Raw genomic sequence first — 66,907 nt, 5'->3', positions numbered from 1 at the left:
GGCACCTTTAGAGTCTATATCTAGGATTGTATTTAAAGTTGAGCCAAGCTTTTATCTATTCATACTCACCTTGTTAGAAAATTGATGAGTACGAACTCATGCTCAACAACCTATCTGTGAACTGCTAATGAGCTTATTCACGAACTTTGGTCGTGAACAGCTCGTTAATTCTATTCATGTAATTCGCTCGCGAACAACTTATTAATCATGTGCATTAATTTTTCGATTTGAATTTTCTTTTAACATAAAATTACACAGTTTTGAAATCTATAAAACTAAAGCTTACATAAAACTACGTTAGTTTATATTTTCCCTTTTATAGAAATATTATTATTAAAAAACAATCGAACCATGAATATTGTAATCGAACTTGTTTATGAACCTATAGATGAGCATGCTTGTGAGCTTTCGACCAAGCCTCATCGTGCACAAACTCAACTCATTTATACACCGAGTCAAACAAGATCAAGCTTTTGAAGCCGAACACCGAGCTGATCATGAGCCACTCGACTCATTTACAACCCTATTTGCATCTGTTAGTTTTTTTAAGCTGTATTGCACCCTTTCCACAATAAATAAAGAGGTAACATCCAAATTTGCTTTTTATGATTTTTTCGAAAAGTGCAGATTTAATCTTAATATAAAAAATAGTAAAATTTTACTCTACATGATAGAAAATTTGAGCAAATTATTTGACCATTATTTAACTGCCACATCAGACATTTCAAACAAATTTATAGATAAACGAAGCAATTTCGTACATTTTGATTGATTTTTTTACCGTGCAATAAAATAATAAATATTTTAGACAACTTTTTATATTATTAACTTATTAATCACATAATAAATATTTTTATCAGACTTGATTAGTCACACATTGATAGGTAAATTTTTAACAAATATATTGATAGGTTTTTGTAATTGGGTAAAAAATAAAATATTTTTTAATTACGGAAATCATATCAATTCTGATATGATGATAATTAATGAATTAAATAACTATAAATTAGTATATTTAAATTTTTTTCTCAGGTGAAATTTTACCAATTTCATATGGATTAAATAATTGTAAAATTGATATTGTTTATAAAAGTGATAGATAAAATTTTACCAATTTAATATTAAATTGCAGTTTGTGAAGTCTCGACTCGGACTGACGATTTTATTTAATATAGAAATGTATTTTCATGCACGGTTGACCCTAGTTATTACTAGGGGATGTTCATTTTAGAGAGAAGACTCTACTGAATTTTTGGTATAAATTTTACAGAATTGTGACTAATTTAATTTTAATATTTTCCTAAGCATATAAAAAATTCTAAATATAATATTTTCTATTTTAGATACTCACCCGATTGAAGGAACAACATCTAGGAACTAGGATTATCAACTATAAATGAGTTGTGAGTTAATTATATGTTATGCATTTTAATTTAGCATTTTGCATTCATAAAAAAGTATTTCATAAGTATTTAAGAATTTAATGATGTATCATTTTATTTAAAGTATGTTTTATATTTTTAATTTCAGTTTATATTTATATACATATATATTTTTAATTATGGAATAAATACGTGTTTTGGACATGCATGGCATCAGGATCTTGTGCGTACAGGTAATATCGGGATACTAATATTGTGAATGTTGTGATATATGGAGAAGCTCGGTTGAGATATTCTAGGGGTATATGATATGTGGATTTTGGATTTAAGTGAGGTTGTGTACGAAATTGGTTGAGTTATTCTCGGTCCTCCAGCTAACTGGACGTGTGGTCGGTTGAGTTATTCTCGGTACCCCAGTTATTAGATATGAGTAAAATGGTGGTTATTGGTGGATTATTAGTCTGTGTGTTGAGGTTTAGGGTCCAACACGTATTAAACCACCTATCTATTTATTTATAAAACAATTTTATGAAAAACATATATTGTGTGACCACTTATATTATGTATATAATTATTCTTATTGTGTGTCTACATCAATGTTAAATTACTCATAAATTGCATATAATTAATTCACTGTGGGAGGTTTGACTCCCTTAAATATTTCCAGGTGATCGGGAGGAAGTTGCAACCCAATGTCTTCTTCCGAGCGGCACACTTATCTTTAATTGTATAATCCTTCTAGCTAATATAAAAATCTAATTCTAGACCGCGGTACCAAATATACGAGTATTTATGAATTTATGTAATTGATTAGCTAAGTTAATGTAGGTTTGCTACGGGTTCCGATAGCTTAAGCTTACCCGTTCTCTAGCGCCGGTCACGGTCTGTGGGATGGATCGTTATGTTATGTTAAAGTAAGTTCTTATAAATTAAGATCCTATCCCATAAATAAATAATTCTCTTCAATATTAAAAAAACGAAATCAATGTAATGTGAAAGAAACATGTGTCTGCTTATAAAAATTTAGGCTTAATGCGTCATTTGGCTCTGAATTTATCCAAAAGATTAATTGACCCTAAACTTTCAAAATATTTCGATAGTTCTATAAACTTATATAAAATATTCAGTTAACCTTCTAAACTTGCATGAAATGTAATCAATTGATCACTTGATTGCAAAAAAAATAAGTCAAATACAGAAGATATATACCATGAATCTTAGAATGTTATTATATAATTCAAAAATAGATTAAAATGAAGTTATTACTTGCTAAATTATAAAACTTATCTTCTCTAATATTAGAACCGCATACCCCGATCTTGGTCGTTTTACTTTTTTTAGGGCGCGTGTAATACCTATTCTTTTAATTTACTTTTTTACAACCGAGTGATCAATTGATTACATTTTACGTAAGTTCAGGGGGCTGACTGGATATTTTCTACAAGTTTAAGGGACTATCAAGATATTTTAAAAGTTCAGGGTTCAATCAATCTTTTTTTCAAGTTCGGGGGGCAAATGATGTATTAAGCCTAAAATTTATGAATTTGAATACTGTTTCAAAAAAAAAAAATACTCACCAATAAAATAAAACGAAGATATTATCAAAATTATTATTTTTTTTTTTGTTAAACCATCCGGTACTCCGAACCATATTGGGCCGACTAATCCGGATTCGGGACGGGTCCAAGGATTACGGTATTTAAACCCCTCTCAATCACCGTTGTGGGGGATCGATCCTGAGACCTCCCTACCAAGGGCAGCCCATGCTACCACTACGCCAACCAACAATTGGTATCAAAATTATTTTTTTAATATGTGGTTTTTTTTTATATATTTTTTTACATTTTTTTTTATTAAAATTAGCTTAACGATGAGGAACATGAAACCAGCCCCAATCCTGAACCAGAAGTGAAAAAAATAAAATAAAAAATAAATAAAGAGAATAAAAGAAGAAAAATTGATCAAGCTAATCGATAAACACAACGACTCCCAAGATCATTAAAATAAACTGAAAAACAGAAATCTGAAATCTCATTCCACCAAGTTAAATTATCCGCCAGACGTCCATAGTTAATCAAAGAATCATCAACTTTATTCCCTTCACGATAAATGTGAGAAACCATTAAAATCATCGAATCAAGATACTGCAGATAGGGGTGAGCAAAATAACCGGTAACCGATTACCAAACCGATAACCGAACCGAAATTTTAGTTTGGTTCGGTTATTTTAACATTCTGGTTCGGTTCGATTTTCATTTTAGCTCAATTTGGTAATCGGTTATCGGTTCGGTTATTGAAAAAAAATATCGGTATAACCGATAACCGAACCGAACTTCATATATAAATATAAAAAATATAATTTTATCTTTATATATATATAAATAAAAAGTCCAACCCTAAAAAATACACTTTTATCTTTGTATATATATATTTTGGTTTAGTAGCCTTTAATTTATTCAATTGTAACTTTTGTACAAGGATATTATTTGAAAACTAATTAAATAAAAATGTAGAAAAAATTAAATATTTTATGTTTTCGATTATTCGGTCGGTAACCGAACCGAACCGAAAATTTTCGGTTAAATGAAATTCGGTTACCAAACTTGTTCGGTTATGAAAATATGGCAAATTTCGGTTCGGTTAACCGACAGTTCGGTTCGGTTAGTAACCGAACCGAACCGATGCTCACCCCTAACTGCAGACACTTGAGCCATTTTTGTCTAACCGTCCAAGATACTAAGCGTGTTCCGGACCGAAGCAACTGCACCACATACACCGAATCACTCTCGAGCCAAAGCCGCCTCCATCCTTTCTCAAAAGCTATGGAGATGGCAAAGATCCCAGCAGACAACTCGGCCAAATAAGCAAAGGAGCGAGCAATGGGAAAAGCAAAAGCATCCAAACACTTACCCAAATTCGAGCGGAACATGCCACCGCAACCAGCCGAACCCGGATTATTAGTAACAGAAGCATCTGTGTTCACTTTAGTCCAGATCATATAATTTAAAATTATGACTCGACTAGTTTTTTAAAAGTGAATTTATATATAAACTTTTCTAAAATAAATTATAATAGCTTGTTACTATGTAAAATAAAATAAAATAAAATTATATATATTGTTATAAAACGTGAACAGTGCCAATTTCATTATTTTTCGAATGTCTTCCAATTTTTTCCTTAAAATTGTTTTCTTTTCTATCCTTGCTTTGTGATATTTTTCCAGATTTAATGATGCACATCTAGTTAGGAGCAAAACGGCACCGTCCTAAACTTCCCATTCCACACCTTTCTTCTCTCATTTTCCCTCGTTATTTCTCATATTATTTCTCTATATCATTTAATAATTTTTGGCATAAAGGCCATTTGGCCCCTTAAACTATAGTGGGAAAATCAATTAGCTCCACATTCTATCCAAATCAACAATTAAGCCCTTCAATTGTTCAATTATCATCAAATCACTCCCTCACAAGACAAAAACTGAATCTCAACTCAGTTAACTGAGTGTTGGGTTGTTTTAAAGTCATAAAAAGTGGGACCCACCTTGATATGCATTCTGATCCATAGGGCTGTGCATTATGCGGTTTGAAACCGCAAAACCGAACCGAATTGACACTCGGTTTTTCGATTCGGTTTTATTATTACACGGTTCGGATTCGGTGTGTTATTTTGGTGAATATCGGTTTTCGGTGCGGTTCGGTTCGGTTTTTAAAATCCGAAATAACCGAACCGCACCGATTAGTTGCTACTATGTCGTTTTAAACACACCCAGTTTGGAAAAAAAATTCTAATCCTTCCTAAATTTAAACACACCACCTATCTAATGATAACACAACCTGCTAATTTTTGAATTTATGATTCTACAAAAAAAAACACTTAATATAACCATTAAATTCTAATTTAACATCTATTTACCTTAACTTTGAATTTCATATAACCATTAAATTCTAATCTAACACCTATTTACCTTAAAAAAAAACATTTAATATAACCATTAATTTATGCTCTTATTTAGTATATGAATTAAAGCTTTGCGCTTTTTAGATTATTCGTAAAGTTTTATATTAATTCGGTTAATTCGGGAGAAACCGAACCGAACCGAACCGAAAAAATCGGTTCGATTTGGTTCGGTTTATGTTCTTACATCGGTTCAGTTTGGTATAAAATTTTTAGATATTTCGGTATTTGGTAAATTCGGTTCGGTTTTAAACCGATGCACAACACTACTGATCCATCAATTCCTTCTTGTTCATCTTTTGGATCTTTATAATGAGATCATGTACTTGAAATGAGGAGAAGAAGAGGATAAATTGTCCAACAAATGAGCAAAACATAACACCTTACTTGGAATCACTGAGAAAGAAATTGTCCAGCAAATGAGCAAAACATAATTGTCCAGCTAATTTTCAACTCTCTTTTTCTTTCTTTTCTTATTTTAATATGAGAGAGACAAAAAGGGAGGGTTCTTCGTCTGCGCAATTCTCTCTGGTGCAGCTCTTATTAGAGATGAAAGTTTTGCTAATTAAATAGTCATTTTTTATGTACATGATTCATCTTTCTATATGTTAGTTTTTTTTTTTCCATTAGTAAAGAAAAGGACAAACATAGGGGTTCTTTTGGATTTGTCTGATTTGATGAAAATTGAATAATAAAAGGACTTAATTGCTGATTTAGATAGAATGGGGAGTTAATTGATTTTTCCATTATAGCTCAAGGGGGCAAATGGGCGTTATGCCATAATTTTTCTATATCATTTACTAATTTCTATATTAGTATATGATTTACTAAATTTATATATTATTTTCTATATTACTCTATTATTTACTATAATATTGATTAGATTATTAATTAATTTATTATATATTAATATTAAGAAGAAGAAAAATTAAAAGTTTAAATTGTATAATAGAACGCACAAAATTACATACGATAAAATAACAGAACATTATATGATGATCAAGTATTAAAGCTGATAACTTTGATACATTGTCATATATGCTCGACCCGATCGCCTTTGATATTGAAATGGATTGATCCACTATGAATCTGTAAATCTCGTGCATAGCAAGCCGCAAAATTAGTGGCAGGTTCTTGTTAAATGTGGTCAATATCTTGTGATTCCTATACTTCTGGAGGATAGGTTCGGACATATAGGTATTGGTCATTTTCGACAATCATGTTATGTAGTATTATACAAACTTCCATAATACCATGGAGTTTATTGATCCCAAAGTCTGGCTAGTCTGCGAACTACACAAAAAAAACTTATTAAAATACTAACAATTAAGTCCGTTATATATAAGTTAATCATAATTTTTTGTATCAAAGTATCTAAAATATGCATTGTAATACTAATATAGTTATAAATAATTAACAAAAGATGTACGAAACTGTTTTAATTTATCGACTAACTTATTTGAAATGTCTGATATGACAGTTAAATAATAGTCAAAATCAGTATTTTCAAATTTTTGGTAACGTAAGTTAAAATTGATTTTGATTGTAAATATTACAATTAAACTTATAAGATTTCGTAAATTAGATCTAAATTTACGCTTCTCTTTAAACGTTAAAACTAAATTTGACATTTATCCCAAATATATTTAAAATAAAAAAAAGTTAGTTTGTATTTTTCTAAACCCTAAGCCTCCCACCCTAATTTCACATAAGGATTTCGGATTATCGAGGCCGGCAAAATTGGATTTCAATTTCACGCGCATTCTTTTCCATTTTGAGGATAGATTGCTTGCGAAGACCGAATAGATTGCATGTGAAGACCGAAAATGACATTTCCTACATAAAAAAACAAAAAACAAAACAAGAAAGAATGAAAAAGTAGAATGAAATAAATATTTTCAAATATCCATTATAACAAAATAAGGATATTTGAAAAGATAGACATCTTTTCAATTTTAGCATACATCTGTTCAAAAGTAGGGAAAAATTAATTTCTTAAACTTTAGATATTTTAAGAATAGTCTATGATTAATTAATTTCCGACATTGAACCCTTTATCATTGATTTTGTTATAGATTCGTTATTTTTATCGAATTTATGTGACACACATCGTTAGGACGATTCGACCTATTGACGTGGAGAAATAAAAACAAGAGTTTATTGATTAGGATATACAGAGAGCAATTTTTTTTTCGTAATATTGGGGAATGAGTTGGGCCAGACACATGTGTCATACGAATAAAAATGAATTGAATAAGGAAGCGTGATTGAATATAAAAAGTAGGATTACAATCATTTGGACGATTTAACCTTTGTAGAGGCTACTGCCTCCACCCACTTGCGAACATAGTCAACTACAAAAAGGATATTCTGATTAGCAAACGAGTCAGGCGATGAGTCCATGAAATCTATGCCCCATATGTCAAAGACTTCACATACCACAATATTATTCAGGGGCATATCATTTCGGGCAGAGATGTTACATGTCCTCTGACACTCGTTGAATTCTTTAACAAACTTTTGGGCATCTTTAAATATGGTTGCTCAAAAGAATCTTGCCTGGAATACTTTTTCTGATGTTCGGTTTGCTCCAAAGTGCCCATCTGCCTCTCTTGAGTGGCATTGATTAAGAATCCTCTCCCCCTCTTCTTGACTAACACATCTCATGATGAGTTGATCTGTGCATAGCTTAAAGAGAAAGTGTTCTTCCCATAAATGATATTTAATTTCAGCATAAAACTTTCTCTTTTGGTTAGTCGAATAATGATATGGCTTAATCTTACATGCAAGAAAATTAGCTGTGTCAGCGAATCAATGAGCATTAGAAATTACGTACGACTGTTCATCTCCAAATGTATCTAAGATATTTGGTTGTTCGCATGCAGTTGTTGCTTCTATCATTGATAAGTACGATCAACAGCTAAATTTTCTGATCCTTTTTGTCCTAAATCGAACTCTTGGAGTAACAAAACAATAACCATCTAATCAGTATAGCCTTAGCATCTTTCTTTGTAAACATTTACTTTAATGCTGAGTGGTCTGCAAAAATAGTTACTTTTGAGAATACAAAGTATGACCTGAACAAAATGAATAATATCACTCTAACTAAATTAAATGTTAACAAATAACTAATTTTATAGTTAATGATTTAATGAAAAAAAAAATATGAAAGATAAATAATCCAATTATATTTTTTTCCACTAATATTTTATTTTTCATATAAACATATGCAAAGAAGATAAGTTATACAGTATATGCATTGATGTACGGTAATAAGTTGGGGTTTATATTATTCGGAATCATATGATATGATATGCAAATGGAGTAATGGTAATTCATTATTAAATAAAGGCCTAATACATCAGCAGTTCCCTGAACTTGTCTACAATAGTAGATTGGCTTCTTAAACTTTGCAAGTGTTTCATAAGCTCCTTGAACTTGCTTATTTCGTATCACCAGCTCCCTTAACTTGTCCATAAAAATTGATTAGCTCTCTGAACTTTGCAAGTGTCTTACCAGTCCCCTAAACTTGCTTATTCTGTAACAACTAAATACAAAAACCATAATTCTAACGGGTTAAGGTGCAAAAACACCTCTAACATTTTGGATCAGCAGTAATTTTACCCCTAACATCTAAAATGTTCAATTTTACCCTTAACCTTGGAAGCCAAGAGCAATTTTACCCCTAACATTGATAAATTGGGTTAATTTGAGAAATAATTCATCAAACGGTTTTCTCGGTCATGAATCTTGTCATCTACACTTCATACATGTGTCATTTTATCAGTAACAAATCACAAACATATATTGGGATGTGAAAAAAATAAAAAATAAAAATAGTGTCTTTTGTAAGAATTGGACAAAAAAATTCAAAAAACTCACTAAATTTATAAATTTGCTTTTGGCTACTAACGTTAGGGGTAAAATTGCAACATTTTAGACGTTAGACGTAAAATTCCTCCTGATCCAAAATGTTAGGAGTATTTTTACACCTTAACCCGAGTTAGTATTATTGTTTTTGTATTTAGTTGTTATAGAATAAGCAAGTTTAGGGAGCTGGTGAGATACTTACAAAGTTCAGGGAGCAAATCAATTTTTATGAACAAGTTTAGGGAGCTGGTGATACGAAATAAGCAAGTTTAAGGAGCTTGTGAGACACTTGCAAAGTATAGGGAGCCAATCTACTATTGTGGACAAGTTCAGGGAGCTGATGATGTATTAGACCTTAAATAAATAGAAATACTTCCACACCAAAATTTGGGGTAAATTACACCCATGGCCACTGAACTTTACCCATTTTAATATTATCGCCACTGAATTTCATTTTTTCCCAGTATGGCCACTGAACTTTACATTTTTAACATCGGTGGCCATTCAATTTTAACTAACTTCTCAAATTGGTTGTTAACGATCGTTAACAACCTCAAAATGAAAATATTCAAGAATTAAATTTGTTCAGAATAATATTTACCATGAAACCACATTTTTTATTTTCGAAAATCACAATTTTTGGAGCTTTCTCTCTCTAAAAATTCAATTTCTCTCTCATAACCAAACAACACCTAAATGACCTCAAAACGAAAATTTTCAAGAATTAAAGTTCCTTATAGTATCATTAACGCTTTGGATTTTTTATTTTTAGCCGTCAATGGTCGTTTTTAGGCGTTAAGTAACCACCGATGTTAAAAAGTGTAAAATTCAGTGGCCATACCAGGAAAAAATGAAGTTCAGTTACCCATAATGTGAAAATAGGTAAAGTTCAGTAGTCATGAGTGTAATGTACCCCCCAAAATTTGTTTTGACTTGTGTTGGTGGATTTAGATTGCACACCTTAGAGCAACTCTAATGGTTGGAGGGTTGCACACCCTCCAACCATTCCACCTCACCCATTTTTAACAACCCTCTCCACAAAACAACTTTCTTCAAAAATCTTCTCTAGTGGTTAGTCACAATCACACTATTTAATGGATCCCACATGTCATAAAATATTTACTTTTCTTTAATTTTAATCAATTAACCTATTTTATAATAATATAATTAATAATGAATGGATGTTAATTAAATAAAAAACATATCAATTACTAGTATTTATTATGAATTGAATAAAGATTTATAATTTGATTAACATATTTAAAATCTAATTTTAAACATTTGTTTTCTGTGCAAACATATAAAAGATTTGATAATAATTTTGAATAAAAACAATTTTAGCACAATTTTTTGATGTGTAAAATAAATAAATTTGCGGTTGTTTTTTTTTTTTTTTTTGAAATCTGCGGTTGGTTTTTATTACAGTGGAGGATCCACATTTTAAGTTAGAAAATTGGAGACTTTAATATAAAATAGGGTCTGATTTGATGATTGTAAGAGAATAGAGATTTAATTGACTTCTCATATATAGTATTGGGTGCAAATTTGCAAGTCATAAAATTGAAGAAAGCCAAATTTCAGTGGTAGCCCCCACAATTCTGTCAAACATTAGAGAAATTTTGGATTGTTTTGAGAAATATACGACATCTTTATTCCACGCAGCTTTTCTATTGGTCTGTGCGTCGGTTAAACTGCTTTGAAACGCGTTGGTTTGATGAACTAGTAGTTTTTATAGTAGTAGTTTTGACATGTATTGGTGACTTTAGGTAGGTAGAAAGAGAGAGACTTTTTTATGTTTGTTTTTTAGTAAAGCCGACAGTCATGATGTACTAGAGAAAAGCAAAGATTTCCGTACAAAATTATGATAAGGTTGTCGAACTTGCAAAATGCACCACGTCTTGTGAATAACTCCATTTCTAAGAGCAACTCTAGTGGTTGGGGTTGCACACCCTCCAACCACTCCACGTCATCCATTTCTAACAACTCTCTTCACAGAACAATTTTAATCAAAAATCTTCTCTAGTGGTTAGTTACAATCGCACTATTTAATGGGTCCTACACATAATATAATATTTTATTTTTTACTTTTAGTTATATAATTTTTGTTTAATTAGATTAAAAAAATTAAACGTGTAATATTTTTTTGTCCAAATTTTATATTTTTATAACGAAATTGTAAAATATATTAAAAAAAATATGTATTTGAAACACAATATTAATTTCTTTAAAAAAAACAAAAGGCACAATATTAGTTTTTTTTGGGTTAAGGTACAAAAAATACCCCTAACGTTTTGAATCAGGAACCCCTAACGTTGATAAATTGGGTAAATTTGAGAAATAATTCATCAAACTGTCTTCCCGGTCATAAATAAAAATATACTGTCATTTTTTTTGTACAAATTAGATAAAAAAAATTAAAAAAATCGCCGAATTTATAAATATTTGTGTTTTATAACATTGGTAAAATTGACCCAATTTATCAACATTAGGGATAAAATTGCTCTTAGATTCTAACGTTAAGGGTAAAATTACACTATTTTAAACGTTAGGGGTAAAATTACTCCTGACCTAAAACGTTAGGGGTATTTTTACACATTAATTTTTTTTTAATGAAAACACAATATTAGTTCAAGATAGGAATGCTCAGTGGAAGTGAGGAATCCTCTTTTCGACTCTGGAAAAAATATCTAGGATAGCTGTTCACAAATATGATCCAGACATTGTGTATCAAGAACGAAGCTATTAACTATCAGAATGAAGGAAGATAAGCTCTTTTAAAGATTTTGTACGAGATTTCCACGATCAATATCGACTTCACATCGTAACTATCCTCCTCATCAAATCAAATTCGACCAAGCGAAGAGGGCGTTCAGTTTTCCGTGATTCTTGCTCCCTCCTGCGTGTCCATCACCTATCAGGCTTTTTTCTCCCAAGAGAGTCGCTACATCCAGCGACTCGCTGGATTCTAGCGACTTGAATTTATGCAACTCTAATGGTTAGGAGTCGCTGGTAATTTACAAATTGGTCCTTTTTAGAACCATTAGAGTTGCTCTAAGGTTGATTCAAAAACAAAAAAAAAAAACTCCATTTCTAAGGTTTCTTTTTTTTAGAATTTGTTTGGCATAATCAGCTTTAACACCATAAATGTTGGTTAACACTATGATAACCCCAGCCCTATAACTTCTTAATACCAACTATCAGGGTCGGCTTCAAGATTTTAGAGGTCTTAGACATGACCGGTCCTAATGTTTTTATAGATTTTAGGTGAAAAAAAGATAAAAAAAAAAATTGCACTTAAAAATTTAAAATAGAAATTTTGATCTATTTTAGGGGATTTTATAGGAGGGTCCGGGTGTTCCAACTCACATAAAAGACCCCAATCATTTTCTACCACGTGTAATCCACTTTTTAATTACAAATTCAATTAACATCATAGTTTACAGCACTTTCGCATAACAAAAGAGAGGCAGATAGAATCCCGTTCTCCACCGATCGTCACTGCCGATTTCCACCGTCGTTGCCGCCCCTGATATCCATCATGTTGATCCAGTGTTGCCCCTGATATCCCATTCTTGGTAGAAATAGAAAGGGGCAAAAATGCCCTGCTCCCAAACAATAACTCCAAGTTCCAGATCCTAAAAGTCTCAAATCACATAAACCTCTCTCACTGGATCATTAATGCTTTGATGGATATCAGGGACGGCAACGGCGGTGGAAATCGGCAGTGACGATCGGTGGAGAACGGGATTCTGTCTGCCTCTCTTTTGTTATGCGAAAGTGCTGTAAACTATGATGTTAATTGAATTTTTAATTAAAAAGTGGATTACACGTGGTAGAAAATGATTGGGGGTCTTTTATGTGAGTTGGAACACCCGGACCCTCCTATAAAATCCCATATTTTAGACTTAAAATATCATATTATTTTCATTTTCTAGTTATGAATGAGTATTATAACTACCTTTAAAATAATTATTATATATATAGTAAAAAAGTAATTTGGATTCCTTTTGATTCAGGCCCTAGACGGTCGCACTCCTGACCTATGCTCAGGACCGGTCCATAAATATTTGAGTTTTCTTATGAATTATTGTCCTGCTAAATTATAATTTTCATTTTGAAATTATAAAAATACTCAGCATAATTTTTTTAATCCGTACAGATTGTTATGTAATTAGCTCAATATGTTATATTACAAAAAAAAAATCATTTTCTACTAAATCATGTTATAAAACTCAAATACCATGCACAACCTATATAAACCCACTAAAATTCAATGTTATCAGAACTGGATATCAAACCGGATTTGTAACTGGGTCACGGGTCATTTGGTCGGATCGGATGGCTCGGATTCGTTAGACCGGATTAGGGGACGTTCGGTTCACAAGGGGTAAAGGAAAAGGAAAAGAAAAAGGAATCAAGAAAGGGAAACTAAAGGAAATGAAATGAATAAGCATTAATTCCCTTAGGGGGCGTTTGGTTCACAGGGGGTAAGAGAAAAGAATCAAGAAAGGGAAACTAAAGGAAATGAAAGGAATAAGCATTGATTCCCCTATGTGTTTGATATGTTTAGGAAAATTAATGCAATTTCAAACCTCTGTAATTTTTGAACTTTCAGATTTTTAGAATTTTAAAAAATTCTGGAACTTCAAAAATTATTAAATTCTGGAATTTTGGAACTTGAATTAAAAAAATTTGAAATTCTGGAATTTTAGAAATTTTAAAATTCCAGAATCCAAAAATTTTGGACTTTTTTAAAATTCTGGAATTTTAAAAATTTCAGAAATCCAGAAATTCTGGAATTTCATAAATTTCAGAGATTTATGGTTTGATAAAATAAAAAGAACAAAAAAATTGGGAAAGGGAATCCAATTCCCTACAAGACTTGGGGTAATGAGTTAACCTAAAGTGGGGTAATCCCATAATCTAAAATGGGTAAAGGAAATGAGTTTTTTTGTTAAACAAACAAGAACAAAGGGATGAACCCCTCCCATTCCCATTCCCATTCCTAAAGACCCCGAACCAAACGCCCCCTTATGTGTTTGGATATGTTTAGGAAAGGGAATGGGGTAAAGGAAATCCAATTCCCTACAGGGTTGGGGTAACGGGCTTAACCTAAAGTGGGGTAAACCGATAATCTAAAATGGGTAAGGGAATGAGTTTTTTTAAACAAATAAGAACAAAGGGAATGCAATCCTCCCATTTCCATTCTCATTCCTAAAGACCTAGAACCAAATGCCCCCTTAGTATTAGTGTAATATGTTGGAAATTAGGCTAAGGTATAGCAGCGGAAATATAAAAAATTTAGCCTACTTCCATTTAACCATAGGATCCGTCGGTCATTTCGAATTTCGAAATAACCGTTGGAGGGAAACGGCTTCCTATCGTTGTCACTCGGTCTTGCTCAGTCCTCTCAGCCAATCAGATTCAAGCATCTTCTATCTTCGGTCAGTGCTGAGTAGCTTTTGGTCAGTCCGGCAGAATGTCCTTCCATTTGTGGTAATGTCAACTAGACAGCTTTCTGTGTCTTTTGAACTTTACCCAAAGTGGAAATACTTTGTCTGGAAGTTGTTCTTGCTCAGCCGTTGTTTTGTACTGTTTGTCGAATCAACTCAACAGCTTCTTTCTGAAGTTGTCTACGTGGATCTTCTGGATCCTTCCTACGTTGAGCTGAGTTTTCTTTTACACAACGGCAACGTTTTGGTTACGCGGGCCGAGTGGTCTTTGAGCTGTTTGACTTGGGCTTTGACTTTCGTATTTGGGCTTGGGCTTTTCAATCTTTAATCTTATAAACAATTTAACTCAACATTGAACAAACACATTAGTGTAATAAATCAAATCATTTAAACTTAGTGTGTTTATAGAATATTCAATTATACTTAAATAATTTTGTCAAATCAAAATCATGTGGAAAGGTGTTTCAACATCTATCTCTTCAAAACCTTTTATTAGTGGACTCTGTATCTTCATGTTGGGGACATGGTTGAACCATAACCAATAAGAATTCTCCGGGAAGGAAAACAACTCGGCTCTAATATCAACTGTTACAGATTGAAATCGAAAGGAGGATTTTTATCTTAAATCCACAATGAGTTTCTTCTCAAGCCTTTGCTTGAATGAGTTAATCCCAAACTTAAGACTAAAGCTCTCTACAATGGAGGATTGAATTTCAAATTTTTCATAAAAGATTCTCCTTCTTACAAAAAAAAGAAGAGTTTAAATACATCTTCCTAAAGTAATAAAAAGACCTAACTATCCCCATTAAGGTTACAATCACTTGATTGGAACTAAGGGTAACAAAGTAAAAAAGAAAGCATAAGTGACATGTTGGTAATTAAACCAACATGGCAAAACAATATAATCAATATTTGAATCAGAAAATGGCAGCGAGAAGGAAGTTGGTCGTATGCTGTCTTAAGGGGCCACACGGCGTGTGGCATGCTTGACTTGGCACGTGAGAATTTGCCTCCCAGCCATATGCCCGTGTACTAAGCATTTTGGGGAGGCAGACACTCGAAGGCTGCTCCACACTGCCTTAGTACTACTCAAACTAGCAACCCCTTTGCCCTTGTCGACTCCTTTGGAAGCCTCTCTTCACCATAGGAACTATCGCTTCCCGACCTCCGATACCCATCACGTGACCTCATGCTCAATTATGACTCGATCTTCAAGGCAAGATTCCTAGCATCTTGAACCCGAATTACCATTTGTGTTTCAATATGATCCTGGATGTTGTAATGTAGGCCCTTGAGATACCTTGACGTCTTTTGACTCTTGGTTTCTGACAAATTTGCCCTAGCCGAGAGTCTTAAGAACTTCAAAGTATACTCGTGTACACTCCTTGCCCCTTGTAAATAATTCCGGTATGAGTTGCAGATGTATTGCTCGTATTCGGGTGGCAAGAATCTCTCTCTCAACATCGACTTCATCCTTAACCAATACCTAATAGGCTCCCTTCCTCCTTATAGATACCCATTTTTGTCTGGACCAATTTTTAAGTTTTTAATAAATTTCACTCAAAATTTGAACAATTCATGAATTATCCATAATATATGGTATTATCTCGAAAATAATTTATTGGAAAAAAATTGTGCTATTAAGGCTAATTTGTCATATTTTGGTATAAATCGGTAAAAATATCGAATTATATTCAAAATGCGACTTAATAGAATTACAGTATAATTTTAACCTATTGTGAATTTTATTCGAGGTATGTTGCTCATATTTTGAATAAAATTGAATTTGCTTGAATTCGAGTTATAATTTATTAATTAAGGTGCAGATGTCAATCAATCGAATTAACATTTCAATGCTTATTTATGTGTTCCATTGACGAAGAACAGGCCGTGACATTTTGAGTTTGTAGCTTAAGAGTTGCATTGGAGGAAGCCTGGGGTGTGCACCATGCCAAAAATGTGCCACTACATCATGAAGACCATGGTGCGTCACCCACATCGATTGGAACCAGAAGCACGCAATGCGAGTATGTGCTTTGAGGCGACGGAACAGCAGAGGGCAGTGGTCCGAATGGTGTCGCATGAGAATAGTAATGTTGTATGTGTCACAACTCCGTAAATTCAGGGGATACAAGAACCCTATCAAGTCAACTCTCGACCCTAGCAGAACCGGCCCGACCGTTGCACCAAGTATAAAACTGACCAGTAACTAATCCATCAATTAAGTTGCCATCGTCAATAAAAGAACAAAATTTCCTGCATGGCCGACTGGCTGGTGCTCTGCCCGATTTTTCATATGAACCTAAAATGGCGTTGAAGTCTCCCAAGATAATCCAGCTACCAGGCAGTTGAGCCTGCTGCTCTAATATGCATTGATAGAGAGAAATTCGTTGATTTGCCCAAACACTTCCATAAACAAAGCAGACATAGTGAGAAATGCCGAGAACTTGAACTTGTAACAACACTAACTACTCATGACAGAGATAAACAGTTACAGAGCTAACAAATCGAGTTCAACTAAGCACCCATAACGAAGGCTGGTCCTTCTGATTAGAACCAGTAAAAGTGAAACCCAATCTTAGCCAAAAAGAAGACAGTATAAAGTCAAAAGCAACCATTGGCTCATCGAGACAAAGTAAATCTGGTTTATGCAAAGAACATAAATTAAAAAGGTACCTTTGAGTATCCAGATTCAGGATACCCCTGCAATTCCAACATAACATATTCATTAAACTTAGAGGAAGTTTATTGACCCGTCGTGGTCTAGGTTGAGATGCTTGAGGCTCGGTATCATTGCTTTTGTGCTTCCTTGAAGTGAATGTTTTCCATTATCCCTCCCCATCCTCCATTTTATCAGCCCGAGATTTTGTAGAGGGGGGCGAATGTTGGATGTTAGTATTACTAGGCGAGGCCGGTCTCTCTGGTGAGGAATATAACCAATCAGCTCCCCCGAGTTGTGGGCTAGCCTCCATTACCCCATCCTTAGGGGACTGTAGCTCAGCCATAGGTGGTACAATCTCAACTGGAGCAGGTTTATGCAGATTAGAAATTATGCGAGTCGTGATGCCAATTACTGGTATTTCAGCACCTTTAGAATGATCAAGTACCCGTCAGGAATTCAATTTCCTCTTATCAGTGACAGCAACAGCCGAATGTATTTCTCTAGAGTAGGCTTCTTGTTACGCTTATAATCGTAAGCCATATGCCCAATGCATGAACAGACACGACAGAAACTCGGCAACCGCTCATAGACAATAACATATATCCACTATTGTTTACCTTGTAGCTCAATACCCAGTTTAATTGGAAAATCTGTAGCAAGATCAACATCTAGCAGAAGTCTCGCATAATGTCTGAAATTTCCATCAAGAGTTGCAGCATCAAGACGTAGCAATCCACCACTTCCTGAGCGTGTCTGGTATTCTCCGTGAGAGGGTCGAAATCAGGAACCCGTGGCTGCAATCTAAGAGTCTTTGCCTTTGTGTTAACAACTCCATGAGTGAGGATATGCACCTTAGCGTTCTACGGTCCCAAGTTAACATGAAAATAACCCTTATCGTTTGAAATTAGCCTCCAACCGTTTGAAATTAGCCTTCAGGGTTCTACAAGCGAATTAGCCACTTTCCACAGGGAGTCCCCTTTATTCAACACGAGACGCCCAATAAGCGAATTAGCACATATTTCAACTCGACGATCATATGCTGATTGTGTGATCTTAATGAAAGCTAAAAATTATGATATAGAAAAGTAAAAAGGAAATCTGAATACAAGTTTGCTGATTTTATTTATCAAATAATTATCAACAAGTTTGAAAATCATTATGAGAAGCGATTATGATTATAAGTAGTGCAGTAAACGGGACGAGGTGAAGATTGTATTAACCATCTTCGATCATTGGTCTATTGGTAACTGATTGTTTCCGTCTCCGAATTATAAATAGAGAAAATTTGGTTACCGCGGAATTCTTATTCCCGTTTAAGTTTTTAAATTTTTAAATTTTTTTTTTTTTGTAAAACATCCATCTGTAGTATATAATTTTTTTAAAAAGTCATAAATTACTAGGCATAGGAAATTAACTAAACAATTACAAATAAAGATTGAAAGCATAAAAAGGAAACAAGTCCAAAGTAAATTAACGATATATATTTTTTTAGTTTTTTTTTCTATACTCGGGTATTTAGTCGGGGATCTCCGTTAGGGACATTCAGGGACGAGGATATGACACTTATAACATTCCTACCCCGTCCCTATCTGTCGGGGACAATATAAAAACCATCACCGCCCTGTGGAAATCCCAAACGAGGATTCCCCGTTCCCAATGGGACGGGTCTTCAATGGGGATGAGAATCCTCAATTAATTGACAACCCTAATTATGAGAGAAAAATCAAGTGTGCATGTGAGAGAGTAAAAAATAAAAAAATAATAAAAAAAATAGAGAAGCATTAGTCAAGTTCTCTACCATCAATGGCAGGAATCATCGAAATCAAATTTTTCGAATCATTACACTTCAAAAAGCAGTTCCTGAAGCTCATATACATATCTTAAACACTATAAACACCATCAAATTCGAATTTAACAAACCCAAAATAACCATATCCAAACATGCACTTGCTCAAATATTTAACACCAAAAACCAAAATCACACATGCAAATCCAATTTATAGCTTTTCCCTAAAATCTTAATAGCCCAATCACAAATTTTCACAAGAAAATTACGAGGAAAAGTAAAGAAATCACCAGGGCTGGTCCTAGGCTATAAATTAAGGGGCGTCCGTCCAAGGCCTATAATAGTTGATAACAAGTCAAGAAATTCTAATCGGAATTCGTCTCTGCGGGGGGCGTCGTTGGGATCGACAGGGGGAAGCTCCGATGCCAAAGTTAGTAGAGATTTGAAGAATAAACTGAATTGACAAAGTTTAGAGAAAATATAAAGTATGTGTACCTTTGATAGCCCTAGATGTAGGCTATTTATATAGTTGGTAAGTTGTAACTTCTTGGTTCCATTAATGCTCCATTAATGGCGGGTTACAGAATCCCTTTAAGATGACCGTTTTAAGGAGATTGATAGCTCATTTAATGGCATTTATTGCTATGCTTAGCCTGACCGTTATAAGGCGAATGGTTTTGCTTCTGGAGATCCGCCAGCGGATCGCGATCAGCATAGTTCTGGAGATCAGCCCGTCGAGTCGCCTGGATACGCCATGCTCAGCCGATGAGTGGAGTTTCATCTGGATAATATCCTTCTTGGTCCTTTTAGGATAATATCACAATATTATCAAAAGCCCCCTCTAAATGCCAAAAAGTTCTTTAGGGCTTCTGAGTGCCTTGCGCCGTCATTATTACCTCCATTAATGGCCGCGTTGTTCGAAGCGATACAACTGATGACACGTGGCATCAATGCGTGGCCCGATGACGGTGAAGCTGACGTGACGCATGAATTCGCGTTGACCGGTCATTTTTATCTGATGTACACCAAAACGGAAGGTCATCTATAAGTTCGTACATATTAGTAAGACAAATTGAAGGTTGTACACCATCAATAAAATTACCCCACACCGGCCCATCTGATAGTTTGATCAACCAATTCTCTAGATTGACCGACATCATTATGTAAATATGTATATAATGCTTTTTGAAGAAAGGATCAAAATATTATTAATGTCTGTTCATTGCTTCTTTTCCCATCTATTTGAATTTTTACAGGGTGAATCACATCAACCATATACTTATGATTTTGTAAGCATATTTATCTTAATATATAGAAGGGATAATTACTAATTTGACCCAATCAAGGACCCCAATTTACATATCTAACCCACATTGCCTCAAAGTTACCAAATTAGACATTTTCACCCATTTTGGACAAAACTAACCTTAGTTCTATTTGATGAATCGATCTTCTTCTTCTTCTTCTTCTTCTTCTTCTTCTTCTTCTTCTTCTTCTTCTTCTTCTTCTTCTTCTTCTTCTTCTTCTTCCGCTTCTTCTTCTTCTTCTTCCTCTTCCTGTTCTTCTCTGTTTCAACTTCTTCTTCAGTTCATCTTCTTCAATTTCTGATACCAATCGTTAGCGATTTTTGAGATTTTTGACATATTATGTTCAATTTCCCGTACAAATGGTATATTTTTTGCTTATACGCTTGCTTTTCTCGTTGGTTTTCCCTCTTTCATCATCTGTAATGGTATCGTTTCAATTTCCTCTATTTTTCCATAATTTTTTCCATTTTCCTCAATTGCTGTCGCATTTGTTACGAAATTGTCGCATTTTTTCACAAATGCGACAAGAACTGTCGCATTTCGTCGCAACGATTTGTATACCATTTGTACGGGAAATTGAACATAATATGCCAAAAATCGCTAACGATTGGTATAAGAAATTGAAGAAGATGAAGAAGTTGAAACGAAGAAGGAGAAGAACAACAAGAAGAAGAAGAACAAGAAGCGGAGGAGGAAGAAGAAGAACAAGAAGCGGAGGAGGAGGAAGAAGAAGAAGAAGAAGAAGAAGAAGAAGAAGAAGAAGATCGATTCATCAAATAGAACTAAGGTTAGTTTTGTTCAAAATGGGTGAAAGTGTCTAATTTGGTAACTTTTAGGTAAGATGGGTTAGATATGTAAATTGGGGTCCTTGATTGGGTCAGATTAGTAATTATCCCTATATAGAAACCATTGCTTTATGTTGTAATTATTAAAACATTAGCATGTAAATGTGGAAATAGGAGATGAAGATGAATTTACGTTAAAAATCATATTTAACCTTAATTTTACAATTAATGTTCTTCTATTTTTATGATACTAGTACTGATGTATTAAGCCTTAATATTTTATTGGATTTGGACTCATTACAAGAAAATCAATAGTTAGGGACCGAAATTTCAATCGCAATTCAGTCCATAGATCTGTTTACTGACCGAATATTAAATTTGATATTTATTAAATTTAAATTTATTGTCATGATCATACAACGTGAATATTAAATTTGATTTTTATATAAAAGCTGCCTAGAGACCTTGGTTGTTAATTGAGGAATTTACCTTCTGTTTTTAAGTTATTCACTATAATGTTCAAAAAAAAAAATTAGCTCGAATTACCCTACTAATTTATGTTGTAATTATTAAAAGATTAGGATATTAACATGGAAATAGGAGATTAAATGAAATAAAAAAAGAGGAATTTATGTTTAAAATCATATTTAACCTTAATTTTATAATTAATGTTCTTCTATTTTTATTTTTATGTTCTATCAAATTTTTTTTAAAAATCTATTCATCAATATCATATTAACAGTGAATAATTATTTTTTGTTATTTTTATAAAAGCAATTAAAAGAACATACGTCCTATTTTTTTTAGGGATGTGTTTTCTTTTAGAAATGCATGTTTTTTCATTGATAGAAGTATCGATAGTTTAGTGGAGTTTGATATAATTGGAATTGATCTCTATTGTGAGTGATTTATAGTAGTATTTAATATTATTTATGAGTTCTATATAAATGATCCAAATGTTATTAAATGATAAGTTAGTTTATATTTCGGATAGGTTACGGGACAAATATTAGTGAATAATAGGTGAGTGGATAAAAACCAACATTTTCAATATATAACTCATGGGTTTAAGTGATAGATGATTTTAAGTAAATTCATACTATAAATAAAATATTTTTAAAATGTTAGATGACATTTAACTTTTTATGGACAAGTACATATGTTAAGAATATATTAAGCCAATTTTAAAGAGACTTTAGACCAATGAGTAATTAATTTCCAAAAAACAATAAAATATTTTAGTTATTATTTAGATTTATGATCAGCTTTCCAACATCCGACCTTAGCTCAGTTGGTAGAGCGGAGGACTGTAGTGGTATTCCAACAGATATCCTTAGGTCGCTGGTTCGAATCCGGCAGGTCGGAATTTTAATTCCAAAATCTTTTTTTTTTTTTGGGGTTATTATTGTGTATTAGGATGATAAAGTGGGCTATTCAAAATATTTTTTGGGATAAACTGGTTGTTTTTCAAGCAATTTTTAGCACTTTTTAAATGATTTAAAGCATTTTTTTGCCCTGGTCTATCCAAAATTGTATCATTTGGACTCTGACCTATTATTTGGTACATTTGACCATTGACCTATTCCATTTTGTGAAATTTTACCAAATTTGTATGAATACCTAACAAAATCGTTATCTCATTGATAAGTAACGATATTTTGACACTTAAACTTGAAACATGATATTTCTTAAAGATTTTTCCCACATTATGTGGAAATAATTAATTAGATTAAAAAAACAAATCCTAAACTAAAATCTATTAAGTTCAAGTGTCAAAATATCGTTATTTATCAATGAGATAATTATTTGGTTAAGTTTGAATCCAAATTAGGTGAAAGTTCACCAATTTGGGATAGATCATAGGCCAAATGTGACCAAATAATAGGTCAAGGACCAAATGATAAAATTTTGGATAGATCAAGAGCGAAATAGTGCTTTAAGTTTTTTTTTTTCATCAAATGAAGGATTTTGGGTTATTATTGTATGTTAGGATGATAAAGTGGGTGTTTTCAAAATCATTTCTTGGGTTGTATATTAGGATGATAAAGCGGGTGTGTTCAAAATCATTTTTTGGATTATTATCGTAGATAGGGATGTAAATGAACCGAGACGTTTTTGATGGTCGGCTTATTCAGGCCGTACTTGGGTAAAGCTCAACAGGCTTTTATTTAAAATGCTCATTCCATTTTACTTCGTTGTTATTTTAAACAGACTCAAACGGGGCTGTGTTTGGGTTCAAAAATCAAAAATCAAATCTCAGATCATCCATATAAGTCCACCTATATATATATATATAGTGAGAACCCTTTCTTAGGTGAGGACACTTGCTTAGGTGAGAACCACCTAAAACTACGTAGTTTTGAGTCTAAAAATAATAAAAAAAAAATACTGCTGCCATAGGGGTTTGAAGAGGTTTGAACCTTAGACCCTTTCTTTACACTCCTTATCACTTACCACTGAGCTAATTACTTTTCTTGTGTATTATGTCGCGCGCTCATTAATATACCACTGCACTTCTAGCTTCTATTGTTTAATATTTGACGCATGCACTTATTAATATCGATTAAATGTGCATTATAATGAATTATTAATAGAAAAAAAAGAAACGTGCATAATAATTAATTATTAATAGAAAAAAAATCCAAGAACATGCTCTAATTTCTTATTTATTTAATTCCTCCATATTTTTGTAATTTATGTTAAAATGTTAAGGACGATGTTCTAAATATTGTTTAATATTTGACGCATGCACTTATTAATATCGATTAAATATGCATAATAATGAATTATTAATAGAAAAAAAAGAAATATGCATAATAATGAATTATTAATAAAAAAAAGAAATATGCATAATAATGAATTATTAATAGAAAAAAAATACAAGAACATGCTCTAATTTTTTATTTAATTCCTCTATATTTTTATAATTTATTATATAAGAAAATATACGTTATGTTTTTTCGAACATGAGTTATAAATTATATTATAGAACAAACACGAACTATAAAGTTTAGAACGTATAATATATTTTTTAGAACATACGTCATGTTTTTTTAGAACATGTGTTATGTTTTTTCGAACATGAGTTATAAATTATATTATAGAACAAATGAAAAAACGATCCAGATATCTACTGATTTTTTTTAAAACATTATACTTAATTTTTGGAACATAAACTATAAACTTTAGAACATGTGTTATGTTTTTTAGAACATGAGTTACGTTTTTTCGAACATGAGTTATAAATTATATTATAGAACAAATGCAAAAATGATCGAGATATTTACTGATTTTTTTAAACATTATACTTAATTTGGAGAACATAAATTATAAAGTTTAGAATTATGTAACATTTCTTTCAAAAAAAAAAAGAATTATGTAACATTATTTAGAATTCCGTCCTTAACATTTAAAAACATAAATTACAAAAAATATAGAGGAATTAAATAAATAAATAATTGGAACATGTTTTTGGATTTTTTTGTTCTATTAATAATTCATTATTATGCACGTTTCTTTTTTTTCTATTAATAATTTATTATTATGCACATTTAATCGATATTTAATAAGTGGATATGTCTAATATTAAACAATAGAAGCTACATGTATATTAATCAGCGCGCTCCATAATGGATAAGGAAAACAATTGTTGTTTAAAAAAACAGCAAATATATGGACCATTTTTGCATTTGTTCTATAATATAATTTATAACTCATATTCTAAATAATATAACGTATGTTCTAAAGTTTATAGTTTGTGCTCCAAAAAAGTATAATGTTCTAAAAAATCAGTAGATATCTGGATTGTTTTTTCATTTGTTCCAAAAATATAATTTATAACTCATGTTCGAAAAAACATAACACATGTTCTAAAAAACATAACGTATGTTCTAAAGTTTGTAGTTTGTGTTCCAAAAATTAAGTATAATGTTCTAAAAAATCAGTAGATATTTGGATCGTTTTTTCATTTTTTCCAAAAATATAATTTATAACTCATGTTCGAAAAAACATAACACATGTTCAAAAAAACATAACGTATGTTCTAAAAAATATGTCGTACGTTCTAAACTTCGAAAAAAAATCTTCTGTCCCCAATTCCCTGTCCCCTTCCCTGTCTCCCATTCAATTTTTGACACGTGTCCCTTTTATCTTACTTTATTGCTACTAACTATGGTTAGATATACTTAACTTTGGTTAAAGTGTAGTTAAAGGGACACGTGTCAAAAATTGAATGGGAGACAGGGAAGGGGACATGGAATTAGGGACAGAAGATTTTTTTCCCTAAACTTTATAGTTCGCGTTTTAAAACTTAAAATATATGTTGTTTCAAAAAAAAGTTAAATTATATGTTATAACGTATGTTTAAAAAAAATATATTTTCTTATATAACATAAATTACAAAATATAAAGAAATTAAATAAATAAGAAATTTGAGCATGTTCTTGAATTTTTTCTATTAATAATTCATTATTATGCACATTTTTTTTTCTATTAATAATTCATTATTATGCAAATTTATTTTTTTTCTATTAATAATTCATTATTATGCATATTTAATCAATATTAATAAGTGCATGTGTCAAATATTAAACAATGAAAAGCTACAGTGCAATGGTATATTAATCAGCGCGGCACATATTACACAAGGAAAGTAATTGGCTCAGTGGTAAGTAATTTGGAGTGTAAACAAATGGTCCAAGGTTTGAACCCCTATGACAGCAGCTTTTTTTTTTAATTTTTAGACTCAGTGGTAAGAAAGTGTCCTCACCTAAGAGGAGGTTCTCACTTGATCCCTCCCCTATATATATATATAATTTTTAATAATAAAAAATAAAATTTATACTTAAAAAGAAATATTTAATATATAAATTTATTAAATAAACGGATCGGGTCGGTCTATGTTATTTTTATAACCAAACTGGTCTAAGGAAAAGGCAGGCTTTAGTTAGTCTTGACCGGCCTGAATCTAACGTCAACTTTTCTTGTGCAAGTTCGGCTAAAGGAATACGAGTCTGGACGGACTGGGCCCATGGACATGTATAGGATAAAGTGGGTATTCTCCAGCTTTTTAAGCTTTTTTTAGCATTTTTTACCAAATCAAATGAAGATTTTTGGGTTATTATTGTGTATAATGAGGATAAAGTGGGTGTTTTCAAAATCATTTTTTGGGTTATTGTTGTGTTTTTCAGCTTTTTAAGATATTTTTAGCATTTTTTTATGAAATCAAATGATATTTATGGTAATAAAAATTATGAGAATTGCATAGCAACTTGGATGAAATTATTGAGCCATATAATTGTTCCAAATCCATAGAGTTAAAAAAATGTATGAAAAGCTAGAAATAATTTTAGAAGTGTATATATTAATAAAGTTGTTATTTGTAAGTATATTTTACTTTTTAGAATTATATGTTTATCTTAGATTATTTGTATTATTATACATTGAATTGAAATATTCAGTAACAACCGATAGTAGAGTTCTACGTGGTTCTGCGTGAATTTAAATATCGTTATTTATCATTTTAAATTCGGATAACTCAGAGTTCTGTGTGGTTCTGCGTGAATTTAAATATCGTTACTTATCATTTTAGACCCAATAAGGTTTTGGAATTTTGACTGATACCACAATAAATTGTCTATGTGGTAACATAATCAACTTCATTTAACTTTCCATCCATTTTGGGTGTGATTTTACAAATTCGGATAAGTGAGGGGTCAAATGTGACCAAATAATAGGTCAGGGGTCAAATACACAAATTTTGGATAGGTTAGAGGTCAAATAGTGTGTTTTGCCTAGATTTATTAAACACTATTTATATATCAATAAAAATCTAACAATAGAATTGCAAATATGGTGGGGATTCCCCATCAATATCGGGGATCTGCTCTGTTGGAGACGAAAAATTGCCGATTAGAATCTTTACAAAGCAGGAATGAAGATTGTTTTGTATCCGAAAGTGGGGACGGATATATATTAATAATAATAACAAAACTTACATTTAAAAATATTAATAGATGGGACGGATCGGATCAAATCGTGTTATTTTTATAAATTTCAAGCTCGTTCAAGGCAAGTTTTAACGGGTTTGGGCCTAATATCAATTTTTTTTTGTTTATATTCAGTTCAGGGAACAAAGGTCAAGCTATTTTTAGCATTTTTTTTTATCAAATCAACTAAAAAATTTTGGGTTATTATTGCATATTAGGATGATAACGTAGGTGTTTTCAAAAAAAAATCAATTTGGGTTATTATTGTTGTCGCGGATGCCTTCCGATACTTAGGTCGGGATGCGTGGTCGGCTCGATTTGTCTTTCGTTTTTTAGGTTTCAAGTCGCCATTAATCATTACTTGAAAATGTGTGTGCGGACGTGATTGGTTGTTTATCTGTTTGGATTGACTCTGTATGATTTAGTTTTGATAAGGACGGTCTTCAAAGAGATCAGCGATTCGTTTTTCCAGTTACGTGTAGGGATAAGATGCAATCTCACCCTATCCCACTCGGCGTATCAGTACTATTACGATATTGTGTGTTTGCTATTCGTTTTGCCTTAAATCGTCGATATAAACCATATACTCGCATGTTTTGGGGTTATTGGGTTTAAGTTTGCTTTAATTTGAAGTTACGTGTATCGCACATACGATAAGTAGAATAAAGAGTTTAATAAGGAATACTTTAAATTTATTATTAAATTCAAACGACATTTTCGTATTAATTTGATTGATTTTATTGGTTCGAAATAACATTTCTAATTGATTATTTTTTAATTTGAATCCCATATATTACATATACGTAAAACATTTATCAAATTAAAATTCAGTTTTTTTATTTTATGTATATCAATTATATGATAAGCAAAATATGAATTTTAATAAAAAAGTATTATAAACGTGTTATTAAGTTTTAATGATAATTTTTCTTTATACCAATTTGATAATTTGGTCAATTGTTGGATTCGAGATAATATCTTAAGTTGATTTATTATAATTTGGAACTGCGTATATAACATACGTGTAATTGCATTTATTGAATTAGAATTAGTTTTACGTATATCATATATACGCTAAGTAGAATGTGAATTTTAATAAAATAATATTTTAAGTATATCATTCAATTCAATTGATATTTTCAAATCAATTTAAACTAATTTGCTTAGTTTTATATAACTGAAATCAGAGGCGTATGCACGACTTATGTATGATTATATATTAGGATAAGATTTTTTTACTCGCGTATTACATATACATCAGAGATAAAGTGAATTTAATTAAAGATTACTTTATAATATATTGAGACAAGTTAGAATGTTTTATTCGTTGTTATTTAAATTAGTGGGATTTATTTGTGGACTCGAGACAACATCTCGAGTGGCGTTATTTTTTATTTGAATCCTAGTTAAATCAAAGGAAACACTTTGGATTAATTATTTTACGCATAATTCTGATGGAGATTGAGATCGACTCTTTGCAGTTATTGGAAGATCGCAACACGTTTGAAAATTTTTAACGAAATGAAATGAAGCTAATAATTATATAAAAAAAGACTATTTAGTATACCACCTAAATCAAATTAATTAAGATAAACTAAATGATGTTAATTAGAGCTAAATAATACTCCATATGTTTCATATTACATGTCTTTTTTATAGGATCGATACAGATTAAGTCACTTCCTTTCTGTTACAAAACGCGAGTTTATGAAAAGTAATTAGAATAATAGACTTATTATAAGATAAATAAATAAGTGGAATCAATAAATAAGGGACAACGAAGTCTTTTTTATAATATTCTTAAATTCTGTGCAACTCTAAAAAGATATTTAATATGAAATGGAAGAAGTAAAAAAATTGAGTTAATTAACCTGAAACAACGGAAGTAAATAAACCGATCTAACTAATCAAATGTTTTAAAAAATGAATCGGACTAGTGACAATAAATTTAATTGTAAGTTAATTATAACTAAGCACATAATTGAGGAAAAATTACAAAACTAGATCAAATGGGAGACTCATTTAAATATTTAGACCAAGTATCCAACACATTACATATTTAGACTATTTATTTGTGACTTTTCCAAAACGTCATTTATATATAGCAACTTAATTTTTTTTTACTATTTCTACTTTCTCTCTTCGTTTCTCTCTTCATTTCTTTTTTTAGTTTGCGAACTTGACACTTCGTTTTTAATTATCGACTCATATATACGTAAAATATTTCTCCTTACGAACTTGGCACTCTTTTTTTTTTAGTATTTTGTATGTTTTCTCAGGATAATACTTCCACGCATATGATTTTACTTTGTATTTTCGCAAACTGCAAAGCCTGCGAAGAGAAATACTACTTCGCAGAATGAATTTGCTTCGCAGTTTTCGCAAACTGCGAAAGCAAATTCATGTACTGAAGTAGTATTCAGTTTTTGCTCAGGCTTCGCAATTTGGGGAAAACGTGAAGTAGTATGATTTGTTATTTACCTAAAATATACACAAGTAAACAACACGTATAGCAAAATGACATAAAAAACATAACATTATCAAAATTTACATCAAGATTGCAATAATAATTCAAACCCTAGACTCCAGCAATGGCATGAGTACTAGTGTACCATAGTAAACCCTAATTGGAGTGCTTCCAAGCTTTACAAAAGCAAGAAAAATTGACAGCGTCATACAAAATTAATGGCATTTGGGAGGACATTCAGAAGCAAAAGGAACGAGAACATTTGCTCTTCACTTTTTTCATCACATCCAAATCACCTCTCATTCTGATTAATGTCTTTGTATTCAAACTAAACGGATACTTGAATTTGATGCTTTTGTATTAAACCTTCACAAAAATCAAGTCATTTTAGAAAAATAATGAAAGAAACGCTTCGTAAAAAATCGATAAAGTGAAGTCTGCGAAGAGAAATACAAAGGATGATTTTGCTTCGCATATTGCGAAATTGCAAAAGTTTGCAAAGTCATATTCTGAAAAAAAAATACTACTTTAGAAAGAGATGAAGATGAACGAAGAAATATAGTAAATACTTACATTCTTTCCGCCTTTTGTCATTGAAATTGACAATAAACATATGATAAACCTAAAAAAAATGTCGAAAAATTATGCATTCAATTCGCACAAGATGAAAGAAACAAAAAGATGAAGAAGAAACGTAAAGATAAAGGACCATGCATTTGATTCACACAATAACAAAGAGACAAAGAGAGAAAGAAGGGACCGATGATGAAAAATGGTTTCGATTTGCATAATAAAAAGAAAGGAAGAGAGGAAGATGAAACGATAAAAAGGGAGAGAGGAAAATGAAAGGACTAGGGCATTTTGAGAAAGTCACAAGTAAATAGTATAGATATGTAATGTGTTGAGTAATTGGTCTAAATATGTAAACAAGCCTCTAATTTGACCAATTTTTTCTAATTTCCCCCGTAATTGACTATATATGCATATTAACTTGAGTTAATAACAAATCTTAGCTGAGTTACGTAGTGGGGTGGGAGTTTTACTTAGATCTTCCGACGGCTCTTTCATGGCTTGCCGTAGCCGCCTAGTCCCAATAATTAACGACATCAGGGAGCCTGAAGCGTTATCCCTCCGAGATGCCTTGCAACGGTGTTCTTATCTTAATTGTATTAATGTTATGTTTGAAAGTGACTCTTTGATTGTGGTTAATATTGTCAAATTTGTCGATCCAGACTTGTCTGTTTATGGGTCAATTATCCAGGATTGTAAGATTTTGTTAAGTAGTCGACACGATTATGCGGTGTCTTTTTCTCCACGCCTAGCAAACAGGGGTGCTCATGTTGTTGCACTACATGCCCTGTCCAATACTAACGAGTTCGTATTTTTTTCTGCTCCGGTTTGGTTGCAGGAGACTATTTCTGTTGATTCGGTTTAAGGAATGAATATCTATTTTTCTTTAAAAAAAAAACTTAGTAATGGTTTATGAAAATAAAGTTTAATTAAAAAAGAGAGCAGAGAAGAATCTACAGTGGGGGCAATGGAGGCACTTGCCCCCAGTAAGATCTAGGAATCAATAAAACTACTGCTATTAACTTGGGATTTCTGGAAATTTTGCCCCCTCACAAGCCAAAAACGCCATTGATGTGAAGCTGCTTCCTAGTTTGAGCTACAGAGAAGAAGGAGATAACCTAATATTTTTTGTCCTTCTGTTAGACAAAACGATATCGTTCCACTTAAGTGGGACGACGTCGTTTTGTATAACAGAAGGAAAAAAAATTTACATCGAACGACATCGTCCCTCTTATTTTATTGAACCCAAGGATATTAAAATCCCTAATTTCTGAATCCCTAAACCTTCTTCTCTCTCGATCTTTGATTCGTCCCTGCTCAAAGTTTCACTGCTCTTCAACTCCGGCCGGCCATATCATTGTTTGTGTCCGTCTCTCTCTGGTTGTTGTGTTCGTCAAAGTCTATTGGATTCAAAAACCCATATTCTCTGAACTGCAGTTTGACTTGAAGGTTGGATGGCTTTTATATTGTTTTTTATTTGCTTCATTTATTTTTAATTGGGTTGTTAAATTGTTTGTGGTTGTTTATTGTGTTGTTGTTGAATTGTTAAATTATCTTTAATTCTCTTTTGCTGAAGTTATTGAATACGCTTTGTATACTTTCCCTGTTAAGAAGAAGGGTTTCAACCAATTTAATGTTTTCAACAGATTAAACCAATTAAGTTTAAGTTTAAGTGTTTTGTTGTTTAGTGGGTTGAATTAATTTAATCAAAATGAGTGTTGTCACTGTGAACCAATTTAGTGTGAACCCTTCAAAATCAATTTAACATTTTGAACCAATTAGTGTGTTGAACTAATTTAATCAATTAAGTGTTTTGAACTAATTTAAATTAAACTAAGTAAGGATTGATTTGAACTAATTAACAACTTAACAATTTGAACCCATTAAGCAATTTAACATTTGACTTAACATTTGGCTTAACGAAGTGAAATTTGTAAACATGGCTTAACTAAGTTAAATTTGTAAACATTTGATGAACAAATTAACTAATTAAGTTATTCTAGAAACATTATGAACTTTTAAACATTTAACTTATTTAGTAATCTGTAAACATTTAAACTTAACTTATTCTCTAATGCAGATTATGAAAAAATACTTCGCTAGAAAAGAGTCAATCAATGATCAAGCAACTGACAAAAATGTTGATGCAAGAGAAGAGATATGTTGTTTAAAACAACCTCGGATAGAAATTGATTTGAATGATCTTCCTTCTGATCTTGGATTAAGAAAATTAATTACAGATTATCATCCAAATGATCGAGATAAAGTTCAAAGAGCTTATCTGCAAAAAGGTCCATGTCAACCTCATGAATATGATTTTCCACAAAGAAGAATGGGACAAATATTGAGGCGATTTGTTCCTACATGGTTTAAGGAGTATAGCACTTGGTTGGAATACAACATTTCTAAAGATGTAGCTTTTTGTCTGTGTTGTTATCTTTACAGATCAGATATTGGAGAGCAAGCAAATAAGGATAGTTTTATTATTGAAGGATTTACAAACTGGAAAAAGAAGGAAAGGTTTCAAACTCATGTTGGCGCCTACAATAGTGCTCATAACCAAGCTTGGAACAATGTGAAGACTTGATGAATCAGAAACAACACATTGAAGTATCTTTTGAGACTCATTCAGTTCAAACTCGAAAGGAATACATAATACGTCTAACAGCAACTATTGATTATATTCGGTTTCTTTTACATCAAAGACTAGCATTTCGAGGAAATGACGAGTCTGATGATTCAAGTAATCAAGGGAATTTTATGGAACTTCTAAAGTTTCTTGCAAATCATAATGAAGAGATAAGAAAAGTCACTTTAGACAATGCTCCATGTAACTCTAAACTTATTGCTTCTGATATTTAGAAGGATGTTGTGTGTGCTGCTTCTATTGAAACCACTAAAGTTATCGTCAATGATCTTCATAATGAACTGTTTGCTATTTTAATTGATGAATCTCGGGATATATCTGTGAAAGAGAAAATGGCAATTATATTGCGTTATGTGAACCCAAAAGGATGTGTGATTGAGTGCTTTCTTAGTATTGTGCATGTTAGTGATACAACTGCTTTATCACTTAAGTTAGCAATGGAGGGATTATTTTTCAAGCATGGTTTAAGTATATCAATTTTACGTGGGCAAGGTTATGATGGAGCTAGCAATATGAATGGTGAGTTTAATGGCCTAAAAGCATTGATCTTGAAAGAAAATCCTTCTGCATATTATGTCCATTGTTTTGCTTATCAATTGCAGTTAGCTCTAGTTGTTGTGGCCAAAAAACATGTTCGTGTTGCTTTGTTGTTTAATGTTGTTTCTAACTTATCAAATAGTGTGGGAGCTTCATGCAAGAGAAGAGATCTTCTTCGTGAGAAGCAATACGGTAAAGTTATTGAAGCACTACAAAATGGAGACATAGAAAGTGGTACATGATTACATCAAGAAACTTCTCTTCAACGAGCCGGTGATACACGATGGAGTTCACATTATGTTTCATTGGTAAGCCTAATCGCCATGTTTCCCTATATGATTGATGTGATTTAGGAAGATGGAAAAAATTTAGAGCACAAAGGTCAAGCTTGTGCTTTACCTGCTTTGACACAAACATTTGAGTTTGTTTTCAACTTGCATTTGATGAAAAAGATATTGGGATTTACTAACGATTTGTCCCAAACATTACAAAGAAAAGATCAAGATATCATCAATGCAATAAGTTTGGTTAACATTTCCAAACAATTGCTCCAACAAATGAGAGATGATGGATGTGCTTCTCTTCTGATTCAAGTGGCTTCTTTTTGTGAAAAAAATAACATCATTGTTCCAAATATGGATGATATGTTTGCGGATCAAGGAAGGTCACGAAGAAATACTCATAAAATTACAAACTTGCGTCATTATCAAGCTGATATATTTTATACTGTCATTGATATGCAACTTTCAGAGCTCGATGAGCGCTTCATAGAGAAAAACTCAGAATTACTGTTATGTGTCGCGTGCTTAAATCCTGTTGATTTTTTTTGCAGCATTTGATAAGCAAAAACTTACTAGACTTGTCCACTTGTATCCATTTGATTTTTCTATAGTGCAGATTGTTATACTTGAGAATCAATTGGATATTTATATTTTTGATATGAGATCTGACAAACGGTTTTCTAAGCTTAAAGGAATTGCAGATCTTGCTAAGTGCTTAGTTGAGACAAGGAATAGTGTTTTGTATCCTCTTGTTTATTTGGTTGTGAAGTTAGCTTTAATTTTACCGGTTGCAACTGCTTCAGTGGAAAGAGTATTTTCGGCTATAAACTTAGTGAAAACTCCACTATGAAATCGTTTAAGAGATGATTTTTTAAATGATTGTTTAGTTACATATATTGAGAGAGAAATATTTGATAGTATTGACAATGAAAAAATTATCCAACGCTTTCAACATATGAAGAAGCGTAGAGGACAATTATGAAAGATATTACTTTATGTGATCTATTTTGATATATTGTAATTGGAATTATTTATTTATGTTGTTATTGAATTTTTTTTACATCGTATACGTAGTTTGCCCCTACTATGAAAAAATCCTGGATTCGTCCCTGAAAGAGAGTATATCTAGGTGGACTTAATTGAACTTAGTCTAAACAAGTAGGGACCTAATTAAAACATGGAGGGACCTTGTTGATGCAATTAATATAATAGGGGTGAACATGTGAGAGTAAACAAACATAGAGGGGTTAATTTAAAACGGTTAGAAATTATTGGGGTCCATATATGATTTAGGAAAACTTAAGTATAAGTTTGGATCTTTAGGGTTTTAATTCCTCATTTAGAGCCGCACCTCTTCTCTCTTTTCTCCCTTTTCCATTTTTTTTAAGGTAGCTTCCTTCCATGGCTTCCTCCTCCTCCCTTTTCTTTCTTTCCATTTCTTTTCCTTCCATGGTTTCCTTTTCTGATTTAGTCTCGTTTTCTATTTCAGTTTAGATCCTGGTGGTTTGTCCGACGAAGCAAGAACGGTGGTGTTGAACCAAAGTGACGGAGTCGGACGGAGAAAAAGTAACCGGAACAACTCCTAGTGGGCAGGTCTCGCGGCGGTTCTGGCGGTGCACGGTGGTTGTCGGTTCCGTCGGTGAGTTTTCCCCTAATCTTCTTTCTTCTCGTTTTTTTAGTTCGATTTTTCATTCTCGGTCCAGATCTGATAATTTTGTATTAATGGTTTTTTCTCTTGTTTTTTCTTTGTTCAGATCTATTGATTTCTAATTGACGGTGGTCAGAGACGAAGACGTTGCGTTTCCGGTGATCGGAGTGTCATAGATCCGCTTTTGTGAAGGGCAAAAATGGAAGGAAATAATGGGGTATGTACCTATATGTCTATATGGGTTTTTTTAGTTTAAATTAGTCAATGATCAGTGATTTTTTGTTTGTATTTTTGTTTGTATTTTTTCTTATAACGGTGAGGGTTCGAGTGGTTCCATTGAACTCGTGAGTGATCGTGAGGGTATGTGTTAATTTAAATAAAAAACAAGTTTCAGTAAGAAGTTTAGTAAAAACAAGTTGGGTATTGCTCAATTCTGTTCCCCTCTTCGAACATTTCCGCTTTTTTCATAATTTTGAACAAAAAGATAACAAATCGACACTACAACTACTAATTAATGTCCCCTTTACAGTGGATCAAAATGTACTGAATTGCACGTTTTTTGTCGTTTGATTGGCATTTTTAATAGTTTTTATGAATTTCATCTATTTTCAGGAGCAATTGGAAGATAGGGTTGCCAACGAGATTGATCACAGTAGCCGTTTCGTTACAGACACATCTTTCCCGACAAGTTCCGAAGCTATTGCATGGGCTAAAAGTGTTGCAATTCAGAATGGTTTTCAGCTTACAATTTCTTCACACAAACATGGAGGAAAGCAGAAGCTCATTAGATGTTCACGCGGTGAACGTTATAGAGGAGGTAAGAAAATTGTTGAAGAGTCCTTAAGAAGAAAAAGTAAAAGTAAAGCGTGTGGTTGTAAATTCCAGCTTAGAGTCGTTCAATCTTATGACTGTTCTAGTTGGAGCATAGTGGTTAAGGAAGGAATGCATAGTCATGCAGTTTATCCGGAGGGACACCGACTGTCAATTGGACTCAGTCCTGCATCTAAACAAATTGTGCGTGACATGAGTTTGGCTAAAGCAAAGCCATCTGCTATATTGGCATCAATTCGGGAAAAGAATCCAGTAGACAACCCAACAATAAAACATGTGTATAATTACAGGAATCAGTTGAGGAATGATGGGCTTGAGGGTAGAGATGTGACTACGTTGAATCATACCTCGATGTCGTAGGTGATGGCAATTGGGTTTTGTGTTGTGTTCTTTATTTTTGATAGTCAACACAGTTGGTGCTTTTTAGATAGAGCATAGCAAATGAAATTATTGCTAATTGTGTAGGGTTTAGGGCTATTAGTTTTGTGTAGGGTTTAGGGCTATTAGTTTTTTTGTTATTATGGTTATATTTGTACGTATTAATATCTGAAAATTAATGGATAATTTCAAAAAAAAATGTTCTTTTTAATGATAATTTCAAGAACAATGTCAGGCTAAAAAAATACCAAATTTACCATAGTAAATTGATATCTTTATTGGTATCGTCATATCCGTGGTAATACGAAGGATGTAAGTGTTATCCGCAACAGGGAATTGGTCAGAAAGAAAAAAGGGGTAAGAGGAAGTCAATTGGTTTCAATTTTTCTCAATCAAAAAGCGGATTTCCGAATGTCCGTTGGGACTAACAGGAACCTGGTGTTTCAGTTCACTGTGTTAGTGCTGCTGCAGTATTTGCAGCAGTCACAATTTTATAAACATAAATACTTTTTTAAATTATCTGTTGATTTTTTTTATTTTTTTTAATTATATGTTTATAATATTACAGTAATTTATAGAGATTAATTAATTGATAAATTATTAATTATTAATTTATAGAGATTTTAATTTTTTTTTTAAATAAATTTTGAATTACTAATTGTTTGAATATTGAAAAATTCGTACAAGGAATGAATATGTCATAATGAATTTAGAAGAAGCAACCACTGAAGAACTTGATGGAATGATTGGTCAGCTTGGTTACCGCAATCAAATGAATGTCAACAAATATTGGATTATCCAAGTGAAAATAATGAACGTTCACAAGTCTAAAGTTTAGAAAAAAATTGTTTAAAGTTTAGAAAAAAATTGTGTCGAGTGTTATGCAAAATTCAATTGAGGATGAAACAATTATAACATCATCCACTCTTTTAAATGCACCGAGAATAGTTAGAGATGAAATTCAACTAGATTTAAATTTTAAGAAAAAACAAAATACTATAGATTAATATTTTGCTAAATTATCCCCAAGTATATATATCTACATATAGTTCGAACATATATTTGAAAATTTATTAATTTATAGAGGTAATAATACAATGTATTTATAAAGGGTTGTTCCAGAAAATTATTATCTTATTAATTTATTAAAATTGATCATTTTTTGAACTGGTCCAATTCGGGACCAGAAGAAATTATTATTTTAAAAAGTTTATTAATTTATCGAGTATCAATTTATAAAGGTTTTACTGTACATTGATAAAAATATCTCATTATTATATATATATATATATATATATGAGAAATCAGGTGTGACACAGAAATTTTTTTATTTTTTTTCTTTAAAATGCATTTTCCCAACTTTTTCAACCTCGTTTTTCAAAAAATATTATACCGTTGGACTCGTCTTAATTAAACGGTCATATTAAGATCCATGAAGCTCAAGTAAAAAAAATTCCGGTGAACGGAATCCGGATGGGTGTTTTCCGGCAAGCAAAAAAGTTTCCAGAAAATTCTCAAACAATTTCAGAAAATGTAAAACATTATTCTAAGAAACTTTAATTCTTGGGTCCAAACGAGATTTTTTACGGTTTAGTCCTAATAAACAATTTTCCTTAATTGTATCCATTTTACATCCTTCAACAATTTGTTGGGTAAAAACTGTAAGGAATCTCGCTTTAAGCCAAAAATTAAAGTTTCTTAAAATAATGTTTCACATGTTTTGGAATTTTTTGATAATTTTCTGGACACGTTTGTTATCATACTTACTTTGTTCCAAATCAGTGTACCATTTGTTCCAACATAATAATTATAATGTTCCAACCGAAAATTGTTTTATTTCTTTTCTTTAAAATACATTTTCTGACATTTCTAACCTCGTTTTTCAAAAAATTTTATACTATTAGACTCGTCTAAATTAGACAGTCATTTTAAGATCCCTGAAGCTCAAGTAAAAAAATTCCGGTGAACGGAATCCGAGCGGACGTTTTCTGGCAAGAAAAAAAGTGCCCAAAAATTCTAAAAAAATTCTAAAAAATCTAAAACATTGTTCTAAGAAACTTTAATTCTTGGGTCGAAGTGGTATTTCTTACGGTTTAGTCCCAATAAAATTTGTTCCTTAATTTTATCCATTTTACATGCTTCAACAATTTATTGGGTCAAAACTGTAAGGAATTTCGCTTTGAGCCAAGAATTAAACTTTCTTAAAATGATATTTTACATGTTTTCGAAATTTTTGATAATTTTCTGGTCAAGGTTTTTGTCCTACTTACATTGTTCTCAATCAGTATACCATTTGTTCCAAATCAATGTATCATTTGTTCCAACATAATACTTTTATTGTTCCAACAGAAAAATGTTTTATTTCTTTTCTTTAAAATACATTTTCCCGATATTTCTAACATTGTTTTTCGAAAAATTTATACTATTAGACTCGTCTAAATTAGATGGTCATTTTAAGATCCCTAAAGCTCAAGTAAAAAAAATTCCGGTGAACGGAATCCGGGTGGGCATTTTCTGGCGAGAAATAAAATGCCCAGAAAATTTTCAAAAATTTTCAGAAAATGTAAAACATTATTCTAAGAAACTTTAATTCTTGGGTCGAAGCGGGATTTTTTACGGTTTAGTCCCAACAAATTTTTGAAACATGTAAAATGGATAAAATTAAGGAAAATATTTTATCGGGACTAAACCGTAAGAAATCCTATTTCGATCCAAGAATTAAAGTTTTTTAGAATAATGTTTTACATTTTCTGAAATTTTTCGAGAATTTTCTGGGTAATTTGTTTCTCGCCGAAAAACGCCTACCCTCTTCTTTCATTTTGTTCACCAGAATTTTTTTTACTTGAGCTTCAGGGATCTTAAAATGACCGTTTAATTTAGACGAGTCTAATAGTATAAAAATTTTCAAAAAACGATGTTAGAGATGTTGGGAAAATGTATTTTAAAGAAAAGAAATAAAACAATTTTCTCTATCCTCTCTTTCATTTTATTTACCAATTTACCACATTGCTCTTTTTAATTATCATCAAAACTACGTAGTTTTGTTATATCACACAATAAGTTTCTTGTTAAAACTTAAGCCATTGTCACGCTGAATCTATATATATATCCAGGAATTCGTTTATTATTGTAGGTTACTAAACCTAGCCACTAATTCCCACCTCTGGCACCTAGAATTGACCGAACTACCCTTTGCACTAAATTTCAAAAAATCCAAAACCTCTCAAGAACCCTAAACGTTTTTTGCTCAAATCCGGACAACACATTGAGCCGAATCATGGATGACGACAGAAGACGTAAAGGAAAAGATAAAGTGGTAAGATTCACTGCTTTATTTCGTTGATTTCGAGCTCGTAACGAATCTGTGTTGTTTGTTTTGAATTCGCCGGAATCGCAGGTCGGACGTATGAGTATCACGCCCGACCTGCGGTTCGGGCGTAGGAGCATCACGCCCTCACAATGGTGAGGGCGTGATAGCCATATGCCCTCACCAACGGTAGGGCATGATACTCATACGCCCGAACCGCTGGGAGGGCGTGGTGCTATCACGCCCGAACCATTGGTAGGGCGTGATACTCATACGCCCTACCAGTGATTAGGGCGTGATTCCCTTACGCCCACGTGGATTTTTAATAAAATTTTATATTATTTAAAATTTTAGTAATTTTAGTTTAATTTTAGTATAGTATTAGCATGATTTTTACAATTTTATTAATTTAGGGTAATTTTATAAATTTAGTATAATTTATTATAATTTTATAATTATAGTATATTTACAATTATTTACAATTTTATTAATTTAGTATAATTTTTTTATTTAGACGGAGCGGCCTACTAGGGGTGGGAAATCCATCCCGTCATCTGCTCGTCGTCTAGATATTGACGACGGGGATGATACACCACGCCAAACGAGATTGCGTGGTATAGATGTATCTAGTCGTAGGCTGAGAGGGGCTGCGACGGAGCAGTTGAGGAGGGGGCCGATTGCGGATCAGGCCGATATTCATGGCTCAGAGGGGGCGACTGATTTTGATGACAGAGAGCCCGATGGCTCTTCTTTTCAGGACTACATGGATGTGATTGCCCGGGCAGTGCGACAGTCCGCTGTTGCACATGATCGCGAGGTTGAGGAGAGCGCTGAGCAGCCGACCCCGGGGAGACAGCCGACCCAGCGCGTAGGAGGTCGTTTTGCAAGTACAGGTATTTTTTAGTATAATTTTAGTATAATTTAGTAATTTTTAGTATAATTTAGTATAATTTTAATATAATTTAATATAATTTAGTATTTTTTATTATAATTTAGTATAATTTTAGTATAATTTTAGTATAATTTAGTATTGTTTAGTCTAATTTTAGTATAATTTAGTATAATTTTAGTATAATTTTAGTATAATTTAGTATAATTTAGTATTTTTTAGTATAATTTTAGTATAATTTAGTATAATTTTAGTATAATTTAGTATAATTTAGTATTTTTTAGTATAATTTTAGTATAATCTAGTATAATTTTGTATAATTTTATAATTATCAGGGACAAGCAAACGTCCCAAAGGTAGTGAGGACGAGAGCTGAGTAGTTACTGCACCGGTTGATGGTGGTCCCGTTGATGGTTCCGTGATTCCTAGTTTTCTAGGACATGTTGCCTCACGGATGTTGGGAGTAGAGATTCGGTCGTTTCTGACATGCTACAACAGATCGACAACATGCCGAGATTTGTGTCAGTGGTTATCTGGTGCGTCAGCCGAGGTAAGAATAATATAGTGTGTCAACATTTATTGTAAATTGTATTTTTAACTATAAACATAAAAAACATTCAGTAATTGTATAAATTGTATATGTGTCATTTTACAGCTGAGGGAGATGATCGAGAGGACTGGTTTGTCTCACCTTCCACGTGCCATGTTCAGGAACCTCGACACTCCGCTGTTGACTGCGTTCGTAGAGCGGTGGCAGCCTGATACTAACTCCTTCCACATGCCGTTCGAGGTGATGACTATCCAGCTGCATGATGTGTGGCAGATTCTTCGGATCCCGATCGACGGTCCGATGGTGTCCGAGTCCCCCCTACTGACTCGCTTCATGCCATGTGCATGATGATGTTTGGGGTGAGTCAGGCTGACCTTCTGTTGCCGACTAGTCATTTATGGGCAGGTGGAGGTGTATTTATTGGGTACAGGGGCTTCTCGCTGAGGGTAGGGATGACGCTACTCGGGCCACAGCGTGGATGTGGCTTATGCTTGGATCCACTCTGTTTGTTGACAAGAGTGGAGATAGGATTAGGCCGGCCCATCTTCATGAGGTTTACAGCGGTGTCAGCGGGGCAGCTGGACTATCATGGGGGTCTGCCACACTAGCCATGTTGTACCAGCAGCTAGGGATAGCGAGCAGAGGAGACTGTTCAGGTATATGCGGATGTTTGACCCTACTGCAGGCATGGATATATGAGTATTTTCTGGTTTTCCGGCCGCATAGAGGAGCTCACTTGATCCCAGCTGACCATGCCCGTGCACTGAGATGGAAGGTCGGGGTACCAGGCAAGACGACCGCCCGACTAGATACCTTTCGCGGGCAGCTGGATCGTATGACGGCGGCAGAGGTATTTTATCGTCGAGCCTTATGGTCCTGTCGCCAATGGTTGCCTTATGGTCCTGTCGCCGATGATGATCGGCTTCGAGTGTCCTACGCCGGTTGGATACGGTGTAGGGACATCGTCGAGCCGTATATGCCCGATCGAGCGCTGCGACAGGTCGGATATACTCAGCATATCCCAACTGAGCGTATTAGACCTGATAAAGCAGTACGACCATGGAAGTCGTTATCGTACAGGCTCACGCATTCCTTAGTCACAGTTGAGAACACTTGGCGGAGATTTCCATCGGCTCGGGGCATTGATCAGAGGAGATGCCGACCAGTTGGATACGATCCCACTGCTTGTGATCCTGCTTATATGGATTGCTATAGGCGATATTCGCATCCCCATCTCCTTCATGCACCACAGGCTGGACCGGTACAGCATGCTCGCGCCAACAGCGAATTTGTAAGTTTATTATTATTTAATATTATTATTTAGTATTAGTTTATATGTGTTTAATTTTTAATATTTATTTATTACTTTTTTTTACAGTGGGTTAGCTGGTTGTGGCGTGTCACCCAACTAGCAGCTACCCACCGATCTGACGAGGATGTTCCACGCATTAAGAGGGAGATGGATGAGTTTATGGATGTGTGGCGTCGGTCGAGCTGATTTTTTGTTGTAGACATTCATACATTTAAACACTTTTTGTTGTAGATATTAAATTTACTCTATTACGTTTATAAATGTTTATGTTTATTAATGTTTATTTTAATTTTTATGTTTTTAAATTTTTTTTGTTAAGTACATTTATGTAGTTACGGGCTTAACGGACTATTTACGGCTTTAACGGCCTATTTACGGGATTCATAAGCTATTTTTTTTGCTATCTCGATACACGGGCGTGTGAACATCACGCCTCACCGTGTGGTCGGGCGTGATAGCCCCACGCCTCACCGTGTGGTCGGACGTGATAGTCCCACGTCCGACCACACGGTGTGGCGTGGGGCTAACACGTCCGACCACACGGTGAGGCGTGATGTTCACACGCCCCACCATGATGTGAGGCGTGATGTCCATACGCCCGTGTATCTGGAGAGCAAAAAAATTAGCTTTTTTCACCCCAAAACCCATGAAAGGGTAATTTCGTCCTTTCACGGGGCTAGGGGTTGGAAATTGGGGCTGGGTTTAACAACACCCTTATTATTTGATATTTTAATAGCAACAACTCATGATGGATATACCAAATACTCCTTATATATCAATTAAAATCTAATAATAAAATTGCAAATAGAACAATGATTCTTCGTCAATATCGGGGATCTTCCTCGTTGGAATGAAAAACCTCCAATTAGAATTCCTATGAGGCGAGGATGGGGATTGTTTTATCCATGCAAGTGGATTACAGACGGTGCATGGACGATGATATGTATTCCTACCCCATAGATGAGGATATATAGCCTCGTACCCCGTCTCTCATATGGCCCATGGAAATCAGCGCATATTCCCTGATTAATTAACCATTTAACATTTGTTTTTTTTTTCATATGATTTATTTGTGCATGTCTTTACGGGGTGTTTGGTATGTAGGAATAAATGAGGTGGGATAGAGATAAAAAAAAATCCAAAACTCAATTATCTCATGTTTGTTTTAGGTATAAAACAATTAGATAAGGAATGGATAACATTCTTATCTCTCCAATCGTATATCTAAGAAGAGTGGTATAAGGATATGAGATAAGCTTCTACAATTTTAATGAGATGAAAAAGTTCATTTTATCTTTTAAATCAATGTTATGTAGTTTAAGTAAGGGTAATGTAGTAAAATATATTATTCTGTGTCTATCCCACAAAACATAGATTAATAATCTAACTATCTTATTTTTATTTTTATTTTTTTTTTCATTTTTTATCCTTATTTTTATCTCCATCAACTATCAACTATGGTACTTTTTATTTTTTTTTATTAAAAATTCTGTTTTGTTTTTCCTATAAAAGCATTAACTTATTTGAGCAAGAAAAATAGACAAAATATTATATAATCGAAGTTAAAATTGGTATGAAATTGAGAAAAGAAAAACATATAAAAGAAATTAACTATCCAGTATTTTTCATACAAATCCAAGTCAAGACATTCTTATGAATAATTACTCATAAGCTACTTATGTATACCCTTTCAAGGCCTTTTCTGTATCAAATATCAACTCTAGAAGCCCAATTTTATTATTTTATTTTGCTCGTTTGGAAGAAAATATCAATCTACAAAAACGATGTCGGTTTTGTCATGGATAAGATTGTGTTTATCCATTTACAATACGATGTATATATTAGATTTATCTGTTCATGTTTACTGTTTGTTGATGATATATAACAGATGTTTTGATTTTTTTTTATTAAAAACAGTTAGTTTTAAAATTTTATCAAAAACTTTTTATCTCGTATTTAGAATTAAAAAACAAAAATTAGTTTCGGAAAATGGAAACAAATAGATAAAGAGAGAATAGTTAAGAGAGAGAATTTGACTCATTTTTCACGAGGTGTTGAATTTCCTTTTATAGGCATTGGGCCTCATGAGAGGTTCTCTTTGTAGAACCCTAGTCTAGGGCCCAAAAGGTTTCCTTGGTAGGTCAGAACGTGGTGGGCTTGATTATGGGCTTCAGTCTATGGGGTCCTAGCTATGTGGCCATTAGAGGTGTCAAAATAGTAATGTTATCAGAATCGGATAAGACATCAAATCGGATTGGTAACTGGGTCACGGATCACTTGGTCGGACCGGATGGCTTGGATTGATCGAGCCGGATAACGTAATAAATAAATAAATAATATTTATATATATTAAATATATATAACTAATTTAAAATTATTTTTATACATTATATATATCCAAAATAAATTATAAACAACATTTGGTTTGTTATTTTTTGTTAATTTGAGTCTTAAATATATGAAGAATAAATTAAGTTCAGAATAAATTGAAATACATCAACGTATTCTATGTCATGAGATCTTTTTAAAAATATATTATAAACTCAAAACAGACAAGTGATGAATGAGAAATTGATGCTCAAAGTGAACGACTTACAATGGTTTGCAAGAAGATAAAAGGAAATTAAACATTCACATCCCACATAAGAAAGAAATGAGAAACTTCACTAGTTTATAAGTAAATGATGTTTACAAGCCTTTAACTAATTACCAGGAAAAATTCTCTCTCACGCGTAGGGGGCTGCAATCGATTAACTGTCGGGTTAGGGGCGCACCCGCATGACGTGGGCGGCGCAAATGTCGCACCGTAATAAGGTCCCTTAACCTGATTTTGAATTTTAAACAGCCTCACACCCCGCCTAAATTCCCCGGACCTGCCCAAAATTTTCGCCTCATTCAGAGACCCGGGGTCACCTCGGTTCCCGACCGGACCGCCGGGTCCCGAGTCTCTCCGGTTTTTTTAATTTTCAAAAACACGGCCAGGCTCAGACCGGCTTCCTCTTCGGTTCAATCGGTCGGACCGGCCGGTCCGGTCCGAGCATGATAACATTGCAAAATAGGTCATAATTCATTTCATGACCTACTTAATTTATAGAATAGATGGTTTGGGTTGACTAGTTTATAATACTAGAGTTTCAGTATTTTCTAAAATTTTCGAAAGTACTAGAATTTCAGTGAATGTCAGAATCTAGAATTTTGAATTCTAATTCCATATTCTAGAATTCCATTATTTTTTGACATTTTAGGATTCTAAAATTTCAGAATTCCAGTATTTTTAATGGAATTCCAAAAAATACTAAAATTAATTTCATTAATTTCTGAAATTCTAGAATTTTGGAATTCCAGAATTCTGGAATTTCATAAAATTCTAGTATTTTATGAAATTTTAGAATCATGAAATTTTAAAATTCCAGTATTTTTTAAAATTCCAATATTTTCTAGAATTTTAAAAATAAGAAAATCAGACTTTGTAATTCCAGAATCTAGAATTAAAGATTTCTAGAATTTTGAAATTTTGAAATTTCACTAGAATTTTTTTTTCCCTTTTTATACTTTTACATATTTTTTGTTTTTTTCCAACTTTTAATTAGATTTTTGTTAATTGGGTTAAATGAGTCAACTTCTTTAACACATTTAATAAATGGGTTGGGTCATGTTAACCCATATATAAATAGATTGGGTTTGGATTGACTCATTTATTAAACGAGTTAGGTCAATCAATTTACTCATTTTAACACATCCATTGGCAATGAGTTTTCTCCTTTAATAGGCCTCATTAGTGAAAATCCATCTATCACATTAGGAAGCCCTCCCCTTTTCCCATGTGCGATAGTCGAAGACCGAGGCATTTGATTCGAGTTGTTGAGATTTAGTTGTTCAGCTTTGTTCTTGTTCCTTAGCTTGCCAATGACAGGTGGCAGTATCTCTTTGATTTGTGTGCACGGTTTTTGTTGGTTAGACCAATGCATTTCTCTTGCTTTTTCATCAGTGGTGTATTATTTGAGAAGCGACACACTAATTGAGAACAATATGCACATCTTTTAATCTTTCTCATCATCATGATTGCCATTAAAGCGCCGTTCTTGAATGTTGTGTTAGAACTTTTAATGGAAAGGCGACGTTTAGGTAGTTTGGTGCCATGATAAATAGCCCTTTTGCTTTGGGGAGGAAAAACTTTTTGTCAAGTGAGTTCTCATAGTTTTTTCAAAAAGAAACCATGATTCTCATTCTGTTGTAAAGAGAAAGGCCAAGATCATAGAAACTATTGTGTGTTCACGTAAGCATGGTTAAGCTCAACAAAGTTGAGCCAAAAACCGTACAAAATATTATGCAATTAAGATAAGGCATAATCTTTTGCAATTATCCTGTTAGAATCTTAGAAATGATTTTATTTAGTATACTGAACATAAACTGATTGGTCGAAATTAGTTCATTTTCCGGACCACCTCTATTTTTGGGATAACCGTAAGGATAGTATGATTGGCCTTTTAACATTTTTCCCGTTGTGAATTCTTTTTTTATCCAAAAAAATTCATTAGGCCTATATATGTATGAAGTAAAAAAACATGTATATATATTAATATTATTTAGATTTTAAAAGACTTAAATAATTGATATTTTAGATTTTTTTAAGCAAAAACTGAATCAATTTATAAATGAAACAACATTACATTAAAGATATAAGAGTGCTTAAAACACACAACTTGAGGCAATTGTCTTTTCTAAAGCTAACTGTTATACATATTTTCTTATACTGTCTATCAATACAATTTTCCTTTATAATTTAGTTATAAAATCCGTACATTAGAAACATATTTTGAAGCTAGAAAACTAATTTCACATAATAAATCTTTTTCTTTTTGTTACAGAAGTAGGCTAAAAGACTAGCAAAGCAAACATGACATAAAATATTTTTATAACGGTTCTCAAATAAGATGTGTTGAATACTTATGGAAATCACATCATACTTATGATTACCTAAAAGAAGAAATCGAATAGAAATTTTCATCCAATCAACATGATTACACTCTCGATAGGAATACGCACAAATCTGATATCCCAATTCTCATCCTATAAACTCCATCACCTCAAAATCAGCCATTAAAAGTTGTGATGGATATCTCTCGAACCAAGAATAAAACCCAAAACAACCTTAGAATCAAACTCCACCACCACATGTTTATGCTCCTTATTCCAAGCTAAAAAAAAACCAAAATGTAGGACCTAAAGCTCCACAAGAGAGCCAATGCATATCCTAATATTAACTAGAAATCATGCATGACAGTTACGATCATCATCCTTCAAAATAACACCAGCAGAAGTTAAAAGGTCAAATAGTTAAAGTTCTAAATAACATAATATAAAAAATAACAAATACAAATCATCAAATTTAACATTAAAATTTTTCATTTCTTCCTTTCATTTTTAGTATGCATTCGTTAAAATTCAAGAGACTAAAATATGCAATTTACTAATTACATGTGGGTAACGGATAGCGGATACCCTGAGGATTAGCATTCTCGTCCCATACACAAACATTTTCTTAAATAATATTCCTGTCTCAAAGCCTTTTATACAGGATTCTATTAAGATCGGATAATATTGGGTACCCACAAAATCTGCACTCATTGCCATCTTCAGCCAGAACAATGAAGCTTTCGTTTAATCTAAACAATTTGACTATCATGATGCAAAAGGGAAGAAATCGACTCAAAAGCATTCACAATATTCTTAGCTTTTGAAATCAAAACCCGAACCTTCTCTCTTGCGAGACAAAAGCTCTTAAATGCATTTTTATTCTCCCATTCCTGAAGTCTCCATATATAGAAAATAAAATAGGCCAAACAATAGAATCATAGTCAAAACTCGCTCTGACTAAGCCATTCACTATGCGGACATGAGTAAACATAATTGCAAATCGGAATAGGAACAAGGAAATCTCAAACCAGCCAAAATGTTTCACTCCCCAAAAAATGAGTGGATATAAGAGCATTTAATTAGGATTAAGAACCAATTATTGATAGTTATTTTGGAAACAAAAATCAGCTAATATTTAGCGATTACTAGCCACAAACAAGCATATAATAGTAAGTGTCAAATCAATTAGATCTTCAATTTATCGAGCTAGTTATTCATTAATTATTTTGGATTGGAAGTATGATAACAACAAACATGTATCAAGCAACATCAACCAAAAAACATAAATTTGCTATTTTACATAAATATAGGAAAGGAGATTTGGCTTTATCTATGACCACGATTAGGCTTAGATTTAGAACCAGAATTGTCTTTCAATTTGATTTTTCCATTAGATTTAGCTTTTTTCTCTCTATCGTTCCGTTCTACTATTACTGGCTCAGTATGGTCTCCTAATTCATCAATTGAGATTGAATCTACCTTCTGAAACTGACTCGTCTCTACTCTTGGCGTAGGCTTCCATTCCATGGAGGGGTGTGGTAGATATCCCGAATTTTGAATTGGATTGCCTGTCATTTCATTTGAAAATGTAAACACCTTTAAACATTTTATATAATAATTATATATAAATAATTTGTTCAGGTTACTTTTAGGTTGTTTTTCTCTGAATTAAAGCTTATTATCTTACTTAAACTTGAGATATTTAGTGAATCCAAATGTTTGGTTCCAAGGATGGCTATTATTTGTTAATTATTGGTGTATACATTAAGATCTAAACGCGAGATATTTAATCTTCCTCATAGAATTTATTTATTCTGCATATATATTAATAAAAAAAATGTATGAAATTAATTTGAAGTTATATATTCTAGGCATCCAATACAAATGTTATTAATAATTAATATTTATTAACTCATATTGAATTGTTTGAAGTGTTGAAAAGTAAATACTAAAGTGTGTGTATATATATAATGAGAAATTTTTACAGAAATAGTACTACAAAAGTATAAATATATTTGAATAGTTTATAATTTCTTAAAACTTTTTTTGAATATAATTATTATTAATGTTAGGTATAAAAATTATAAATCAATTATATAAAATGGTCTGCTATTATCTAACGGTAGGAAATTCTAATTCGATTCTACCTTGATGATAAATATTCAATTTCATTTTGCCTTTTTTAAATTAATGTAGAAGAAAATTATCGATATAATTTGTTAGAAACAAGTAAAATTGAGATGGAATTTCTACCATGTGATAAAATTGGATTGTTTTGTACGATAATAATAAAATTGATATTTAAAAATTATGTATATATAAAGTAAAAAAAAATTATATATATATTTAGATGGGTTTATATGGATTGGACTTATAATTTGATTTTTAAACCCGAGTCCAATCCGACTCAAGCCCATTTAAATTAATAGTGGGTTGGGTTGGATTTGAATTGGATATTTGTACATAAAAGCCCGGTAAATCCGACCCAACCCAACCCAACTCAACACATAAACAAGTTTCTATAATTAAGCACCATAAACAAGTCATTTAAATACCTAAAGTATTATTTTAATTGCTTGGATTTAGGAATACCAGATTCCGTTTTAGGTTTAGGAAGAGGATTGACTATCGACTTTAGAGCATGATTGGTTTTGAATTTGAATTTTGGATTGAATCCGGCTATATTACTTCCGTCATTCCATTCTTCTGCTTCTACTGGCACCGTATCAATTGTAGCTAATTTTGAGAATAACCATATTAGTGGCGTTTCAATATATGATAATTAAAAAAATATGGGTGCTTTTGCTTGAAAAAAAAAAGTAAAATTTCATATAAAGCTTAAATGGAGTTTTGATGACCAATGAGTGTTCGAGGTTAACCTCATCTCGGTCCGTCACTAAACATACACCTCTCAATCCAAAACTATCTCAAGTGTGAACCTCTGACACCGTGTAATGTAAGTAAAAGACTAGTATCTAAAAAATGGGAATGAAGTTATATACATAAAAAGTCATCTAGTTTCGACACAAAGTACTATTTAATTCATGATTTATTCAAAAATTGTACTTCTGACCCACGATCTATTATTTTCTTAGTATTTCGCCTTTGATATGTCTTAAATATAATAATTTTTCATCCAAATAGAATGGAGAGTTAACAGTATCGTTAACTCTATTACACGTGGCATTTACGCTCTTGATTTTGAATAGAAAGTGAAAATGATGGTGAATATGATAAGGATTATGTACGGAATGCATAAATTTTGAATAGGTTAAAAACCAAATAGATCATGTACCAAATACATAAATTTTGGACAGGTTAATAACCAAATAACGCTTTCTATCTATAGTTTTCTAATTAAACAATATCCAATATTCAATATCTCTATACTTTAATTTGGATCTAATTAGTTCATGTACTCTCAATTATTGAATAATCAAGCCCCTTACTGACAGGGCTTAGAATTTGAATTTGGATTTTACGTTTTGTTTATTAAAATGGATACGCCTAATAAATTTGTTAGTTTGGGGATTAACGAATTAAGATTAAATTGAGATTTAGGTATTAGCTTATTTTTCAAATTAACAATATTTAACAAACTAGCTTAAATATAATGATCTAAACCCTACTACATTCTTTTACGTTTTCATTTTGATGATTTTGATTTCAGTATTTATTAAGAGATATCCTATTAGTGTATTGACCCAACTGGCAGGGTCGTCTTAAACATTTTCGGAGCCCTGTGCTAAATGAAAAAATTGGACATTATTCATTAGAAAAAATTAATAAATTCACACATAACAATAACGTTTTTACAAAATAAAACACAAAAATACTTTAACTTTATTTTTTTAACATAATAAATATAATAAAAATAATTTAATTAGATATTGTATAATAATAATAATAATAATAAAAAATTGGACCCTTGAAAACTCTTAAATCGTTAAGACTTTAGATATTTTCTGAATAAGTAACATTCACTTAATTTTAAAAATAATAAATAATAATAAAAAATTAGTTAAATATTGTATAATAATAAAAATTAGGCCCTTTAAATTTAGAGGTCATGTGCGGTAGAACTCTTTGCACACCCTTCTCCTACTCCCTTACCAACTGGCAATAATGTGCACTAATTTCATAACCTTTTATTGAGGTGGAAAATGTAAAAAAAGAAAAAGTCAAAATTCCACGATTTTCCTTCTTTTAAAATGGACAAACCCGTGGGGCAAGTCTATCTCAGAATGTGGAACAAAAAGATGTTACAATTTTAACAAGGTGGAGTAGCTAAGTTTTTTAAGTTGATGAGATAAAATGATCAAAATTGACATGTTAAGAGGTGTCATATAATTGGTGGTGAAGCTCTTAGCCTAGTGGTTAAGAGCTTACATATACATTGGGAGGTCATGGGTTCGAATCACATCCGGATCTGGTGGAGATTTTTCTTTCTTCATGCATTGCGCAAATTTAAAAAAAAAAAGGGTGTCATATAATTTAGATTTAATTAATTTCACAACCTAAAAATTTATCAAATTTTAGAACTATGTTTATCTAAACTCCGATTAAGTTAAATTAGTCGTGACTGCCAATTTTGAGTATGATTTTGAAAAAAATAATAGAAGAAAATCAACAAAAGAAGACATTGATCTTTTATAATTTAGCTAAAGGATTAACCTATAGGTTTGGGAGCTGGATTGACTTTAGATTTGAGTTTAGCTTCATGTTTTGAGGTTGAGCCTTTGGGATTCATGATAACCTTCTCGCCTCTTAATGATGTGTCTTTTTGCCTTCCATACCCTGCGGTATATAGAAACCATTAGTTTTTTTAAAAAAAAAAAAATAGATTCAATTAATTTGCTCTAAGTTGTTTAGAATAATTTGTTAGTAGTTCCTTTCCTAATTAAAATCTAACATGTATTATAAAAACAATTTGACAATACTTTCTAGAGTCTCAAAGCAACTTTCAAAATTAAAAGCAAAGTTTTGTTAAATGCAAATCTGATTTTCTTAAAATCTGAACAAATCGGTAAAATAGATGCCTAAAAGGAAATTTGATAGAAATTAAAGTGCCTAAATATATTTCATACTTTGCAAACACCCTATATTATTACCTTAACATACTTAAAATAGATGCCTAAAAGGAAATTTGATAGAAATTAAAGTGCCTAAATTTCAAAATATAAGGAATAGTTGATTTTTTTCGTGACAAATAAAAGCAATAATTTCACTTTTATGAAAATAGTTTTTTTTAAATGAATTACCAATGAATATCCAAACTTGACATATTCAATATAACTTTGATTCGGATTATTACTTTTAGATTTAAATCTCCCGCGTCGATTAAATCCACTGTCACTACGTGTTGATGATGAATCCTCATCCGAGTTTTCCTGGTCTGCCTGACCATCGGAGTCGTCGTCGACCTGCCTCGCAAACTCCACCATTTCATTCACGGATTCCGGCGGAAGTTTACGCAACTGCCGGGAATAGAATCGGATTCTGTAACCGCGAGCACTTTCATCAAATCTAATCTCAGTTGAAAGGTCTTCAGTTAGCCCAGAGAGTTTACCCATAAGCCTTACTTGTTTGTCGACAGACGATTCCTTGAAATCGTAGATCAGAGAAGGAATGATTCTATTGTGGAAGAATTCTGCTTCGTATTCGGAATCGTCCGGAAGTTTTTCCAATCCTTTTGCGAATGTTCGGTTTCTGAAATGTTCGTCGATTTCATTGCGATCTCTTTTGATTCGAATGCCTCCGAGATGGATGAACAGTTTTCCGATCTCTTGGTATTGTTTGGCGGTTGGAAGACGGCTGAATTCATCGCTGAGGATTGAAAATGAATCCATTTTCAGAGTTTGGATTTCAAATCTCTTCTTTTTAATCTGATTTTCTGCTATTGTGTTAATTTGGGCACTCATATGTATTTATGAACCAATAGCAACACCAAGAATAATTCTTTCTTTCTTTCTTTTCTGTCAACTTATCTGTCGCTTTCTTTTTTTTTTATATGATTTATTCTCATTGCTTGCGTTTAGATTTGTCATTCAAATGAATCCTTTCTATTGAAGTTTTTTTTTTATATAAATTAATACTTCAATTCGAAATTTTTAACTTTTAAGTGATTTAGAAGTGTTAGTTTCAGTTTTTCGGAAGAGAGTTTAACGTTTTATTCCGAACCGCAGCGTTTATCATTTTTTCTGAAAACCGCATCGTTTTAGAGTTTTTCATGGATAGGGATAGCAATGGGTAGGGTATATCAATCTTAAACCCTTACCCGTTTATTTTTCAATTATTCGTACTCGTTCCATTATCCTAACGAGTATACATTTTGCATCTCATACCCGTCTCATTTAATTCACATGTACCCCCGGTACCCTTACATGTTAAAAATCAATACATAAAATAAAAAAAATTTACAAATTTAACAAAGTATATATTTAATAAATCATTCATCTAAAAATTAAACAAATTGAACCTTAATCAATAAAAATAAAATAGTTTAATAAAGGATTGAGAGGTTTGAATCCAACATCTTACATCTAAAAAAATAATAATATTTTTAATATATAGGAGATTTATGATGGGTAACGGGTACCATGTACACTAGAGGTATTCACATACCCATCTCGTACCTGTCATAAGTAATAGTTTTGATCTCATACCCGTCACATACCTTTTTATACAACGGGTAGTCTTATTAGGATCGGATATCCACAGATATACTACATGTTCCCATCCTTATTCATAAACAGTTGTTTTTAGTTATTTGTTATTGACAAAATTATTCATTTTATTTCCTCAAAATATGTTTGTTTTTTAACAATATTTTTATTTCAATAATTATTGAATGACCAAAGTTTTGTTGTATTTAATAAATTTTATTTTATTTTTTTATTTAAATTACTTTTATTAATTTTAAATGTCTATATATTAGACATTTTAAATACAAATAGCAACGGTTTAATATAATTTTATCAAAAATCAATAATTAAACTAGGCTTTTAGAGAGACTATATTTCTAAACTTATTTCAACACATACTATTAAGCTACCTACTTTCAATCCTTATACTTAAAACATTGTTAGACCGATACAGATCGGTTTTATCTGAAATTCGTGACGTGTTAGTTTTAATCGTAAATTAACAAAGATGTTCTACTCTAGCTAAACTAGAAGGAGAGAATCCCAAGTTTCATGGACTAAATCCATAGGAATATGAAATCCGCCATTGTTGAAGGATAAACTTTAACAAAGCTTCTTGAAGAAGAATTATATTTGATTGATAAAAAGTTGAAGAACAATTACAAGAAAGAGATGAATTTATATCATCTCAAAAACCCTAATTGCCTAATTACATAAAGGGTAGATTACATAATTAATTAAGGGGGAATTAATTTATTAGTCCCTATATTTTAAAAAAATACATTGTTTAGTCCCTACATTTTCAAAAACACATGATAAAGTCTCTAACATTTTTCTCGATAAACTGTTTAGTCTCTAACGTTTTTCTTGGTGAACTGTTTAGTCCCTGTCGTTAGACTTTCATAAAGATTTTGTTAGTCAATTTGGATTTTCGTTCTTCTTTTCCTTCCCTTTAAACTCTAATACATCTAAAATCAACTTTGAGTGTTCTTCTTCTAGATTTTCTTCTTAATCGTTCAAATTCGTAAGCATTGGATTGTTTCTTTTTCTTGTTCTCCATACAAATAGCTTCTTCTTTTAAATTGGATTTCCTCTTCTAAACTTTGAAGGTAAATAGTAAATGATAATTTAGTCATTTTCGAAGTCATAAACGGTAAAAAATCTAACAAATAGACGGAAGGACTAAACAGTTCATTGAGAAAAAGGTTAGGGACCTTACCATGTTTTTTTGAAAATACAGGGACTAAACAGTTTGTTTTATCAAAATATAGGGACTAATAAATTAATTACCCTTAATTAAAGCATAAAGATAAGAGGTAAATAGGGTAAAGGTAAGTGGATGGGATTGGTTTGAAAGTGGGAAAGGAGCTGAGGGACCAAATGTGTAAATAACAAGGAAGCTGGAGTAAGGAATAAGTTCCTCAAAAGTGAAAGTACGCGGGACGTGCCCAAATCTACGCGGGACATAGTTTGGCTGATGAGCTCTTCTCTGGATCAGTACTCATTCTACGCGGGACGTGCCCAATTCTACGCGGGACGTACTTTGGCTGTTGAACTCTTCTCCGGATCAGACCCTTTAGTACGCAGGACGTGTTTTCTTCCACGCGGAGCGTGCCCAATCCAAGCCCTGCGTATGTGACCTTCTGGACCTTCTCCGGATCAATCTCAAATACACGCGGAGCGTGTCTGAGCTGCAGTGTTGTATTGTTTTGGCCTCTTTACTCGCTTGTTGCTCGCGCTTGGTTCTTCCTCTGACTTTCCTCGTCCGGACCCGATCCTAGGGAAAGATACCCCGCATTATACACTCTCTCTTAAAAAAAACTTGACCCCAAGTTGCTTGCCATATATTGATGAGACATGTTCGTTGTGAATGAACCCAAGCCCTCAAATCAAACCAAAATGTTGTTCGAGATTAGCTCAAGAAGTCCACTCCACCTATTGCGAGACTCACCTTCTCCTCACGAGCTTTTCCCCAAATCTCCACGAGTGCCTCGCTCCGGACTTCATCCTCCGTGGTGCTCATCTCCCAATCTCCACCAATATCGGATGCTCTACCAACATCAAATGGTATGTCTTGGCGAAGCTTATCAAACCACTTCCCAATAAATGCTTGGATGATCTGCCCACGCCCCACATTTCGTTGAACGGGCCACTATGGACCCTCTTGATCTCCCCATCACGAACTTGAGGAATCAACACAACCTTCTTCCGCTCATGGCCTACCTCGAATGGAATGTCCCGACGACATGTATCAGCCCAACTAGGATCCATCCCATAAGCACTCTTCAAAACCCCAACATGGCCTTGAGTCCAATATGCTCGGACCTCAATATACCTCACGCCATCAACCCGGATGCTAGGCTCAATCTCCACTCGCTCATATCCAAACTCAAATGACATGTCCCGGTGCCATATATCAACCCAAATTGGAGCGATCCCTATGTACTCTTCACAACCCAAACATGATTTCGAATTGAATATGCCCGGCCTTCACTGTCATTCATGCCACTAACCCGACTACCATGCTCAATCTCTCCTTGCCCATGGCCCACATCAAACGGAATATCCCGGTGACATTTTTCAACCCACATCATAGTTAACCCAAGCACACACCTAGTAGTTCCTCCCTCACCTTGGGTTAACAACCCCGGAACTTCAAGACTTGCCACTTTACTAACTTGGCCATTGTTCTCCAAGTCTTGAATTCCGTCAATCTCTTCAGCACCTCTCGGACGGCTCTTCCCATTCATCAAAGACTTCATAAACTCCACTCTCTTCATCATAAGCTTGCTTATCATTTACTCCACATAAGGTTGATGCTTCCTCAATAAGCACAACATATACCCACACACATACAAGTCAATAAGGCACACACTAGTGAATTATGAGTCTACCAAGTCTTGACATCCTTCCATCTTCTCTATATTCCACGGGAAGCCATTCCCCTTCAACAAACAATCACCAAAGCCCACAACAAGATCAACCCTCATGGTCTCATCATAGGAAGTGTTCTCCCTCAACATAAAGCTCACATTCCTCACAACAAAGCTTGCCTCTCATAGGCTTATCATAGGGAAGGCTCTCACTCAACGTAGAGTCCACATTCCTCACAACTATATCATCTCTAATGGGCTCATCATAGGGAATGTTCTCCCTCAATATGAAGCTCACACTCCTCGCAACAAGATCACCCCTCACGGGCTCCTCATAGGAAAGGTTCTCCCTCAACATATACAACCAAACTTCCAACACATATATCTCAACAAAGCACAAAAGAATAAGTTCAGATTTTACCCAATGAGTGACTCGATTCCTTTGCATGTGGCATGTGTTAGGCGTCTCGGTGCTTTCAATAGGCTTCATAGAGCAACCTTCCTCTTCCTCTCTAGATCTTAACTCACCATATATAGTACTAGGTGCACTATCTCCCGGTTCTCATGCTATGTCTCATGGTAGCCTTGTCAAAGGTGGAAGCCCTTTAAGAAGCCCTTTAGATGGATCATTGAAAGACATGTGCTTGTCCCCCTCGGGCATCGGCTCGACTTCCTCACTTCCAACTTTGCTCTTTCCCTTCTCAATCACATTCTCTTCCTTGGTTTTAGCTTCATTAAGAGAAAGGTTAGGTAAACCATCCACCAAACCCAAGTCTTTACGAACCGACATTTCTTCTGTGCCACCAAGGCATCCATTCTCACTCAACTCCCAAGTTGGATCAGCTCTCAAGGTGGTCTTCCTCCTCTCAACCTCATTCTCCTCTTTGGATTTGACTTCATTAGGAGAATGGCTAGCTAATTTCTCCATGGAACCCAAGTCAAGATGATTCAATGTCTTATCCGTTCCACCAATGCACCCATCCACATTCAACTCCCGAGTTGGACAATCTTCCAAAGTGGTCTCTGTTTTCTTACTAGGAGAACTCTTCAAAGGTGTAAGGACATATCGGATTCCGCATTTGCATATGGTGTAGGTGTTACTTCTTCCCGCATGTGAGGCATCACACATAGCTTCATCCCCATAAGCTCCAATAGTGAAAGGAACTTTACACCAATGAGTAACTTGAAGCGTTTCCACCTCGTTGACTCAACCAAGGCGGTAAGGTCTAGGATGTGGCTCGGTAACCAACCCAAACTTACTAATGGCGGACCGACTAATGATATTCACTTGGCTTCCCCCGTCGATCACCATCTCACACTTCTTCCCACGAACTAAGCATCGAGTTCTAAATAATCGATGACGTTGGCTAGGCTCCTCTTCACTAGGCATAGGCACCCTAGTCACCAAATACACATTGTGCTCATTGCCATCATCATCAACTTCATAGGTGTCTTCATACTCAACACTTCTCACCTCATCCTCATCTTCGAACCGATTTTCTTTTTCATCATAAGCATCTTCATTTCGGTTCCACCCAATATTTCCCGACTCATAGTCATCTCGGAAACGACCATCATCATGCTCATAAGTAGCTTCGTTTCGGCCCCACTCTACATTTTCCATCTCATGGTCATCTCGGAGCCGATCCTCATCATACTCATAAGTGCCTTCATTTCGGTTCCACTCTACATTTCCCATCTCATCATCATGATGGAACCTACCTCCATCATACTCATAGATGTCTTCGTTGTAATTTCGTTCAACATCCTCCAACTCATCATCACAATAGAATCTACCTTCGTTGTCTTCATAAGGAGCCCCGTGTCGATCCCACTCAACACACCGACGCTCATTCTTATCAAAGTAGACCCTATCTTCGTCCTCCTCATAAGCGGCCCCATATTGGTTCCACTCAATGCCTCGACGTTCATCCTCCCGATGGTAAACTCTACCATCTTCATCATAACCAAGCTCATGTGCACTATGACAAAGTTCACCATCCTCACATATTTCATCTTCGGAAGCGTGCTCTCTCTCTTCAACCTCATCCTCGAATTCGCCTTCACAATGATCATATTCAACATTTCTTTCTAACTCATTCTCGGATTGGTTCTCCTCTTCATCAATCTCCTCTACTAACTCCTCGTCTTCATGATTATGCTCAAATTCATTTCCCTCTTCATCCATGATCCGTCATTTCCCATGACCTCTCGTTTCCTTCCACTCCTCTTCATAATTCGAACCGACTAATTCACGTGCCAATCCGCCCGACTCAAAAGACATGCTACAACCCAACATGGTAGAACCACCAACACCTCTCCCATCACCATAGCCATCAATCTCCACATGTAATGAAATTTCATCATTCTTCCTAAAGAGATTAATAAGCCTAAGGTCACTCTCCCCTTCCTCAAGAATAATACCCCCACTTTCATCATACACACAAGTAAAATTATGCTTAAGGGGCATTTCATCAAACACTTGGGGAGCATCACTAGCCACATGGGTTTTCTCAATGTTACTACACACAAATTCAACCTCCCCCATGTTTTCACATACAAGCATCCCTTCCTCCTCATCCACCAATGAATCTAAATCCTCCTCCACAATCTCATTATCAACAAATCCACAAGAAGAGTTTAAATCCACTTCACCACCACAAACAACCAAATCCTCACTAATAATATGCATACCCACAACTTCTACATCAAGAGTTGAAAGCTTTGGATTTACCTCTTCATTGTACAATGGATGACAGATTTGGGATGAATCCTTAGAAGGCAAAATAGTGGGTGCACATTGGAGCCTCCTCATCTCGCTATGCTCCAAGTCCTCCTTTAGCTTTCTTAGTATTTTGTCACATAGGAGCTCCGTCTTCTTCAGCCCGGCTCTAAGACGTTCCTTTACGGCTGGTGATAAACTCGGTTGAATCATAGTCGAAAGAAGTCTCCATTCAAGGAAAACGATCGGCTCTGATACCAACTGATACAGATCGGTTTTATCTGAAATTCGTGATGCGTTAGTTTTAATCGTAAACTAACAAAGATGTTCTTCTCTAGCTAAACTAGAATGAGTGAATCCCAAGTTTCATGGACTAAATCCATAGGAATATGAAATCCCCCATTATTGAAGGATAAACCTTAACAAAGCTTCTTGAAGAAGAATTATATTTGATTGATAAAAAGTTGAAGAACAATTACAAGAAAGAGATGAATTTATATCATCTCAAAAACCCTAATTGCCTAATTACATAAAAGGTAGATTACATAATTAATTAAAGCATAAAGATAAGGGGTAAATAGGGTAAAGGTAAGTGGAGGGGGTTGGTTTGAAAGTGGAAAAGGAGCTGAGGGACCAAATGTGTAAATAACAAGAAAGCTGGAGTAAGGAACAAGTTCCTGAAAAGTGAAAGTACGCGGGACGTGCCCAAATCTACGCGGGACGTAGTTTGGCTGATGAGCTCTTCTCTAGATCAGTACTCATTCTACGCGGGACGTGCCCAATTCTACGCGGGACGTACTTTGGCTGTTGAACTCTTCTCCGGATCAGACCCTCTAGTACGCAGGACGTGTTTTCTTCCACGCGGAGCCTGCCCAATCCAAGCCCTGCGTATGTGACCTTCTGGACCTTCTCCGGATCAATCTCAAATACACGCGGAGCGTGTCTGAGCTGTTGTGTTGCATTGTTTTGGCCTCTTTACTCGCTTGTTGCTCACGCTTGGTTCTTCCTCCGACTTCCCTCGTCCGGACCCGATCCTAGGGAAAGATGCCCCGCAGCATAGACTCTTCCACTTTCTATCCCAAATTCAATAGAAGCTTCCAAAATATGCAAGTTTCATTGATGTTCACTTCATCAACATGATCCATACTTATAAAGAACACAAACATACTATAATTTATCAGCATCCTAAAATTTTAAACTGAGTTCGAAATAACTGATATCTACGGAGAATCAAATATAGCTTCACAAATCATAAAAATGCGAACCAAAATCATAAAATGTAATCCGTTTTGGCTCTCATTTTATGATTTTGCTTCGCATTTTACGATTTGCAAAGCGAAATGATAATTTACGAACCATTAATAGTTTGTCTTCTTCGTTGAGATTATATGGAAATCGAGTTTCAATTCTATTAGTTCCTATTTTTTCGATGTTTAGTTATTTTTGAATTTGCATTAAAGAGATTTCTAATAAATACCGCAAAGATTGAAACATTGTCCTTTTAAAATGTTGTTTGCTCTTTTTCCGTTTAAATTCTTTACTAAATTGTTGTGATAATCTTTATGATTGAATTATATGTTAATTTTGCGATAATGCTAATTGTATGTCATGGAAGAATATGAAAAGTTTGAACAATATGAGTTAAAGATGATGATTTATGCGGGTATTTTTAAAAAGGTATATTTAAAGAGTTTAACTTAATAGTACATATTTAAATGAGTCAATATAAATGAGTCAATAAATATAATTGGACCTTTTTATTGGACCAATTTTATAAATTTTCCGAAATAAAATGAAGCCAACTTGCTTTTGGAAAATTATTATTGAGTGTGTAAAATAGGTTGTGTTCGGGTTTTACCTTTCCTAACTCAAGACTATTTCCAATTTCTTGTTTGTCCACCTAAAAAAAATCACAGGTTAAAATAGAAAATCATATTAAAAAAGTCTCAGATTTAGAAGAGGAGGAGGGGCAAATAATAATCGAATCGAAATGAGTAACATTCCAAAATTTCAATTCAATCAAACTATTGAGTTTTTGAATTTGGTGAATGTGTCATTTTAAGAATTAAAACGAAAATTAAAGTTTCTTAGAATATCATTAATTATTTAAATGTTTTATTTTCTGACCGTCAATGGTCGTTTTGAAGCGTTGATTGACCACCGGTGTTAAAAATTATAAAATTCAGTGATCATATTGTTAAGAATTGAAATTCAGTTGTCATAATGTTAAATGGGTAAAGATCAGTGGTCATGGGTGTAATTTACCTAAGTAAATAGCAACAAAAAAAATATTTTCTTTTGTTTATTTGAAGCTAGAATATAGAAGAAAATTCACTATTAAAAAAACGCAAATAAAACATGATTAGCCCCTCGATCTTTTATTTTTTGGTTTATTAAATCCTTGATCTTTTATTTGGATACATTAAGTTCCTGATCATTTATTTTTAGTCTCAATAAGCCATTGATGACCAAATTAGTAAGTTGTTAACATGTAATTCTATTAAAAAGTCGTTATTAACTTCATTTGCATATGAAATTATTAAAAAAAAAATATTTTTTACAGTTTGAATTAAGTTTTTACAGTTTTTCTATAGTCATATTACACATCCAAAACTGCTTTCAAATAGTAAAAAAAATACAAATTTCGAATGCAAGCGGAATGAATAACAGTTTGTTAATCGAATTTCATGTTCAAAATTACTTTTTTTGGTCATCAATGGATTAATGAGATAAAAAAATGATCAGAGATTTAATGTATCCAAATAAAAGATTAAGGGTTTAATGAATCAAACAATGAAAGATTGGAAGTCTAATGATGTTTTTTATCTAAAAAAACTCACAAATCAAAGATAAAAAGTTAAGAATTTAATTTTAAAATCAAAACCCAAAATCGAATTGAGAAAAATCATAAAATCCCCAATTGAAAAAATTCATCCCTCCCTCCCTCCCTCCTCTTAATAAGAAAATCGTGTTTCCCCTTCTCCCCCATAATGTAGGTTTTAAAACCCCTAAAAACAAGGCATTATTCCCTAAAAGAAAAAGCATTATCTCTATCTTATTATTATTAATTTCTTATTTATCCAAAAAATCATATTTATATGCTTATATATAAAAAAAAATTAAAATTATTATACCGTATATGTCAAAAATTCTGTAAAAAGTTAATCGGGTTAATTTTCAATCCAAATAGATTTAAGCTTACATATAAGAATATTTAGGGATCAAATATTAGCAAGTGATACCACCGCAAATGATAATATTTTGGGTATTATATAGGCCTCGGGCTTTAATACTTTGAAATATTATCAAAATATATTACTTTGGTTAGAGACGGAAAATTTCCTAAAATTGGATGTTTATTTATATATTTAGATCAATTATTTAAATCATTAAATATTATGATTATTTATTTATAATTTTTTTAAAAATATCCAAACATGTTATCTTTTCCATTCATTTCTATTAGTTTCATCGTATCATCTTCCCTTTCATGATCTATCGTTTCATTTTCTCTTTTCTTTATATTGTGTCAATCACCTATATTTTTTTCAGCATCTTGTCTCTTCTTTCTCTTTTTGTCTCTCTGTTTTTAGGAAGGTATGGTTCTTCATCTTCCTGTTTCTTCTTCGTCTCTTTGTTTCTTTCTTATTTTGCAAATCGAAAGCATCGTTATTTAACGTTTTTTTGCATTTATCATATGTTTATTATCGATTTTAATAGCAAAAGGCAAAAATAAGGTAAGTATCTACTGTATTTCTCATGTTTCATCTTACTCTCTTTCTAGAAAATGGCTTCGCAGAATGAGTTTGCTTCACATTTTGTGAAGCTTGTGAAGCAAAATCATCCTCTGAAATAGTATTTTCTCTAGAAAATAACTTTGCAGAATGATTTTGCTTCACATTTTGTGAAGCCTGTGAAGCAAAATCATCATCTAAAGTAGTATTTTTTTAGAAAATAACTTTGCAGAATGATATTGCTTCACATTTTGCGAAGCAAAATTATCATTTTTTTAGCTTGCATTTCTCTTCGCATACTTTACATATTCGCTTTTTGCGGAGTAAAATCATTCTTTTTTAGGTGTATTTCTTTTCGCAGTTTCGCTTTTTGTGAAGGAAAATCATTATTTTTCATGTGTATTTCTCTTCGCAGACTTCACAGTTTCGCTTCCTGTGAAACGTTTGTTTCATTATTTTTCTAAAATGACTTAATTTTTGTGAAGGTTGAATATAGAGACATCAATCATAATGATCCGTTTATCTAAAATACAAAGACATCAATCACAGTGATGAGTGATTGAGATGTGATGAAGATGATGAAGACCAAATGTTCTAGTTCCTGTTAGTTCTGAAGTTCTTAGCAAATGTTTTGGAAGCACACTCTCTCCCAAATATCCTAGAAGCACATTAGGGAGGAAGTATGCTTCCAGAACATTTTGCTACTCATTCCTCCCAAATGTTCTGGAAGCACACGTCCTCCATTATTAGGATTTATGGTTTGAATTATTGTTGTAATCATGTTATTGAATTATTGTTGCAATCTTGTTGTAAATATACAACTTCGCATTTTCTAAAAACTGTGAAATAAAATCATGTACTGAAAGTATTATCCTGAAAAAAATGTACAAATTAATAAAAAAAAAAGTGGACTGTTAAGTTTGCAAGAAAAAAAATTTTACGTATATATAAGTAGATAATTAAAATCAAAGTGCAAAATTCATAAACTAAGAAAGAAACAAAAAGAGAAAAAAAAATTAATAAATTAATAAATTTTATATATATATAAGGGGCATTTTAAAAAATTTATAAATAAATAATTTAAACATGTAATCGTCTAAATATATAAATGATAGAATAAAGTATCAAAATAGATCTAAAGTTTTTGGGAAAATACTAATTTAAATTCAATATTATAATTAAATTAATTATATTATATTCTTTACGTTTTTGGAAATTTAAGCTTAATCATATTAATCTATTTTCATCCGATTTAATTTTGTAATTTTCCCGGTTATAGAAATACTAATGAACTAGTTAATAGAACCGTGCCACCTTTAATCCAGATCGATGATCGGTGAATAGTGAGTGAGCAGTCTGACACCGTCCACTACCGTCCCACAACCCCATAAATAAATAATACTACAATAAAATATATATTCAAACTTCTGACACACCCCATCTGCCATCTTTTCTTTTGTCCCTTCAAATTATTAATATTTTAACTTTTCCCCCCTCTTTTATGTCTTTTCTTTCTCAATATAGTACAAAATTAATTCACTTTCCCTATGTCACTTATCTCACCTTTTAACCCTTCTTTTTATCGTTTTTCCACTCAATTTTTCATATATATGTCACCACAATTTAATGTAATTGTCTGAATAACATGATATAATCATGTTTTATAGTTTTCGGACAAAATTAGAAATTTCAACTATTTTTTAGACAGTTTACTAAACATATATTTTAGAATTTTTTGATTTAATAATTAAATAACTGTATTAATATTTAGTTGATAACGGTAGAAGCATTTTTTCATCGTATTCCTAATTTTCTTAATTCAAGAAAGAAATATCGGAACTATATCCGAAGAGATTACAAAAGAAATGTAATGTACTTCAAATAAGGATAGTGTATGAAAATTCGAATATAAAATGAATCGTGCACTTAATTGAATTTCATATTAGTGGAATAAATGAACTAATTTTCTTAATTCAACAATCATCAAAATTAATTAATGTAATCAAGAGCAGTTTTTTTTTCCTTAAATAATTTTTCCTTTTTATTGATTTCCTCCAATAATTTAATTTGTATTAATTCCAATACAACTTATACTTGCTTTATGAAAAGAATTTATTCCAAAAAAAATCCCATATAAATGCCTAATCACTATTAGCAATCTAATCAACTTAATTAAAAAAAAAAAAATTTCCCATATGTACAATATATATCTCTTCATATTTACCGATTATTGGACCAATCTGTATAAGCCAGCTCAGCAAGCCAAAGTCACGTGATAAACCCATACAATATAATCCATCCAAAAATCATAGCCTTTCTGTTCATAATGGGACCCAACGGAGCAGACAATTAAAAATCCCCATTCTCTGCTACATGTCGTTTTAGAAATCCAGCTGTACTCCATAATTTCGGTTACATGGAAACGAATCCACGCTGGCTAAAAAGCACATCTCAAAATTAGCTGGCAGTGTCGTATTGGCCACACCTTCATACCTTCCACGTGTACTACATTCATTCGCTAGAAACTCTTCCTCTCCTTCGTGACCTATCTAGCTTACTTGCCAGCTCATTTAATAGCTGCCACGTGGCATCTCCTTCTTCCATTTGGTCGTTAAACAGTAGGGCCCGCTTGACGGCCGGGTCCCGGAGGTTTTTCTGCACAGTCGACAAATTAGTAGCGGCGACGTGTTGCAGAATCTTCCCTAATTTCCCGACGTCTTTTTCCGCGACGGTGAGGGAAATTTCCGGCCAAGGCACGGCCGATGAGAAGGGTAACCGGATACCATCAGCTATTATTACCGGCACGCAACCCAATGCGACGGATTCAACCAGTCTCGGACTCCATGGGGCCCACCCTAATGGACATAAGCAAAACACTGACCGGACTATCTCCGATTGGTAACCGGCGAATCTCTCTCTTTGCAAGTAAAACCGCCGGTCGCCGTTGAACTTCCTCCATATCGCCGTCCTCACCTTCCTGAAAAGTCAAAAATCAAAATCAATTAGTCGAAAAAGTCCAAGAAACGAAAACGATTGAATTGATCAGAAAATGTTTGATTTAATTACTTGCTGTAATATCGTCCGCTGACATTCTTCGGGTGAAGTTCCATCTTCCCTCTAAAGAACGCCCAAATATCACGACGGCCGCCGGTCAACGACGCTTCTCTAAGCGTTGACCGAACACTTTCCGGCGAGATATAAGGTGGTATAACCACGTTCTCAACGTTTTGACATGGGTGATCATAATTAACGCCAAAAGTCTGTAACATGATTGAATTCCTCAAAAACTCCGGTATCCCATCTTCTCTAGCTCTATCCTCCTTCAAGAACACAAAAAAACCCCAAATCAAAAAAATGAAATCTTTAAACAAAATTGAATCTTTACTTCACCCCCAATTTAAAACCATACCAGAG

The 66,907-nt window shown here is 33.1% G+C and overlaps 2 protein-coding genes, 1 non-coding gene and 1 pseudogene across 4 annotated transcripts in view; 3 read left to right on the top strand and 1 right to left on the bottom strand.

Annotated features, from left to right (window-relative positions):
• Positions 1-22,475: 22,475 nt before the first annotated feature.
• TRNAY-GUA (transfer RNA tyrosine (anticodon GUA)) lies at positions 22,476-22,564 on the top strand. Its single transcript is given in 2 exon segments — positions 22,476-22,512; positions 22,529-22,564. It is a non-coding gene; the product is annotated as a tRNA-Tyr (tRNA).
• An 8,155-nt stretch (positions 22,565-30,719) lies between these two features.
• Positions 30,720-34,538, top strand: LOC136222566 (uncharacterized; annotated as a pseudogene).
• Positions 34,539-35,025: 487 nt separating this feature from the next.
• On the top strand, positions 35,026-36,756 carry LOC136224574 (uncharacterized). 2 transcript variants are annotated; one of them, XM_066012939.1, is made up of 4 exons: positions 35,026-35,076; positions 35,178-35,327; positions 35,443-35,553; positions 35,949-36,756. In XM_066012939.1, the coding sequence occupies exons 3-4, from the start codon at positions 35,536-35,538 to the stop codon at positions 36,525-36,527; spliced, it is 597 nt and encodes a 198-aa protein (XP_065869011.1). In that variant the 5' UTR covers positions 35,026-35,076; positions 35,178-35,327; positions 35,443-35,535; the 3' UTR covers positions 36,528-36,756. The 2 variants fall into 2 exon arrangements, with proteins under 2 accessions (XP_065869011.1, XP_065869012.1); XM_066012940.1 differs by having other exon boundaries at positions 35,043-35,076; positions 35,183-35,327.
• A 28,935-nt stretch (positions 36,757-65,691) lies between these two features.
• Positions 65,692-66,907, bottom strand: part of LOC136223913 (probable glucuronoxylan glucuronosyltransferase IRX7) — a 2,077-nt gene continuing 861 nt past the window's right edge. Inside the window, exons 1-3 of the mRNA XM_066012083.1 lie at positions 66,903-66,907; positions 66,560-66,813; positions 65,692-66,470 (exon numbers count right to left, since the gene is read on the bottom strand). The exon at positions 66,903-66,907 is cut by the window's right edge and continues 861 nt beyond it. Of these exons, the coding sequence (XP_065868155.1) occupies positions 66,005-66,470; positions 66,560-66,813; positions 66,903-66,907 (725 nt within the window). The 3' untranslated portion in view covers positions 65,692-66,004. The remainder of the gene's footprint in view (positions 66,471-66,559; positions 66,814-66,902) is intronic.

This window comes from Euphorbia lathyris, chromosome 3, assembly GCF_963576675.1.
Source record: "Euphorbia lathyris chromosome 3, ddEupLath1.1, whole genome shotgun sequence".
Classification (NCBI taxonomy): domain Eukaryota; kingdom Viridiplantae; phylum Streptophyta; class Magnoliopsida; order Malpighiales; family Euphorbiaceae; genus Euphorbia; species Euphorbia lathyris.
This window is presented reverse-complemented; position numbering and strand designations above follow the sequence as displayed.